At 35.1% G+C, this 68,146-nt stretch overlaps 11 protein-coding genes across 32 annotated transcripts in view; 9 read left to right on the top strand and 2 right to left on the bottom strand.

The window, feature by feature from the left end:
• The first annotated feature begins 3,794 nt into the window (after positions 1–3,794).
• LOC102620234 (uncharacterized) lies at positions 3,795–6,623 on the top strand. The gene is made up of 6 exons (XM_006491298.4): positions 3,795–4,706; positions 4,802–4,934; positions 5,306–5,426; positions 5,545–5,581; positions 5,684–5,930; positions 6,030–6,623. The coding sequence occupies exons 1-6, from the start codon at positions 4,500–4,502 to the stop codon at positions 6,119–6,121; spliced, it is 837 nt and encodes a 278-aa protein (XP_006491361.1). The 5' UTR covers positions 3,795–4,499; the 3' UTR covers positions 6,122–6,623.
• A 1,763-nt stretch (positions 6,624–8,386) lies between these two features.
• On the top strand, positions 8,387–11,950 carry LOC102620519 (pentatricopeptide repeat-containing protein At1g05600). Its single transcript, XM_006491299.4, has one exon. The coding sequence runs from the start codon at positions 10,005–10,007 to the stop codon at positions 11,517–11,519; it is 1,515 nt and encodes a 504-aa protein (XP_006491362.2). The 5' UTR covers positions 8,387–10,004; the 3' UTR covers positions 11,520–11,950.
• Positions 11,951–12,390: 440 nt separating this feature from the next.
• LOC102620783 (60S acidic ribosomal protein P1-like) lies at positions 12,391–13,771 on the top strand. Its single transcript, XM_006491300.4, has 4 exons — positions 12,391–12,545; positions 12,783–12,859; positions 13,179–13,388; positions 13,497–13,771. Exons 2-4 carry the CDS (start codon positions 12,791–12,793, stop codon positions 13,548–13,550), a joined length of 333 nt encoding a protein of 110 aa, XP_006491363.1. The 5' UTR covers positions 12,391–12,545; positions 12,783–12,790; the 3' UTR covers positions 13,551–13,771.
• A 4,001-nt stretch (positions 13,772–17,772) lies between these two features.
• On the bottom strand, positions 17,773–21,655 carry LOC102577951 (granule-bound starch synthase 1, chloroplastic/amyloplastic). The gene is made up of 14 exons (XM_006491301.4): positions 21,314–21,655; positions 20,844–21,214; positions 20,630–20,710; positions 20,413–20,511; positions 20,214–20,303; positions 19,991–20,054; positions 19,790–19,890; positions 19,593–19,702; positions 19,277–19,520; positions 19,005–19,181; positions 18,703–18,894; positions 18,503–18,589; positions 18,274–18,402; positions 17,773–18,158 (listed from the first exon to the last, which is right to left on the bottom strand). Exons 2-14 carry the CDS (start codon positions 21,186–21,188, stop codon positions 18,042–18,044), a joined length of 1,836 nt encoding a protein of 611 aa, XP_006491364.2. The 5' UTR covers positions 21,189–21,214; positions 21,314–21,655; the 3' UTR covers positions 17,773–18,041.
• Positions 21,656–29,130: 7,475 nt separating this feature from the next.
• On the top strand, positions 29,131–40,538 carry LOC102621344 (uncharacterized). Of its 3 annotated transcripts, none has more exons than XM_052436712.1 (20): positions 29,131–29,972; positions 30,240–30,847; positions 32,073–32,384; positions 32,527–32,766; positions 32,885–33,005; positions 33,070–33,227; positions 33,381–34,014; positions 34,413–34,477; positions 34,576–34,677; positions 34,783–34,925; positions 35,485–35,540; positions 35,883–36,547; positions 36,657–36,847; positions 36,946–37,252; positions 37,608–37,895; positions 38,000–38,109; positions 38,668–38,998; positions 39,301–39,708; positions 39,797–40,040; positions 40,130–40,538. In XM_052436712.1, the coding sequence occupies exons 1-20, from the start codon at positions 29,396–29,398 to the stop codon at positions 40,153–40,155; spliced, it is 5,586 nt and encodes a 1,861-aa protein (XP_052292672.1). In that variant the 5' UTR covers positions 29,131–29,395; the 3' UTR covers positions 40,156–40,538. The 3 variants fall into 3 exon arrangements, with proteins under 3 accessions (XP_052292672.1, XP_006491365.2, XP_052292673.1); XM_052436713.1 differs by having other exon boundaries at positions 29,916–30,061; XM_006491302.4 differs by having other exon boundaries at positions 29,131–30,847.
• A 353-nt stretch (positions 40,539–40,891) lies between these two features.
• On the top strand, positions 40,892–44,182 carry LOC102622026 (pyruvate dehydrogenase E1 component subunit alpha-3, chloroplastic). 2 transcript variants are annotated; one of them, XM_006491306.4, is made up of 3 exons: positions 40,892–41,552; positions 42,065–42,845; positions 43,620–44,182. In XM_006491306.4, the coding sequence occupies exons 1-3, from the start codon at positions 41,328–41,330 to the stop codon at positions 43,895–43,897; spliced, it is 1,284 nt and encodes a 427-aa protein (XP_006491369.2). In that variant the 5' UTR covers positions 40,892–41,327; the 3' UTR covers positions 43,898–44,182. The 2 variants fall into 2 exon arrangements, with proteins under 2 accessions (XP_006491369.2, XP_006491368.2); XM_006491305.3 differs by having other exon boundaries at positions 40,895–41,573.
• A 442-nt stretch (positions 44,183–44,624) lies between these two features.
• Positions 44,625–54,234, bottom strand: LOC102630818 (conserved oligomeric Golgi complex subunit 4). Its single transcript, XM_052436714.1, is given in 4 exon segments — positions 44,625–45,450; positions 46,312–47,887; positions 52,130–52,185; positions 52,798–54,234. Coding segments are annotated over 4 exon segments (3,648 nt in total). The 5' UTR covers positions 54,184–54,234; the 3' UTR covers positions 44,625–44,820.
• On the top strand, positions 49,618–51,333 carry LOC102622514 (28 kDa ribonucleoprotein, chloroplastic). 2 transcript variants are annotated; one of them, XR_372058.4, is made up of 5 exons: positions 49,618–50,043; positions 50,216–50,317; positions 50,396–50,701; positions 50,791–51,058; positions 51,219–51,333. XR_372058.4 is itself a non-coding variant. In XM_006491307.4 (4 exons), exons 1-4 carry the CDS (start codon positions 49,654–49,656, stop codon positions 50,845–50,847), a joined length of 855 nt encoding a protein of 284 aa, XP_006491370.1. In that variant the 5' UTR covers positions 49,618–49,653; the 3' UTR covers positions 50,848–51,207. The 2 variants fall into 2 exon arrangements, 1 of the variants encoding a protein (XP_006491370.1); XM_006491307.4 differs by lacking the exon at positions 51,219–51,333 and having other exon boundaries at positions 50,791–51,207.
• A 2,406-nt stretch (positions 54,235–56,640) lies between the features above and the next one.
• LOC102622921 (two-component response regulator-like APRR3) lies at positions 56,641–62,020 on the top strand. 11 transcript variants are annotated; one of them, XM_006491309.4, is made up of 9 exons: positions 56,641–56,795; positions 56,977–57,183; positions 57,630–57,791; positions 57,894–58,024; positions 58,141–58,290; positions 58,716–58,893; positions 58,986–59,445; positions 60,444–61,221; positions 61,502–62,020. In XM_006491309.4, the coding sequence occupies exons 2-9, from the start codon at positions 56,982–56,984 to the stop codon at positions 61,613–61,615; spliced, it is 2,175 nt and encodes a 724-aa protein (XP_006491372.2). In that variant the 5' UTR covers positions 56,641–56,795; positions 56,977–56,981; the 3' UTR covers positions 61,616–62,020. The 11 variants fall into 11 exon arrangements, with proteins under 11 accessions (XP_006491372.2, XP_052292886.1, XP_052292889.1 ...); XM_006491308.4 differs by having other exon boundaries at positions 56,651–56,859; XM_052436932.1 differs by adding an exon at positions 57,336–57,413 and having other exon boundaries at positions 56,651–57,183.
• Positions 62,021–62,905: 885 nt separating this feature from the next.
• On the top strand, positions 62,906–65,019 carry LOC102624660 (hypothetical protein). The gene is made up of 2 exons (XM_015534219.3): positions 62,906–63,338; positions 64,057–65,019. Exon 2 carries the CDS (start codon positions 64,073–64,075, stop codon positions 64,688–64,690), a length of 618 nt encoding a protein of 205 aa, XP_015389705.2. The 5' UTR covers positions 62,906–63,338; positions 64,057–64,072; the 3' UTR covers positions 64,691–65,019.
• A 2,550-nt stretch (positions 65,020–67,569) lies between these two features.
• LOC102624947 (metal tolerance protein 1) overlaps positions 67,570–68,146 on the top strand; it is a 4,683-nt gene continuing 4,106 nt past the window's right edge. For 5 of the 8 annotated variants that reach the window (XR_008053332.1, XR_008053331.1, XM_052437895.1 and 2 more), the window contains exon 1: positions 68,102–68,146. This exon is cut by the window's right edge and continues 109 nt beyond it. The gene's annotated coding sequence lies outside the window, so the exon portion shown is untranslated. The other 3 variants (XM_006491319.4, XM_006491316.4, XM_006491320.4) reach the window with 3 other exon arrangements.

Here is a 68,146-nt window from a genome sequence, read left to right as displayed (position 1 = left end):
TCCCAAATCGAATCAAACCAAAATTTTTGGTTTATTCCTAACCAAACCGAACAGAACTAGTGCCCACCCCTAATAATAATATACTAAGAAAAGCTAAAAGAATGAATATGATAAGAAAAGCTAAAAGAATGAATTCAAAAGAAAAACCAAGGCAGTGTTTGTTCTTTATCTGAAATTTGAATAGATCTGAATATTATTGAAGTCTGAATGTGTATGAATGCATGTGTTAGAATAATATGCTTATTTTTATTTTTTGAATATAAGTGGTAATTTGGTTGTTTTATAAACTCAAAATATCTTAAATCTAATATTTTTATACTTAGGACCTTGAAAGTGTTATATATATATATAATTGAAGTTTAAATAAGTATATACTTATAGTGTTTTCTCGTACAATTGTTTTTATATGTTATAGATATTTATAAAGTAAGCATCTGATATATAATTTATGAGAAATAATTTTGATAACATTATTTTTTTTGTAATTTAACATAATATTTATACATTAAAAGTGGTTATCTAATAATAAAAGAATTTGTTTTAAAATTCAAATTGAATGTATGTTAAGTATTTAATACCAAGTAACATTTGAAATCAAGGGAATTACAGTACAACATCTAAGAGCTAAGTAGAAAATAAATATATTTAATAACGGTATTTGTAAGAAAAAAATTAATTTTTCATTCAGATATTTTATCATCAAGATAAAAGTTAAGAAACTTTACATTTTCTATTCAGATACAAAAATCTTACAATAAGACTTCAAATACAAAAACAAGTCAAAATATCTTAAATTAAGCCAAAATCAAGACCTTGGATATAATATTTTATATATATACTAGAAAATAGAACCGCGCTTCATGCGGGTTCGAAAAAAGAATTTAGTATAATTCTTTTTTCTTACTTTACACTTGATGAAATTGATAAAAAAAAATTAATTGATTTTTTTAAGATGAGGCAGCCTTATAAAAAACAAAAAAAAAACTATTAGCCAGCAATACAAATAAAGAAGCAACGCAAGATAAAGAATAAAATGAGAGAATATATTATAGAGTGATTTTATTCATTCCAATTGTGTGTGTACAAAACAAAAAGATGAGCTCTCCTTTTATAGTTACATAATCACTCCATGAAATTAATGAAAAATTATGGATCATAATTTCTTGTGAGATAGTAGGAGTTATATGGAAGCTAAAGGTTGCTAATGAGAGATAGTGGCGAGACTAAGGATATATGTTATGAACATCTACATTTATTTTAATAAATTCATAACACTCCCCCTTGGATGTTCATTACAAAGAATATGTCTCATTAAAATCTTTACATAATTGTTATTGTGTAATTATAATCAAATTAATTATGAGAAGATAAAAAGTCAAATTTAAAAGAAAATTTCTCTATTTATTATATAATAGAGAATATACAAAGATGAGAAATGGTGATGCCACATCACATTCTCAAGTCTCAGCTTTATATATATACTAGAAAATAGAACCGCGCTTCATGCAGCTTTGAAAAAAGAATTTAGTATTATCTTTTTTTCTTACTTTACACTTGATGAAACTGAAAAAAAAAATATGAATTGATTTTTTTTTAAGATTAGGCAGCCTTATAAAAAATTAAAAAAAGCTATTAGCCAGCAATACAAATAAAGAAGCAACGCAAGATAAAGAGTAAAATGAGAGAATATATTATAGAGTGATTTTATTCATTCCAATTGTGTGTGTATAAAACAAAAAGATGAGCTATCCTTTTATAGTTACATAATCACTCCATGAAATTAATGAAAAATTATGGATCATAATTCCTTGTGAGATAGTGGGAGTTATAGGGAAGGTAAATGTTGCTAATGGGAGATAGTGAAGAAACTAAGAGATATATGTTATGAACATCTACATTTATTTTAATAAATTCATAACACTCCCCCTTGGATGTTCATTACAAAGAATATGCCTCATTAAAATCTTTACATAATTGTTATTGTGTAATAACAATCAAATTAATTATGAGAAGATGAAAAGGCAAATTTAAAAGAAAATTTATCTATTTATTAGATAATAGAGAATATACAAAGATGAGAAATGGTGACGCCACATCACCTCCTCAAGTCCAAGCTTTATATATATATATATATATATATATATAAGAAAATTCAAAAAAAATGCAAAGGAGAGTGAAATCTTAGTGTTTAATTCTTTGAATGTGAAAATAAAGAGAGAATATTAATCATAATGTAGAGAGAGAAAGAGAAAAGTGAAGGGTAATTTTAAATTTTAAATTTAAATTTTTAATGATGAAATTATTTTTTAAATGTTTCTAAAGAATAATTCAGTGGATTCAAATAACCCCACTTTTTTGTTGCATTTATCAGTAATTTATATGATTTTATTTTATTTTTAAAAAAGTGGTTTTCCTCTAAAGACAATGTTACCCCTTACTTAAAAGTTGATGTTATTTACTTTTTTACCATAAATATAGAGCTAAGTTTCAAACTACAGAAGGTTGATTCATCAATTCAAAATTGCACCAACATTATTAATAGATTAAAAATCCTCTTCCAATAAGGGATTCCTAACCCATTGTTCATGTTAATGAAGAAATTCATTACTAACAATTTAAAATTTAAAAATCTCAAAATTATCCTTCATTAATCTCTTTTCTTCTCTACTCATGATTTCATAGTCTCTCTCAACTCTTACATTTTCTAAACTAAACTCTCAATTTCACCCTCCTTAGGAATTTCTTCATTTTGATAACATTGAAAATTATCATAGTTCAATTTTCAATACAAAAATAAAAAAGAAACAATGACACTGAACAAGATTATCATAACACTAATGGTTCTGGATCACAATAAATGAAATTTGAAGGGATATTATTGCAACAAGTTTAATGTGAATGTATACATATTACTCGTTATTTAATTTGGATGTGTGTATTATTATAAATTTTTATCATATTTTATGTAACAAACTAAAGTTCACTAGATTTCATTTAATGAAATTTTTTTGTTTCATAGAATTTTACTTGTTTTAAAAAGAAAAAAAAGACTTGTTTAAATAATTGTATCAAACTTGCTCTAAAAAATAAAAGACAATTTAAACTTATATCTATTTTGGTCCTTAAATAATAAAACTTCACTCTTACAATAAGATTTCCCAAAAGCATATACATTACTTTTTATACTCACAACAATCGTAACATTATAATTTACTAAACACCAAGCAACTTTTTAATCAATTGCTTATTTCATTATCACTGTAATCTCAAACTAACCCTTAATTTTAATTTTGCAAACTTTTTAAAGATATTGTATTATCCGTTTATAAATGTTATTGTATAGTTAAGACCCGTATATTTTAAAAATCAATCACTTATCACGCACAACAATTTTGTTCCCAAAAGAACTCTAATAATGAAGGAATCCTGTCCAAGTGGGCTAATCCGAGTTTTGTGCTCTTTTCAAAATCCAGAGTTGTTTAAGGGCAGTTTGGGGTCTGCATGTTTAAGTGCTTTTTTTAATAATGCAATTTGGAAGGTTGTGCGGTGGCAGAAAGTTTTGAGACATGAAAGAAAACGTAACACAACATAACCCAATGACCTGTACCTTTTCGGTTAAGAGGATAGGTACAGTAGAGAGAGGACCAAACAGGTCAAGGTATCATATTTTGGGAGACCCACAATATGCCATAAACAGAATAGGCAAATATTAAGATTAAAATTTGCAAGGTTGAATACAGCGAAGCACTAGCAATAATAATTATAATATTGTAAAATATTGAGGGTGAGAGAGAGAGAGAGAGAGAGCAAAAAGAAAAGGAGTTGGTATTTCTTTGGGTCTTTGATATTTCATTGGACAACCTTGTCTTCGATTGTCGTGTGTGTGCCCACTAGCAGCTTTTGTGTCTTCTCCTTTTCCAATTCCAATTCCCCACCCCTACCCTTCCCTAGTCCTAGCAAGCCCTTCTCCTTCTTCTTCCTAATAAATATATTTTTAATCATCTCTTTTCCATTTATTAATATGTATTTATTATTTTCTCGACGGTTTTCTTTTCTTTTTCTTTTTCTTTCCCACCACCCTCAACAGTAATGATTTTCTCGTTACGGGTATCGTTGTTGTGGAATCTGAGGAGTTTTGGCTGTGAAAAAGTGACAGTTATCCCATTACAAAAACAAGATCACCAAAAAAACAAACACAAGTGCACGGGCGTTGCGTTTAGAAACCAAAAAAAAAAAAAAAGGTTCTTTTTGATTGATTGATTGATGTGATCATCAAACAAACAAAACAAAACGGTTCTTTTAGCCAATTTTCCTGTCCTATATTTTTATCTCTATATTTAGGCTTCTGTCTTCTGGGGAGCTATTGTTTTTGTTCTGGTTATTTTTCCCTTTCTTTTGTCATTCTTAGTTTTTTCTTGTTTCTTTTTTTCTCTTCTTGGGGTTGTTTTTTTTTTTTTTTGGTTATTTGTTTGTATATTAATAATTATTAACTGAAAACCATGTCTCAACAAAGGCCATTACAGATGGTGGGTGGTAACCATCCTGGAGATTACAATGACACAACTTTCACAAAAATTTTTGTCGGAGGGTTGGCTTGGGAGACTCAGAGAGATACCATGAGACGTTATTTTGAGCAATTTGGTGAGATCCTTGAGGCTGTTGTTATCACGGACAAGAACACAGGGAGATCCAAGGGTTATGGCTTTGTAAGGTCCCTTTACTTTGGCAACAAATTTTTTGTTTCTTTCATTTTTTTTTTAAGTTAAGTTAATGCCGGTCTGTTTTGGTTTCTAATAACTAGGTCACGTTCAAGGATCCTGAAGCAGCCATGCGAGCATGTCAAAACCCATCTCCGGTGATTGATGGAAGAAGAGCTAACTGCAATCTTGCATCTCTTGGTGCACACAAGACTCGTCCGCCAACTCCTCAACATGGTTCTTAATTATCTCTCTTCGCATTTCTATTTCCATTTCTGCTTCTTAATGGCACTTGCTTATGAAATATACATCCAACAATATCCAGCCTTTCTATGCAAAAGCTAACAATCCCTCGACCATTCACCAAAAGTCCAAAATCATGCGCGCATTGTCAAATATTTGATTTTTACGCCTCTAAAATAAGTTTTTCTCTTCTTTTCCTACATTATTCATGAGTTGGTCTATAATCAATGTTTCAAGCGATTAAAAGCTCATTTTAGTTTATTTTTATATTTATGTATATGCTAATTAAAAATGCAATGTGGATCTCAAACTAGTGATTATGGGGTAAAACATAATTTATTAATGGACGAAAGATTAATTTTCAGGTGGAGGACGGTTTAGACCAGCACCAGGATTGGTGGCTCCGCCTGCTTATCATGGTGGCTTCTCATCATCTTATGTCCATCAACCCACCGGCCAATACACATTTCCTTATTCAGCTTATGGGTAAGCATAAACATCATATGAAAAAATAATAATAATATTAAATGCTCCCTCATTATTTTTGTTATTTTCCCTCTGTTCCTCTTTTCGCCCTTGTAAGTTTCAGGATTTTATCTTATAGGTACACTGGATATTCCCAAGACACAATGTATGCTTTGGTTAGTATATCTCCAACCTCCCTGAGCAATTAGGCTACTAGTGAATGTTCAGGTTTCATTCATTTGCTTGAGCTAATTAAGTTTATTTGCATTGTACTGCAGAACTATTACAATATTTATGGAGGTCAACAATTCTCACCTTACTATGGAACTGGGTCATCAGGGTCACCTGGAATGTTTCACAATTTCTATCCATTTTATGCTCAATATGCACAGAGCAGTCAAGCTCAAGGGTTTGGGGTTCATTATCCCCAAATGCTACAATATGGCCCTTTCTTGCCTCACCATTATGGCACTGCCGGAATCTTGTCACTTCCAACTTCTATGCCCGCCACAACTTCTTCAACAGGTCATACTTCAATAATTTCTACACATTTATAAAATTAGAAAATTCGTATATGTGTTATGTATCTCCAAATCCAATTTATTTATTTATTTATTAAAGCAGGTGTAACGACGACAACAATAGGGGTGACTGGAACGGGAACTAGTGCTCTGCAAGCCTCGGCAACGGCTTCCGAACAAAATTCATCAACATAGTTGACTTCAAGAAGTATAACGTCTTCCTTACAACATTAACAAGATCCAGAAAATGGCGAAAAGGGTCGAGCAAAAGGGACAAAAAAACGAATAAGAAGAATCATTTTACAGTCATCAATGATTCAGGGAAAAAAAAAGATTCCTCATTAGATAGCATAACAAGAGAAGGAATCCAAGAATTCAGCATCAAAATTATCATTTCAAGGAACGAGCAGCATTTGAGAGATAAAGCTCGGTCTACTAACTTTCTTCAATTCATTCATGCTCAAAATTATTTTTCTTTATCAACATCGTTGTCATACTCATCATACATGCTTGCTTTAATTAAGGACATAAGGGAGTCTTAAGTAGTTGTTAGAATTAGAGAACCGTGGGGAAAAAATCAAATTCATTTGTGTATTTGTGTTATAAGATAGAAGCTAAATATTGGCTTTGGATTCTACCTAGGATCCTAATTGACAGTCGATTATGCCTCGAATTCATACAGCATCCGAAGACATAACTCTTTGTCTATATTTGGAAGTAAATTGGTTCAAAAGATTGATTTTGTATCTTTGAACCAAGACTGATTGGTCAGGAAAAGGCGAGCCTGGATGGCTTGACCCATTAACTTGTAATCTCTTTCTTCATTTTTCATGATTGATACTTTTTTAAGATAGGATTAGTTGGAAAAACGGAAGATGTATGGATGTCTTTTTTCGCGGATAATCATCTCCTTTACCTTTCATCTTTCGCTTTCAGTCGGCATTTCTTTTATTTTTACAAATCTTTCTTTGTGCATGAGTGCGTGTGTATGGAATCCAAGGGGATCTCAGAAATGAGGTCAACGCTATGCTGTTATCTTTTCCTGCGTCAAAGTTTAGCATGCCGGAGGCATCATGCACTTCAAAATTAATTATCGGAAAATTCCGGCCATCTCAAGTTGTGAAAATTTAATTTCTTCTGGAGTTGGATTATTAGCACTCCGCCCCTCTTTTGAAAAAGAAAAAAAAAAAAGTTCCTGTTTAACTGTCCTGAAGAATTCATTATTTATAAGGACACTTACATTCTTTCAAAAGTACCCCTTCAATCACCAGCCAAAGAAGGGCATGCTAACTGAAACCTCAACGATGGCTCCAATCCCAGTACCGTGTGAATGTAGAGTTCCTTTACTTTTACACCGATATATTTCTCAACTTTTCATTTTAAATTAGCTTCACTGTCCATTTTCTTCCTCATACTCATATGGCCATTGGGGTTAAAATCCTCTTTTGATCTGAGTTTTTTTTTTTTTATAAATTTTGTGCTATTTATATTTTAATTTTAGTGTATGATTAAGATTTAATTATTTTTTTTAATTTATTAATTATCAATCACATTAATAAAATTTATTATTAATGAAAATATCAAATCAAGAGAAGATGCTGATCTACGGCAATGACCGCCTTGCACGGGTTTAGAAATTCTTCTTGAAAGTGACGGCCTATTTGATTTAATCAGTGCTGCCAAGATGACACTCTGTCAATCGGGTATTTGGCTGGAGGTTGCGCTTCCATTAAATTGCAATATTTTTCAGAAAGGAAAAAAAAAAAAAAAAAGAGAGAAAGAAAAATGTGAAGCTATTTTTTGACCGGAAAGAGATTGAATTAGGAGTAATTTTGAAAGAATACAAGTGCCCTTATAAAAAAAAAGAACTTTGACATTTTCTTGAATAAGAGTTCACTGAAATTTTGAAAAAAATATCATGATACGGGATCAACGTCAATGATGTATGATTACGGTTCGTTCACATATGTTTCAATTAAAAATCAACCACAATTTCAATATTACCATATCCAAGACGATCAAATCTGTACAAGAACACAACGCGTTCACAAGTAGCTTCAAATTTCATCTATCAACTAACATGTCAGTACGGTTAAATTACTAATATCTGAAGCTAGAATCGAAATTAACATATTCACTTCAAAGCAAAATTTAGCCACAGAAAATGAGTAATCCTTTTTTACCTCAATAAAATTGTTTCAAATAATGTGCCGGGGGTAGGGATGGCAAAAGTCCGGGTCGGGTCCGGGTTTGGGGGTGCCCGGGACCGACCCGGATTTCACACATAACTGCCCGGACCCGGACCGTACCCGGATTTTTTTTATGCGGGCCGGGTATATGCCCGGCACCATCCGGGCACGGGTTTTTTCTGGGTTTTCTCTACCCGCATTTTCAAAACTGGCTAAAAAAAATTGATAAAAAATGCTAAACAAGTAAACAAGGCAGTGGAAATTCCCAAGGTTGAAAGCTTGCGCAATTGGGCCTGGAAATTCATAACTTATCCCCAAATTAGCACTTTAGCAGAAACTCCCTTTCAAACTGTAAAGAGATTTGATGCCCAGGAATCGATTTGATGAAAGAAGAAAAATGCCTTGGTCTTTTTGTTCTCTCTTCTTTTTCCACAGTGAAGAGAAAAGAAAAATGCCCAGGATTATCTTGTGGACAGCAAAGTTGATTTCATGTGCTTTGTTGTCTGCGTATTTTCAAATCCCTTGGAAACAAAGTCAGAACCTGAAATCACTATCCTTAAACTTGCAATTCCCTATGTTGCAAGTCATTTTCAGCTTCATAGTTTTCGGTATCAACCTCCCTTTCCCCTTCTCCGTCATCATGGACGCTTCCATTTTCTTCTTTCTCATCTTCATCTACTTCTACTTCATCTTCCTCGTACTCCCCTTCTTCTAGTTCCTGGATGTCATCCAAGAAAATAATTAAGCATGCTGCATATATATATATAACACCTAACAACAATAATGCCAATTACTTAATTTCTTCAATTTTTTTTTTGAAAAAACAGCCAAAAAAATTAATAATACCTTGTGGTTGTGGGTCGTGGCTGTGTTGGTGAAGTTGCAGGTGAACAAGAATAGCTGATGCCGTCGCGTGGTGGCTGCCACTGAGAAGATGACCAAACGGTGAAGAGCTCTGTAACGGGACGGCTGTGCTTTGCGAGGAGAAATAGAGTTGACTGAGGAAGGTAAGAGTTTCGGGGAGGGAGAGGTGCAGTCAACACTGCATCGGTGCCGGTGGGTGGTGGAGAGATGGAGAGAGGTGCCACCGATTTGGAGATTTCAGGGTGGGTGCTGACTGCTGCAGTGCTGTGTTGTTCACTTGCAAAGTTGCAATCGCGTTTTAGGGTTCAATTTTGGGGGCAATTGGGCAAAGCAAATTTTACTTTTGGTTTTATATTTTCTTTTTTTTTTTTTACTTAATAAAAAACCGGGCACGGGTCCGGGTTCCGGGTTCTTGGTGCTGTGACCGGACCCGTGCCCGGAATCATCCGGGCATTGAAAATCAATGCCCGGATCCGCTTTTTTCATTCATGCGGTCCGGATTTTACCCGGACCGCACACGCCGGGTCCGGGCCGGATCCGGTCCGGGCGGGTTTTTCTGCCATCTCTAGCCGGGGGCAGCCAAGACCAAGTTGTACCTCATGTGCGGGTCGGGTGGATCAAATAGTTGACGTGAGACCTGAAAAGCCCACGTGTTGAAATTTGTAAATGCCTGGTAGCCCGTGGCCCAAAGCCCAAGCCCTTATTGTTCGCGGTGAAGAGTTGACGAAGGCAATATTAGCCGTTCGTTCAAATTTCCACAAGCACCTGGACTACGACGAGTACGATGCTGTCTGACAATTTGTGGCGAATAACGCATTCAGCTACTTCAACAAGCTTATACTGCTCAGAATCTAAGAAAATATGACATCTGAGTCTGTTTGGTTGCTGCCTATGACGTAGTTTGTTGAATGAATATGGGAGGCACCATATGTTCGATGGAATTTCTCAGTGGGACATGGAAATGCAAATGGAATTGAGAGCATCAGCTTGTACAGCGTAAGATATTTAACTTGCAATTATGCAACATGAGTGTAAGATGGCCAAGGCTTCTAACACCTACTTACCTCTCTCAAATCATAAAGAAGCAGAAAAGCCCATTAACAGCTCTTAAGATTTTCAAGGAAGCCAAGGAGAAATATCCTAATTATCGACATAATGGTCCGGTGTATGCCTCCATGATTGGCATTCTTTCAGAATCAAATCGAATTACTGAAATGAAAGAGGTTATTGATCAGATGAAAGGTGATTCATGTGAGTGTAAAGATTCAGTTTTTGCCACTGCAATCAGGACTTATGCTAGAGCAGGACAGTTAAACGAGGCCGTTTCTCTGTTTAAAAACCTTTCGCAATTCAATTGTGTGAATTGGACTCAATCTTTTAATACCCTTTTGAAGGAAATGGTGAAAGAGTCTAAGCTTGAAGCTGCTCATATTCTTTTCTTGAGAAGTTGTTATGGATGGGAAGTGAAGTCACGGATTCAGTCATTGAATTTGCTGATGGATGTCTTGTGTCAACGTAGACGTTCTGATCTTGCATTGCATGTTTTCCAAGAGATGGATTTTCAAGGTTGTTATCCGGATAGGGAAAGTTATCATATCTTAATGAAGGGTTTATGTAATGATAGGAGACTAAATGAGGCCACTCACTTGTTATATTCTATGTTTTGGAGGATCTCTCAAAAGGGTAGTGGTGAAGATATTGTGATTTATAGGACTCTGTTATTTGCATTATGTGATCAAGGGAAGATTCAAGATGCAATGCAGATTCTTGAAAAGATTTTAAGGAAGGGACTTAAGGCTCCTAAAAGTCGTCGTCACCGCATTGATCTTTGTCCATGCAATGATGGCGAAGATATAGAAGGTGCTAAGAGTTTGATTAATGAAGCCCTCATCAGAGGCGGGATTCCCAGTTTGGCTAGTTATAGTGCAATGGCTATTGATTTGTATAATGAAGGTAGAATTGTTGAGGGTGATAAAGTGCTTGATGAAATGCGGACAAAGGGCTTTTGGCCATCACTTGTAATGTATGAGGCAAAGTTAGCAGCTTTGTTTAAGGATGGTATGGTTGATGAAGCACTCGAAGTGATTGAAGAGGAGATGGTGAAAGGAACTTTTGTGCCAACAGTTAGGGTGTATAATATATTGTTGAAAGGCCTATGCGATGCAGGGAATTCAGCAGTTGCTGTTATGTATTTGAAGAAGATGTCTAAGCAGGTTGGATGTGTTGCTAATGGGGAAACTTATGGCATTTTAGTGGATGGGCTGTGTAGAGATGGTAGATTTCTTGAAGCAAGTAGGGTTTTGGAGGAGATGTTGATCAGATCATATTGGCCTTGTGTTGAAACTTACAATGTTCTCATAAGGGGTCTTTGCTCAATAGGCAAGCAGTATGAAGCTGTGATGTGGTTGGAGGAGATGATCAGCCAGGCTAAGCTGCCAGATATTTCTGTGTGGAGTTCTTTGGTGGCATCTGTATGTTGTAACACGGCTGACTTGAATGTTTGCCGTAAGACTTTGGAGCAGCTAAGCAGCTGTTCATAGCTCATACTGGGGCAATTGTTATTATTGTAGACAAAATTCTTCTAACTTGTACTGATGGTGAGACAATCAGTTGCTCTTCCAAGGTTAGCAAGACTTGAGGCTTTTCTCCGGCAAACTTAGAAGCAGCAAATTTGAGCCATCAGCAAACCGAGTGATGTTTCTGTTGACCAAATGTTGATCTCTTGATGGAGAACGCCAGTTATTGGGAGGGCTATATCATATTATCGGGAATCTTGTTGTAGCTCTGGAGGTTAATCCTCGGTCTGTTTGGTGACTTTTATAGAAATAAGGTAGTAACTTTATGCTGATTAACAACATTTGGATTTTAGAGCAACATGTCATTTGTGGCATAATACAGTACTTCTGTTATGCTGTGAGCATAGCGATTATAGTGCCTTTCCTGTCTGTGCAATGAACCATGCTATTGTAGATGTCGGGAAACGGTGTGCTCTAGATTTGCTGTGAATTTTCATCTACCAAATATCTAATTTCCTCGTGGATATGGAAGTGGACTGGTGCAATGGGTTAGTAATTGGCATTGACATTAACAGTCATGACCACAACAGAAAATAACTAGATACTTACATAATAAAAAGAAAATACAAATTTTTTATTTTTAAAAAGATAAGGAGATGGAAAAAATCTAAATTCATTTTTGAATTACTAGCCTTCACTCAGAATAGGAACTCCCAAATAAAATTACTTGAAAAACAGTTTCTTTTGGATGCGGACAATATTTGATACCGCAAGACTCCGAAAATTATTGAAAATACGTCAATTATAATCTACGAAAGAATAAAAAGATTGCCCACATGAAGAGAAAATTACAGGTGTGAGAGTAAAAAGTAAAAACGACCGTAAACAGGTCCTAATTGGGAAATGGGCCTGCAACTCTAAGCCCAACACTTGTCCAATTTCACACGCCCTTTAAAACCCCTAACTGGCCGCAATCGAAAACCCTAGCGATACTTTGCAGCGGCGCAGCAGAGGGCACGGCGCAATCCGCAGTAGGTCTGATCTCTTGAGGTATCAAGCTCTTCCTGCCTTTGCTTTGTCTCCCGTTTTATTTCAGCGTTTTCATTTCTATGCGAAAGAAAATTTATCGTACTTTTAGAGTTAGTTTCATTTTGAAAAGAAAATATTTTGCAATTTTTTTCTTTTTTATTTCTTCATCGGTCTCATTAAGTTGTCTGTAGTTGTATATGTTGATTGCTAGTAAGTATTTTCATTTGAATTGATGCTTCTTATTGTGTTGTATTGTAGTCAAAGCAATGTCGGCTTCGGAGCTTGCTTGTACTTATGCCTGTTTGATCCTCCACGATGACGGCATCGCCATTACTGTATCCTTGTCATGAAATTAATATGCTTAATTGTATTTTTTTTTTAATTTGTCAACTTCAGGTTATGTACATGTCAAGGCGCATGTATTTTTTAAGTTTATTTGGGTTTATTTGCTCATTTAGTTTGGTAGTCTTCTACACTCAAACTGGAGAAATAGTGAAGAAGGATGAAAGCTTAGAAATTATTGGAGCAAAACCAAAAGCAGTCTGGCCAATTTCATTGCTATGATATTTTTATATCTTCTGTTAAAAGTTTAAAATAGCACACCTGCTTCTGGAAAATGGGTCTCTGGGTGTTTCCTTTGACTGTTGTTAATAGACGGATAAGATTGCACAACTGGTGAAGGCTGCCAACGTGTCTATTGAATCTTACTGGCCCAGTTTGTTTGCTAAGCTCTTAGAGAAGCGGAACTTAGATGATCTTATAATGAATGTGGGGTCTGGTGGTGGCGGTGGTGCAGTTGCTGTTGCAGCTCCTGCTGGAGGTGCTGGGGCTGATGCTGCTGCTCCCCCACCGGAGGAGAAGAAGGTAATTGAAAGGCCTTAGAAATTATTAGTTAAAAGAAATCATTAGCCTTTTTGAATTTTATGGTTTTTATCTGATACTTCTGTGCTTTTTGGGGTAATTTTTTTGCAGGAAGAACCCAAGGAAGAAAGTGACGAAGATATGGGCTTCAGCTTGTTTGATTAGGAGCTCCTTTCAGAATGATTTGGTCTGGTGCTGGTTTACAACTCTTAAGATTAATTGTCTTTTTGACCTATTAGTAGTATCTATCTTTGTTTGTTAAGATTTGAAGTATAGGTAACCTTGAGTGAACAGAAAGTGTTAAGTAGTTGCTTTGGTTCTGCATTGTGTGTTCGAGATTCTGGATGTATACAAGTATTGTGGATCAATTTTTATTTTCTTTGTCATTGATTGCCAATTTAATTAGTTTTTATGCACAGGATTGATTGATTGTTTGTCCTGGTTAGAATGCCAGGATATCGATGTGCTTACTATTACTCTTAGATGGGACATTCTTTTTAGTGTATGCTCGTGTTCATACAACCTCACCATACTGGTATTAACTGTTTGGGCCATTGTCATGGGGAAAACAGGTTTATTATTGGTATTTTTTAAGTTGAAGTTATTGGCTTTCAAACGTTCGACATATTACCATGCGGGTTTTTTTTTTCTTCTGGGTGAAGTCTCAGCAGAAAGCCAGAAAGTGTTTTTTTTCTTCTGGGTGAAATCTCAGCAGAAAGCCAGAAAGTGTTTTTAGCGTCATGCTTCCTGATGAATTAGAGTCTCTGGATGAAATAAGGCTCTATTTTTGGTATTTGCATTTTAATTTGAGGCATACCGTCAAAGTAGTTGTATGTTGTAAGTTCAGAGGTAATTTCGGATTTATGACAATTTTTTAAATATTCTTTAATAATAAAGATTGTTCAAATTATGGTAAGTCTCAATTTTACCGTTCAGGAAATAAAAAATTTTAAGGGTAAATTGAGGTTTAAAATAACTTAAGAGGCTATTTTGAAAATTATGATTATCATTTTATGAGAGATAAGCTAAAATTGGGTGAATTTATTTGAATTCATTAAACTACTCAACACATCATATTTTTTATTACACCTATCATTGAATTTTAATTTTGCAAAATCAAGATTTTACTTTATACACTTTTGAAAATTTTGACATAACTTCTATTTTCTCCTTTTTCTTTCCCACGCTCAGAATTATAATGATTGATGGCAAATTGTCACTAAGAAACCACTTCCCTCAAATTAAAGTTTAAAGAATAAGCCCATAAACATTTCTTATTTCATTCAAAATTTGATTTGCTTCGGCATGTGAAAATGAATTCTTCCCAGTAATCTATGGCTCAAAAAAACCAGTCCACAGACAAAAGATATTTCTTCTTCATCTGTAGATTCAATATCCAAAACGTAAAAAGTGATGAAATATAGACAAAAAGGCGAATTAATCATGGATTGAATTTGCAAATTAATAGAGTACGAATTGAATATGATAATTAAGTTTCTCATTGAGTGAGTGTATAGAGCAATGTTATTTTTTAATTTTTTTGTCCTCTTAATTAGTGTTATTTAAGGATATTTAAATAATAAAAAATTAAATTAAAACATGGGTTTAGAGAGTATTTTGGTGGGTTGGAATTTTTATGAGAGGTAATAGGAAATTAAACTCTAAAGTCAAAATGTAAATTTACCCGATAAAATTTTAAATTTTTATTACTTTTGTTAAAATTTTAAGGGTGGTGATATTTTCATTTATAATTATAGTAAGTTTACGTTATTTTTAAAAACTATATAAATAAAGGAGAAGTTTGGAAATTTAATCAAGTAAAATTAAGTGCCTCAGGTATAAGAGCTCATATTTTTTGGGCTAATTTAGTTATCGGAGGCTGTGGCATTGGCGGTGGCGGTACTGTTGTTGTCGGAATCAATGTGCGGGGAGCTATGCTCCATAGCAATTAGATTTGGATCGGACTGTGTGGAATTGGCTTTTGATTTTGATTCATTCGTGATTGTATTCTTGAGAAAGTGATGGAAATTATTATTATTATTATTTAAATTTGCTTTTTTATTATTGAGATTTGAGAAGGGCTCGGGTTTGGGAGCTGATTGAAGTCCCAAATTGGACAAAATAATTACCTATCAATTCCAAGTATTAATTGCAAAAATACGAAATTGTAGGCTTCTTTGTACTGAATTATATGCCGCCCAGGACATAATGGTAATTGTGCATTAAATATATTTTTTTTACTTAAACAAATGGAATATGTTATATTTCTTTTTACAAATTCTTGTCTCTTTTTCTAAATAGTGGGGGGTCTAACAATTTCTTTTCCTTACAAAAATAAGGGGATGAAAATATCCCCACCTAATTTATAATTAAAAATCAATGTCTTTCAATTTTTTATTTATAGAACACCAAGGAATAGTTAGGAGCTGTTTGGTGGCATTTAAAAATTCATGGGATTAGCACTGTTTTGTCAAAGTAATTCTAATCCCCTGTTTAGTGCTAAAGGTAAATTTGGAATAAATTATAACGGGTCTACCATTAGGAGAACCTTTCGGATTGCATTTCTAAGGCTAAAAAAGTTATCCTAAGTATTCATAGGATAGTGAATAATTTATTTTTTAATCAATAAATTATTTTATTTAACAAATATTAAAAATATTGTAACGCATATTCAGATTAAACTATAATAATATTTCTCATAATTTTTTTATAATATTACTTTAAACTTATATAAACATTAAATAACAATATAATTGTAAATTTGCATATATAAATTTATTATTAAGTTAATATTTGAAATACTTTGTCAATTTATCAATTAATTTAATACAAAATATGGTGGGATGACAGACGTGCCAATGTACTCTTGACTGTTGATGATGTGAAATAGTTTTATAGATATAGACGGATGACATTATTGTATAATATATTTTTGTATTTATGGACTAATTTTTTATTATATTTGTTGATGATATTATTGCGTAAACTCTCATTTAAAACTATGAACAAGGAAAAAAAATCAAGGGAAGGTTTTGTCATTTTTTTTTCAATGCTTATATTTACTGATAAATGGAATTAATTTAGATTATATTTTATATTATTTTTATAATTTTTTTATTTTTTAGCCATGTTCAACATCTTATGCAAAATCTTAATGCTTCAACTGCCTGTGCTTACCGTCCAAAACAAGCCGTATGAAGTATAGCCAAGTGGTAAGGCATCAGTTTTCAGTGCCAGCATGCAAAGGTTCTAAAATATAAATTTATGGGGAGCAAACTTATTTTTTAGACTGTGGTGTAACAATTAATTTAAGATAATTTTGCTCAAATTAATATATAGAATATATTAGTAACATAATTCTGATTAAATTAATATATAGATAATTTTGATTAAGTTAATATGTAAAATATATCAGATACTATCCAATCCGATAATATACTAAATATAATGTATGATTATTTATAGTCCAAAATCTTAAATTTCACCAAACACAATATAATATTATATCTAACCTTATTTGACCGCATCTTATCTCATTTTATCTCATTTTATCTCACTCTATCTTATTTTATTTTACGTGTCAAACATGCCTAAATAGAGATGGCATAAATACCCGCCCAGTCCAGACCCGAATAGTATCCGGGCGTTGTGGGCCGGGTATGAAGTCGGACCGGTATTGGGCATCACTTGAAAAACTCAGAGCCCGGCCCGGAACCTAGATTTTATTAAAACAATATTATAAAATATATATTATTTTAAATATTTACATTTATTTGACTCATTTATTGTACATATATAAAATTTTAAACACTTAAAATTTATATTTTTATGTCAAATTTTATTGAAATAAATTTAAAATTTATAAAATTACTAACAAATAAAAAATATATACACATATAATATTTAAAAAAATATAAAACCTAACCCGAACATCTAAAAATTACATCTGGACCGGGTCCAAATATCACAATGCCCGGACCTAGCCCGGGGTTTTGCCAACCCTATGCCTAAATGTATATCTTTAGAGATGTTACGTTCCATTGGGTAAAGACCTGCAAGGTTGCCTTAAGACAATGTTGGGTCATAAACAAAAATTTTAAATAAATATTATAATAAAAATTTATTTTGATTTAGGTGTAAAACTAAAAAAAGTGAACAATTTTATAAACTTAACTCTGAAAAATGTGGATCAGGAATAATTTATTTTTCTCAATTATTTATGAGAGTATACTTTTAAGTTAGAGTTGGAATGATTTCTAGACTATAGTACAAGTTGTATGGATCTAAATTCTAGTAGATTTTAGATTCTAATATGTTTGTAGAATCCTCCGCGCATACACGAGAGAAAAAGTGAAAGAAAAAAAAAAAAAAACATTGATGTTAAGCGTTGAATCTATAAACTTGTTCAGTTGAACTTTTTCATTTCAGGAGAGTGGCGACAGCCCTCAGAGCCCTTTTACAAAACTGTAAAACAGAACTTAATATTTCATTATACAAGGTAAACACTAATGTCTCAACTCCAAACCATTATTGAAAATAGCGCATGCTGCATATACTGCCAACCTATGTTATTTCCTAAGTAATATCTTGGGTTGTGGAGAATTACAGGAACATGTTTGCGGTCCAAAATAAAAGTGGAGATTTTTGTAGCCTCGATCAAGGAGTGGCCACATTTTCCTTGGCAAGAGGAGCAATTTCTTCGCCGTCAATTCCAGGTTCACTACCAGCAACTTCCAGGTTAAGTAGGGTCTCCTCCCATTTCTTAGCTGGTCCCTGTCCCATTAAAAAACATATCAGCTCAGATATCTTTTGAACGAATTGAAAAGACAGGTTTCAACTGAAGCCACTAAATTAAAGAGTCTTCTTCTTGCACAGTTCCAATACTCACTTTCCATGAAAGATCTTGAGCCATGCCATTTTTCATCATTTCAGCCAAAGCTTGAGTACCATAGGTTGCAAGAGCTCTTCTGACGGTTGTGGACACTGCAGCCACATCTACTGGATCCACAGCCTCACACTGAAAGAAATTGATCAATGATAAAAACAGAAATTACAGTTGAATCAAGTGGTATCCTTGGAATTACTCTAGAATTATAGGATGGAGATGAGTATATTACGTCAACACTGAAGCTTCCCATCTGGAATCCTGTAAAGCCTTCTTCCACAGTGTCAACCAAACCACCAGTGGAAGCCACGATAGGTACCTGCAGAGGGATTACACTTGTGTAAAGCAAATTTTTGGCCTTGATTTCTAGCATATAGTATTAGCATGAGCCGGTAGGAGGAAGAGAAAAGAAATTCCAGTAGAACATCATACGGTTCCATAACGCATGGCATGTAATTGAATGAGACCACAAGGTTCAAATCTGCTTGGAATCAAAATAAAATCAGCTCCTGCTATTATCATATGCGCCAGAGGAATATTGAATTTCGCTACTCCTCTGGCTTTCTCAGGGTACAGTATCTCCAACTGTTCAAGCTGCTTCTCCATTGGTTTTTTGCCAGTACCCTGAGAGAATGTGACAGGAAAAAGGAAAAAAAATATCATAATAGATACAGCTGTTCTCATGTCATAATAAAAGTATATAGGGTAGAATAATTTCTAATTGTAATACTTACAAGGACTATTATCTGAACATTCTCTTTGATGAAATGGGGAATGGCAGCTGCAAGAATATCTGAGCCTTTCTGCTCTTCAAGTCTACCAATGAAGCCTATGACAGGAATATTTCTATCGACAGGCAACCCAACTTCTGCTTGGAGGGCTTCCTTCAGAAGAGGCTTCGCATCCATCACCTGAGAATACAAATTTGTGTGACATCTTGATACAACAAGCCAAGATTTTAGAATGCTAGTTATGATAAGAGGTTCATTCTCATAAAGAATCTTACAGTTGAAGCATCATATTTGACACCTATATATTTGTCAGTCAAGGGGTTCCACTCCTGGACATCCATCCCGTTCACAATTCCCTTAATGCCAGTTTTACGGATGATGTTATCCAATTCTACTCCTTTGTCTTCACCAGAAACAAGTTCTTGGGCATAGTGTGGGCTCACAGTTAAGACCATGTCTGATTCTAATATTCCAGCTTTCATCCAGTTGATTTTTCTTCCTCTCACAGGTTTATTGTATCTGCAGGATAGGATTAGTTAGAGGATAGTTTTGACCATGAAGAACTCTGACACTAATCCAATGGAACCATACCCATCAATAAAGTCAAAAGAGCTTTTGAATTGAGCTGGAAGGTTGAGAAGTCCAAAATCCTCAAATGCAAATCTTCCTTGGTAAGCAATATTGTGGATACAAAAAACAACCTGAAAAGAATAATAAGCACAATAAGGGTTCTCAATTACCTATGCACAGGCCAGGGGTTTTTTGAAATACTTCTCATAAGCACTTACTTTGGCACTTTTGTACATCCCTTTGGGCTTATACATAGTTTTCAGGTAACAAGGGATAAGGGAAGTATGCCAGTCATTAGCAACAAAAACGACATCTTCACCTACATACAAGGAGATTAAAGTAGCAACTCATATTTATTTACTCATATTTATTTTGTTTAGTAGAACCCTCGGATGTAAGAATCACATAACTCTTCTTACCATATGGTCCAGAGAAATATTTGTTGCTGTTAAGATTCAGAATTCTCGGTGCTTCAAGAGCTGCCTGTAAGAATTAAAACTGTAAAATTTGAGGACAATAACCACAATGGTTCAAGGAGTCTCAGACACTTCGTCTTTTATATTGAGACTTTTGGACCCCTTAGATCTTTATAAAATTCTTTTGCAAAATGTGCAAGATTAGAGAGTGTTTACAACCACTGACCTGGCACAACAAGCTGAAGCGAAGTTGGTTGTCCTGGTAGTCCTCTCCAGTCCTAGGCCCATAGATTTTGGATTGGGTTTTACCCCACACCTTGAAAGTTTAGTCACAACAAATGCAACTTCAGAGACACCCTTCACAATTCAAACATATCAAAACATTTGACCATAAGACAGTAAGAGAAATGATTCACAAAGACTACCTTCGCAAGAAACCAAGGATGATCCACAAACACCCGATCAACTCCTCTCTTGTGGCAATGAAAGAAGCGAACTTTTTCAATTTTGTCTCCAACTTTCAGCTACAATCAAAATTTCAATCACAAATCTATATCTTTAGTCTTATATCAACAGGAAATAAAGAAAATATTAAAGGACTAAAGAAAAAAAGGAAAAAAAATCTAAATAGAATTGATATACCTCAATTACAACATCAGTATCCCAAGCATCTTTGTACTGGTCATATCGGGGTGCAATCGTCATGACACGGTGCCCATTGGCCTGAATAAAGGAATCAAGTTTAGTCGATGATGCATTCGACATCCAACATATCCCAATCAATCTACGATGATTTAATCAATTTGATCTGTCTGCCAAAAACAACGATGAAGAGAAAAGAAAAAAGTAAGCTTACGGCCAGTGCTGGTGGCAGACCTCCAAGAACATCACCAAGTCCCCCAGTTTTACTCCAAGGAGCAACCTCTGTTCCAACAAAGAGGATATTCAGGCCAACCCCACAAACAATCATTAAGGATGGCCCGTTCTGGCTTCTAAATCCATTCCTCCCAGCTTGCCTGCTGGTGGCTAGTTTTGATGCCATTGTTTTCACTTGGAGTTCGTCTATGATATTTAAACTTCTCAGCCCACTGTGCTTCATACACCTAAATTTCATCTGTGATGCCTTACTATTCAATCCTGAAGCTACCTCATGTCCATAACTCCTTGAGACGAAGCTTGAAGCGGCTACAGCGGTAGCCATAGCTGATATTATTATGTTTGTAGTCTCTGGAAAGTGAAAAATCAGCAGAAAATTAATCGATCGATACAAAAAAATGTTACAACAGCACACTACGCACTACACTACTAGACGTATTAAAATTTCACCTGCTGAAGATTTGTTTCCCTCTTAGTTTCCTGATGAAATCTGGTGCTCAAGCGTCTATGAATGAACGTGAAGCGAACATCAGCTGACTTCGCTCTTTGCCCTTTTGTAGAGTTGTTGCCGTGCCTTGCACATGGGAAATCACTTATTAGAGATTCGTGGTTAATACGAACCGCAGGATTTTCTCGCGGTTTACAACTTCACTTCAAGTTGCGAGAGATGTTAAGACAGTTGGATGAAAGAAGGCATATACGAACAAAACAAGAGAGTCCAACTGGGAAGTGGGAATATACGGATTCATGATTTTTTGTCCATTAGTCTGGGTCCGACACTCGAGACGAGAGACCACTAACCACCGTCGAATTCTATTTGTTCAGTTGAAAAACAAATATCAAACGAAAATACTCATTCGAATAATAAGCATATCGCTCAGCCATCTTTGCTTTGTGTTCTCACGCGAGTTTTTCACGAGATGAATAACTGAAAACTTTTTGATTTAATTTTAAACTTTTTGGCTAAAAGGACTTTGCGTGATATCTCATATCTGATATGTTGGCTTGGTTGGGACTTGGGATATAAAAATAGGGATGACAATGGGATAGATATGAGTTGGATCTATTCTGTTTTAAATTTAAATTCATAATAAAAATTAAGATCTGTATCTGTTCCAGATCTCTCATGAATCTATATTTTTCACTTCATATTCATATCCAAAAAAGAAATAAATATTTATATCTGCTCTAAATTCGAAAAAAAATTAAAATTTAAATATGCTCTAGATCCGTCATGAATTCTAAAACTCAACAATAAAAAAGTAATAATTTTTTAGAATGAAAATTGAAGGCCAAAATGTATTGATAACAAATAAATTATATAATTTTTCTCAAAAATATAATAAATATTATAACTTATACTTTTACACCAAAACAATAAATAAAAAAGATAATAAAATATTCTTCAAAAGTAATTACAGAAGTAAGATTAATATAATATTTTATTGTCTCCTTCATCATTCTAATATCTACGACACATCCACCATCATTCCTATAATATTTGATAATGACGTATAAATTAAATGTGATTTATATTCAATGCTTTATTATTTTTATTATGATCATATTTGACTAAATATATGAATAACTATATTCCTTTAAAATTATTTGGCCAATATAGTAAAATAAATTGCTAGGTTGTATTACTTGGCTTGCAATTTGAATATTGCATATACATACTTTGGGACTGGCTGACCTTTAAATTTATAAAACTAACATTTAAGTATTAAGAGTTTAAATGCATGGTAAATACCACTAATATACTATAAATAAAATTTATTATCATTATAATTCCACAATTGTTAAGAAACTTTTAAAATAAAATAAAATTAAAAGATGGGTGGATATTGATATGAATTTAAATATTAAGATGGATCCAGATTTACTTCAGATCCATCTTAGATCCGCACATTGATATCTAAATCTGATCCAAATTCATTTTAAACTAACCTAAATTTGATCCGATTAGATTTATATAACGTGAAAATCCTGAGTAAGATCCAATCCATTGTCATCCCTATATAAAAAGCATGTATTATTTCGTGAGATAATGAGTGCTTTTCTCCTTTAAAATTACTTTTTTTTGGGTTTTTTTTTATTTGAATTTTGACGGGGTAAAATTGTAAATACGGCAGAAACGAGTCCTCTGGCTACTGGTTATCATCAATTCTTGCTACGAGCCTAGGAATCTGGGAAGACTGTGATTGATTGAATCTGTAACGACGCATAATCAAATTTAAAAAAATACAATAAAATAAAATAAATAATACTACAATCTTGTCAGTTCCAAATCTCGCTTTCCTTTTCAGCGCAAGAATTCAGGAGAAGAAGACAAAAATGCATGTTTTTTCAATTTTCATTGAATGAGCAATGGACGGATGTAAATGAAATGAAAAAGTAATGCTATTGCTTAGACATTTCATAGTACTGCCAGTTGTCCACCATTTTTTGAGAATTGATTGACTCATGATCAAAGTGAAAATGTCCTTTTATATATTTATATATAGGTGGTGGTATGCATCAGTTGGAATTTAATAATTAAATAGATATTGTCTATTTTATGCACAGGGCTTGTCATAATTTTATTATTGAATTTTACAACAAAAAAATCTCTATTGATTAGGAAATCCATTACTCATAAATCAGTTTAAGAAGTCATTCATTAGTGATGTAAGATATTACATATTTTTCCTTTGAGAATTGGGTCTTCGTGAAGGTCATAGGAAATATAAAAGAACAAAATCATATAATTAATATATTTATCCATATATCAAGTCTTCAATCTGGTCTTATACTAATTGTAACAGCTCAACTCCACAACCAAGTAGATATGATCCACTTTCAATCGGTTCTTATTATAGTTTTGTTATTGGGCTTTACAACCTAAAATGTTTCTACTTAATTAGGAGAGTCCACGACTTACAAAATAGTTTTAGAATTCATTCGTTAGCGACGTGAGATATTGCATGGTAATTGTTTATCGATATTATTGGGTGTGGATTGAAATTTTTCCTAATGAAAAACTAAAATCTTATATTTTCAGAATTAAAGTTTCGGTTGCTTTTATAATTGAATTGAACTGAAGTATGATAGCAACGACCGGGAATTTTGTATAAAAGATGCTAAAATCCGTGCTCATACTCGTTTGGAGGAGAATATTCAATACCTGTTGTGATTTGTGAGCTTAAACGGGTACAAATTGAGGATTCTCAATAAAAATTAAAGATACCCCTCATCTCTCTTATCTCTTATGTCCGTTTTATTTTTTAACATATGATATATTTAAAAAGGAAAAGTAATACCTTAACTATTTAGTTATAGATAAACATGCAACACTTTATGGTAAAATATTTTTAAAAAATAATTTTAAGTTTAGGTAAATATTAGTTATAATTTAATGAATGTTCACTTTTAATCAATATATTACTAAATATTTGGATGGAAAATAGAATCCCGGAAAATTTCACTTTGTCATTTTCTTGTCAATACTTCATTCTTTTCAGTTTGACCCTGATTTGAACATTATTTAATTATCATTTGTTTTTAATTAGGATAATATTTTAGATGATTTAGTAAATATCTAGTTCATTAAGCGACTAAAGTCTCCAAGTAAATGTCTTGGACAATATCATATTAGATATTGATTCCTATTGCCAAATTGCTAAATGCTAATGTTTGTGTTTTAGGGCTTTAAATTTTTACTTTAATATTTATTCGATTTAGCTATTAATTTAACTTTCAGAACATTAAAAAGTAAAGAGTCAATAGTCAAAACGGGTTTAATGCTCGGGTCTGGATATTAGTGTTTTATATCGACTTGCTCAATGGACGAAACTACCTTGCCTCCGTTATACCAAACACCCAATTTTGACATTTTCTTTAACAGTCCTCATTGTTTTTGGTAAATAATAAAACTATAAATTTTAAAAACTTTACACAATAAGCCCTAATTAAAATATAATAATTTTAGAATTCTAAAAAATTTATTTGGCATTTTCTTTAACAATCTCTACTGTTTTTGGTAATATTAAAAACTATAAATTTCAATAATTTTACAAAATAAACCCCAATTAAAATATGAAAATTTTAAAATTCTAAGAAATTATTCTCTTTCGGTTTTCTTCTCAATCATTTTTGTTATGCTTTGATCTTAATTTATTCATTTATCCAACATATAATTCTTCTAAAATATCAAAAAATAGAGAGTCTTCTAACCACATAATTGAATTAATTTCTTCAACACAAAATCTCATAAAAATAATGCTTGCATTCTCTTAAAAGAAATCTATTGTGTTTATTTTTATTTATTTTTACTACTATAATAAGAAAAGAACTATATCTTGCTCTCTATAACAAAATCTAAACAATTAGGGTCTGTTGAATGCGGTTAAAGATGGTGACATATGTTTATTTTACTAAAATTTAATTCCAATAGAGTGTTTGGCATGGATAAGTAAATTAAGAATAATAGAGTTTGTGCCAACCAAATTATCATATGATAATTAATTTTTTGCCCTAAGGGGACCCTTTGAATAAATTTTTTAGACTAAATTTATATCTTATGCTAACAATTATAAGGTTATATGATGTTGAGCAAATTTATAGAAATAAAAGTTAAGTTTCATTTATTTAGTTAAAATAATTATTTATCCTTATAAGTAACACTATCTTAAATGGTAAAACATTAAATGGGTATTTTATTTTTAAAAAAATTATACTAAAAAATGGGATTTTTTGTAATTGATATTTTAAATAAATGGATTTGGGGAGTATTTTAGCAAGTTAAAATAATCCATCCATATTTTTATATATCTAAATATATTCATTTATTAAATCACCTAGACTCATATAAAAATCATAAAATAATTTGATGGACTTATGTGTCAAAATCTTGAAATTTTACCCTTTTTTTTTAATGAAACAAGAGGGGCTGCAGCGTTAATAACCAAGTAATTGCATCCTTGCCGTTGAAATAGCTTTTACAACTCTTGGGTTGGATCTAATGGTTGAATCACAAAAAGACAAAAAATGGGGTACCAAATCACGGTTGCAAGTTAGCTGGACCCTTGCTCAATTAGTGGATATAAAAAGTTATACTCGATTTTTTTTAATAAAACATAATAAAATTAGACCTGGTACTCAACCCTAATGTAACGGACCCTTGCAGGTGCAGTACTCGCGGGGAATTTTGCCGTTGCTAATCCTAAGCCATGTCCAACAAACCTCTAACTAAGAAATAATGGTGTTTGGCTTTACAATTTAACCGAATGATTTGTAATTTTTTTTTATTATCCAAATTTGAATTTTGAGATAATTAAGTTAAAAAAAAAACTCCATTCACCTCCATATCTTAAAAAAAATAAAAAAATCGATGTTTAAAATATAAAAGAATTTAACTATTTCTTAAAGCAAATTAACAACAATAGAATTCTATATTTTTTTAAAATTTCATAAGTCTCAACACATATATTAATAGTTGTAAAATTCTATTTATGTATAACGTTCGTTATTGTATCAATCTTAAGAACATTAATGTAGGACGATTATATAACGTTTTAGAGTTTTATTATTTTAGGTCTTTCAATTATTTTCAATTTCAATTAGTTTTTTATTAGATATGAGGTTAGATCTTTTAAATAAGTATTAGTTGGGATTTAGTTTCCCTATTTGAGTTAACATGGGGAAATAAGTTTACTCTATTATATATAAAGAGATCTTCTCAATGTTTCCATAAACTATTTTAATTAATAAGAATCCCTTATATTGTGGAATTTTTTTTTTAAACCTTTGACCTTATGCTATAGAGCATTATGGTAAAAATCTCATATTATTGAGTCAATTGGGTTAGAATGATATATAGTCTCATTTCTATCAAAGCATCATCTAATCGTATTTGTCTTAAGGCCCGTATAGAATTACTTTAGAGATGTTCAAAAGTGATTTTGAAAAACTAAAAATGAACTTTAGTATTAGTTAATTTAAAAAATTTTTGGCAAAATCATTGTATCTTACAACTGATTTTAAAAAGTAGAGAAGGAGTATGGGTAAGTTACAAAACAAATAAACGAATCGTAAATATATTCATTTAATATATTTACTGTACAAAGTTAAACGAATCAAATAGAATTTGGATTTATTTATAGTTTGTTTAATTTGTTTATGCAACACTAATAACAAATCAATCGAATTTGGATTTGTTTAAAAAAATAGTAATTTACAAACAAAAATAAATGCAAGATGAAATAGAAAACCCACAAAATTGACATCATATAAAATACAAACGAATAAACAAATCCAATTCATCAATTTTAATTCGTTTATTTAACAAATTGAATCAAATTCATCAATTTATTAAACAAATCAATTTTTTCAAACAAGAACTCATTTAATTGGAATTGAATCGAATAGACAAATCTTCATCTAAATTACCACCCATAAGAAAGAATGGCTTTTCAAAATCTAATTTTAAAAATCAATTTTATACTTAATAGAATTCCATATATATCCTCACATTTGTTATAATAATTCAAAATTATCCAAATTCAATTCGAAAATAAAATTATTAAGTTCAGAGAGAATATTATTATTACTAATTATATTGAAATAATGAAATAAAAAAATATTTTAAGTTTTCAGTTATTAATATATACAGTAAAAAAATTACGTATATACATGTTTATAAATATGTGAAAAGTTTTTTATTCAATATAATGTCCATTTTGGTCGTTTGTACTCTTATGATAATTTAATAATAAGATTTAAGAAATACACGCGACTACTTTTAAAACTCACATCACTTTTTTTTTAAAAAAAAATTACTAAAAATTTAAATAATTCTCTTCATACTTGATTATTTATTCAGCACAACTAACAATAATTATTTACAAATTATAACGTTACAAAACTAACCTTAAGATATTCCTATTATAATATCTTTTCCTATTAATCGACTTCCGCTATCCCACTATAACCAATGATTCTTGTTATGAATATATTCCATAATAGACTTGATTTCGTATCGCATATGCAGCTGATAATAAACTCGATTCTCGTTAGTTATTACACATGCACATCCCATAATAACTTTAATTCTTGTTACCGTGTCCGTCATCACTCGTAATCGCCTTATGATTTTCATGAAATGTCTTTCGGGCAGCATATGTATTATAATTTTAGCTTGTATTCAGCAGTTTCATACTTTAAAAAAAATGTTTTTGGGCAAGTCTATGTATGAACCTATAATTTTACTCATTAAACCATAAATTCATTAAAAAAATTTATTACAGCATTCTCCCTGACCAAATTACTCTTAAGGACAATAATTAACTATTCTGAACAAAACAACTTCAAGACAAATACGATGCATGTCTAATTCTCTATATACTGCTTTAAAGTCCAAACCCGTTGTCATGAAATTCATTGTTTAATTTAGGTGAAATTACAGTTGTTTACTCTTCACGATCCAAAACTCTTTTTTTTTTTTTTTTTTTTACTAACTAGAAAACTCACCACTTCAAACAATTGCTTTTAAATCTAATGTTACATTGGATAAGGACAAAAATTATGGTATGAAACCTCGGCTGTAATATAGGCGAATCCCTTCAAAGATAGTTTGTTTTCTGATTTTGTTGGAACTTTTTTTAAAATACAAGAATTTTTCTTTTGCTTTCTTTTATTTTTTCAAGTAAAAACAAGTTTATCAAGTTTCGATTAAATATGAACTATTGGAAATTCTTGATCTTTTATTTACATGAATTGTCGGTGAAGGCTTTTCCCAAACCAAGAACATCGTATAGAAAACTAACAAACTTTATGATTTTTTTTTAAATTTCTATATTTTTTATATTGAAACTTGAATGAGTGAATAAAAACAATGGTAAAAATATTGTAAATTTCAGGAAAAAAAATTTATGAATGCTGTAGAAAAATAAAAAGGTGAAGACAATTGTGTCATTAGGGTTGTATTTGGAATATTCAGAGATGTTGGGAGTAAAAAAAATTAGTTTTGAATCTTTATAATGGATTTAAAGAATGTAGGAGTTTAAACAGTAGTTTTATGGGTTTAGATAACCCTCACTCAATATTTTAATGTATTAATGGATGAATTTTAGGTTACTCTTAATAAATTGATTAATTTTTAAATTATTTCTTTAAAAAATTTGAAATTTAAAAAATGAAGAATAATGTGAAAATAATTAATTTACGAAAAAGGTGAACCGAAATAAATTATTCGTTTATAGACGGACTTTGGGTATCACCAATTCACGGTTCAAACCGCCTGTCTACGCCGGCTAGGCGGCTACATTGGCTTGGTTAAGTGCGTCATCTACAGCTGATTGAATGAAATCCAGCAGGTGAAATCAAGACCAGAGCAATCTCTTCGCCCATCCTCTTAGATTCAGATTCAAGCAAGTAAAACAAAATCTCATTTTATATATAACTATATAAGCAAGCAAGCGATCGAACGTATGTTTCTGAACTAACGAAACAATACTAGACCAAAGATAACTTATGATATGAAACAAATAAATAATGACCAAAGAGCTCCAGGACACAAAGTCACTAATGGAACTCGATGTTGACTCGTTCCTTAACTCGCATCTCTCCTCCGATTCTGATGACGAGTTCAACTCAGTCCCCCATCGTACCCTTGACGAAATCCTCAACGACTCCGAGTCCTCTACGTCGCCTTCATCGCCAACATCGTCAATTCACCACTCAGATACCTCCCTTGCCAAACCACAGCCCCAAGGTGACGGCGTTTCATCTCAAGATAAACCCACTCCAAAACCTGGTTCATTTCATCGGGTCAAAAGTAACGAATTATCGGGCGATCCCATATGGAGGGTTCCTCCGTCATCTTCGAGACAATTGCCGTCGCTGTTTGGTGGAGTGAGATCGACTGCCAAGCCTGGGGCGGCACTCGCTGCTGCTGCTGCGGCGTCGAGGTCGGTCCCGACTCCCCATGCGGCGGCGATAAAGTCGCGGAGGGCGGGGAGTGGAACGCTTCTGAAAGTTCTCGACGGTGATGATCACGAGATTGCTTCCGTTTCCTCGAATGAAATTAGCGTGTCGAGCGAGAAATTGGAGGGAGATGCGGAGCTAATAGGTGATTTTCAGTCTGCTCAAGTGAATGTTAGTGGTGAATTGTCGAGTTTGGCTAGTAGTAGAGATGTAGATACTAAATTAGAATCCGAGGTTAGTAATGTTGATGATGAATTTTTAAATACTAGTTCTAATTTGAATACTGGCCAACTAATTGGTTGCTCTCCGCGAGTTGTTGTGAAGGATCTGAATTTGAGAGAAAAATCTATAATTGCTAGTTCAGATGACGCTAATGATATTGATGGAAATAGAATTGTTGCCCCTGTTACAGCTGATGATGATTCCATGTTCTTGGAAGTGAATGCTTCTACCGAGAGTAGTGTTGTTCCTCTAAATGAATCTGACCGGACTGGACTAATGGAGGAAAATTTGGAAATTCCTACATTGGAGATGGAGAGTTCGGACAAGAGTATGTCCACCTCTCAAGATGATGAGGTTGGAGTAGATGGTAGTAATGATGCCAGTTCGATAGATGACATTTCAGAGCTTGTGGAGGAGAGAATTGGGCAATTGGAGAGTGAGATTACTAGTAGAAGAGCTGAAAAAAAAGTGCAGCCCTCCTTGAAGCCTCTTGAATTGGCTGAGGAACTTGAGAAAAAGCAGGCATCAACTGGCTTGCATTGGAAGGAGGGTGCGGCTGCCCAGCCCATGAGGCTTGAGGGTGTTCGAAGAGGTTCAACTACATTGGGATATTTTGATGTTGATGCTAATAACACTATTACACAGACTATTGCATCCCAGGCATTTAGGCGTGATCATGGTTCCCCACAAGTCTTGGCAGTGCATCCTAGTTTTATAGCTGTTGGAATGTCCAAAGGTGCCATTGTTGTTGTGCCCAGTAAATACTCTGCTCATCATCGTGACAGCATGGATTCAAAGGTTTGTTTTAGTTCACTTCCGCTGCTTTCTTGTTTGTGTTGATGGTTCCTTTTGAAATGAAATGTCTGTTTGTGTTGATGGATTCAAAGATTTTAATCTATTCCCCTGTTGTCGCAAATGAGAAATTACGGTGAAGAATCTTGAATATGAATTTACAAAACTTTATACATACAACGTGCTTAAAGCCTTGTTGCCATAGTGAGGATTAATCCCTGTGTATCTGATTCACATCTAGCCATTTACAATTAAGCGATGTTATAAAATGTATGATTAAAACGGGTAAGAAAACTTGTAATAACCACTAAAAAAGAATGCGAATTTGGACTGGTAAATTAGGTGGGATCAAAATGTTATTTTTCTATCGCCTTTATTGAGAATTTTTTCTATTACCGGCTGAAACATTTCTAAAAGAATAATTCTCTACTCTTGACGTGTAGATAAAGCTGGACTATTCTGTTTTACATTATTTGTATTACATAAACTAGAGTAGTATTTGCAGAAGCATGAATAAAAATATAATGATTTCTTTATTATTTGAAATCAGTATCGGCAGCCAGTTCACCTGTATGTTTGAAGAATTAAGATAGACTTCATGGTGTTATGAAATTTTTAGTTTTTAATTTTTCTTGGTTATGCGCTAACTATAGTGCTTATTTGAAAGTCTACAAGCTGCCATTCCATGTCAAAGAGAAAATAGCTACTATCTGCTTATGAATTTGCTCGATGCGTAAATTGTTTGATACTGCTGCATGAAAACATCATACCGCATCTTGAAGTGAAGCAACTTTGACCTGATACACATGGAAAAATACTAGTGGTACTACATACTGAATCTATGTAATTTTTTTTAATTTTAATTTTTATGTATGTTTTGGAAAAGATTTAAGCTAAGAATGAGAATTTAGTGATTATTTTCCCTATGTTGTTTTCAAACATGCCTGTGTTGATTACACATCAATGGGAGCACTGTTTCAATCCTAGGCATGCTCTTCAGGACTTTTGCCTAGCATAGAGGCTGGTGGTCACCAAAATCCAACTTATTTTGGTTAATAATTTTTACAACTTTAACATTGTAGAATAATCTCCCAATTGTTACGAATATTTAATTATATAGTAAACTTAAACAATTATAGAAGTTTCAGTTTGGAGAACCCATAATTGGCATGTCAAGATGTTCAGCAGTCCTAACCTGCTACATACATATATATATATATATATATTTCAGATGATGATGCTTGGTTTGCTAGGGGATCGATCTCCTGCCCCAGTAACTGCCATGTGCTTCAATCAGCCAGGAGATCTGCTCTTAGCTGGTTATGCTGATGGTCATGTTACAGTTTGGGATGTGCAGAGGGCATCTGCAGCGAAAGTTATTACTGGAGAGCACACCTCACCAGTTGTACATACATTATTCCTAGGGCAGGATTCTCAAGTTACTCGTCAGTTTAAAGCAGTTACTGGTGATACTAAAGGTCTTGTTCAGTTACATTCTTTATCTGTGGTTCCCTTGCTGAATAGGTTCTCTATCAAGACACAGGTAAGACACCTGACTGTTTAGCCTTTAGAAAGGGAAATTTTTATTTAGCATTATATATTTGTCTTCAGTCACAGTTTGGACAATGACAGTCAATGGATTATCCTCCTCAAGTTAATAACTTAAAGTTTATCATGAAATTTAGTGTCTCCTTGATGGACAAAAAACGGGCATTGTACTATCAGCTTCACCTCTTCTTTTCGATGAATCTTGTGGAGGTGCTCCGCTATCCTCTCAAGGAAATTCCACTGCTTCAGCCAGTAGTATTGGTAGCATGATGGGAGGGGTAGTTGGGTCAGATACAGGTTGGAAACTGTTCAATGAAGGGTCTTCTTTGGTTGAAGAAGGTGTGGTCATATTCGTCACCTATCAAACTGCACTGGTGGTATGAAGTCCTCAAATGATTGCACGGATTCCAGTATTTGTTGCATTGAGTTTGATGCTTTCTTCTTTTTGGACATTTCTTATTTAAAATCTGTAGAAGGTTCTTTTTTTAATTGCAGGTAAGACTTACTCCCACATTAGAAGTCTATGCACAAATTCCTAGGCCCGATGGGGTCCGAGAGGGTGCTATGCCTTACACTGCTTGGAAATGCATGACAACATGTCGAAGTTCTACAACAGGTATGAATTTTCTGGGTTTGTTAAAATTCATGTTGACAACTTTCTAATGCTGAATATCTTGCAGAAAGTATTCCCACTGAAGCAGCAGAGAGAGTTTCATTGCTTGCAATTGCTTGGGATCGGAAAGTTCAGGTTGCAAAGTTGGTCAAATCAGAGCTTAAAGTATATGGGAAGTGGTCCCTTGACAGTGCAGCCATTGGTGTGGCCTGGTTGGATGATCAGGTAGCCTTATTTGTTTGGTTTTTTGTCTTATCTCAAATGCAATTAAATTACTTTGGTTTCTAATGGTCAATGACTCTTCCTTCACTTTCCAATTTATGTTTACAGCATTCCTCTTGTCGATATTAAAATATTTGTATGGCTGACTTTTTCCAGATGCTGGTGGTTCTTACACTGTTGGGACAGCTATATTTGTACGCAAGAGATGGAACTGTAATTCATCAAACTAGTTTTGCAGTTGATGGATCTCAAGGATATGATCTTGTTGGATATCGTAGCTACTTTACTAATGTTTTTGGGAACCCTGAGAAATCCTATCATAATTGCGTAAGCGTAAGAGGAGCTTCCATATATGTACTCGGACCTATGCATCTTGTTGTTTCCCGACTTCTTCCTTGGAAGGAACGAATTCAGGTTCTGCGGAAAGCAGGTGACTGGATGGGTGCCTTGAACATGGCTATGACACTTTATGATGGACAAGCTCATGGTGTTATCGACCTTCCCAGAACCCTAGATGCTGTTCAGGAGGCCATAATGCCTTATCTGGTTGAGTTGCTACTATCATATGTAGATGAAGTATTTTCATATATTTCAGTGGCATTTTGCAACCAAATTGAGAAACTGGCACAACTTAACAATCCACAAAGTAGAAGCAGTACTGTTCACGCTGAAATTAAAGAGCAGTTCACCCGTGTTGGTGGTGTAGCTGTTGAATTCTGTGTCCATATCAATAGGACTGACATACTTTTCGATGACATTTTCTCCAAATTTGAGGCTGTTCAACATAGAGGTACTCATGGCGTCAATTTCCACTTGGTCTTAATGCTTGTGTTGAACTATATTTTGAGTGTGATATTGAAATTTAGACCTTTGTTGATACGTTCAAATGGAAAATGAGAATCCATATTGTGTGAGTCAGTCATGATGAAGAGTGATAATATCTGTCGCAAAAGAATATCATGGTTGAAAGCAAAAAAGGCTTGAACGTTAGGTTACTATTGTGTTAAAATGTAGATGGAATTTAATTTGCATTAAACTTCATGCAAAATTAAACTTTGAAGTGGGTTTCCTTTTCCATATGGTATCCTGAGGAAGCAACTTTTCTGATTACATAGTTGCCTAAGACAAATTTTTCTGACTGCGGCATCAAATGAAATTTTTTCAATGACTTGGGTTACTGTTTGCTAGACACATTTCTGGAGCTTTTGGAGCCATATATTTTGAAGGACATGCTTGGATCTCTCCCCCCCGAGGTAATTTTTAGTGTTGAAACATTTAGCCTTATTATTAGTTTTGTCATACATTTTAATTCTTTTTTTTTCTTTTTTAATTTTTAAATTTCTCCTCAAAGATAATGCAAGCTCTGGTAGAGCATTATAGCTCCAAGGGATGGTTGCAGCGAGTTGAGCAATGTGTCCTTCATATGGACATTTCTTCTTTGGACTTCAATCAGGTCATATTGCATCATAGTTTACAATTCTTTGTCAGTCATTTCTTATTTCAAAATTCAAATAAACTTTTTTCCTAACTGCAGTGGTATGTATCAATCATTTTGTAGGTTGTCAGGTTATGCCGAGAGCATGGACTCCATGGTGCTTTAGTGTATCTTTTTAACAAAGGATTGGATGATTTCCGTGCCCCTTTAGAAGAGCTGTTGGTAGTTCTACGTAATAGTGAAAGAGAAAGTGCTTATGCCCTTGGGTATGTTTCCGAATATGCAGGACTTATTTTCTGTTAATTGAATATAGAAATTTCCATGAACTCCCCCCCCCCTTCTCTCTCAAGCTTGCAATATCAAAGCCTTATGCCACTATTACTGATCCCACAAAATTGTATTGCAATATGGGAGCTACCGCTAGGACACATGCCACCTGTCTGGTGGAATTTTTATTACACTTGTATGAAACCCACAACATTTGGCACATGTCTTACTGGTGTATAAAACACACTGTAGAGAAATGTTTTTACTTGTCAGGGTCTGGGATTGGATGGGGCAAATATATGTGTGGTAGTAGGTTGATTATTTTCTTCAAGCCACATGGTTTTCTGAAAAAAGATAATTAAATAATATCTTTGACTTATACTCCAATTATTCAATCCACTTACTAGCATCTTATAGTGATTTCATTGGGAATAACAATTAGTCCTATATAATAAATATCTGGTTTGTCTTTCTCTTTGTACTGCTGATTGTTCGTTTAGGTGGTTTGATCTAGATATTACTTGAAAAGGTTATTTTGTTTTGCTTTTCTGGTAACAGTTACAGGATGCTTGTATATCTCAAGTATTGCTTCAAAGGTCTTGCTTTTCCACCAGGTAAGACTTAAGTCTTCTAATTTCATTTTCACAGTGATACGCTGAATTGTAGAAAGTTTGCTTCTTGTCAAAAATTTATGACGTTCAACGTGTTGCTGGTTATTAGCCAAGGATTGAAAATATTCTGATACATTAAATGGAAATGGCCAGTTTCTCTTTGAAATTATTTAAGTTCTTGCATTGTGTTTGAAATTTTTGAAATGGTAACTGAAGCCGAGCTGCTTCTCTAGGTAATATTGTATTAGTTGTAACCTTTGTACTGCTTGATTCTTAAATTTCTCAAAGAAATCGCTATCACGGATTTGACCAAGAATTGTGGAGTAATCATATACTCTATTGCAGGTCATGGAACTCTTCCTTCCACACGCTTGCCATCTCTTAGAGCAGAACTTGTGCAGTTTCTTTTGGAGGAATCTGATGCCCAGAATTCACAAGCAGCTTCAAGCTTATTGCTGAAAGGATCATATCTGAATCTGTATCATCTCTTGGAATTGGACACTGAAGCTACTTTAGATGTTCTGAGATGTGCTTTCATAGAAGTTGAGACGCCAAAATCTGACTTTTATGCATGTGATATGGCTGACACAAATGCGGAGCCTAACAACGGAAACAAGATGGTGGCTGAATATCAGAATATGCTGGTTCAGAATACTGTAAATGCTCTTGTGCATATTCTTGATGAGGATATCTCTTCAACAGATGGATCTGCTAGCAAGGATGATAGTGGATCAGTAGAAGCTTGGCCATCTACGAAGGACATAGGTCACATATTTGAGTTCATTGCATGCTATGTTGCATCTGGAAGAGCTACTGTCTCAAAAAGTGTACTGAGTCAGATTCTACAGTACTTGACATCAGAAAAGAATGTCCCACAAAGTATTCTATCACATATTGAAACTTCTAAAAGAAGAGAAAAGCAGCTTCTAGCGCTTCTGGAAGCAGTGCCGGAGACTGATTGGAATGCATCTGAAGTGTTACATCTATGTGAGAATGCCCATTTTTATCAGGTATCTTTATCATTCACAATCTTAAGGTATTATCACTTGGAGATACAGGAACAGTTCTAAAAATTTGTCTCAGTTCATGCTTAATTATTCTTATTGATCTTATTTTCAGGTTTGTGGTTTAATTCATACCATCAGATATAACTATCTTGCTGCTCTGGATAGCTACATGAAAGATGTCGATGAACCTATTTGTGCCTTTTCTTTCATCCATGATACATTACTACAACTGACTGACAATGAATATACTGCTTTCCACTCAGCAGTCATCTCCCGGATTCCAGAGCTGATTTGCTTAAGCCGGTAATGCCTTTTTTTTTTGGCTCAATTGGTTAAGGCATATATTCTGTCTTATTTCTTAGCTTTTCCTTTTCGGATCTTTTTTTTAATTTTTTTTGCAGAGAGGCAACATTCTTCTTAGTCATTGACCAATTCAATGATGAAGCTTCACATATCCTCTCTGAACTTCGCTCTCATCCAAAAAGTCTTTTCCTTTATTTGAAGACGGTTGTTGAGGTTCACTTGCATGGAACCCTCAACTTATCTTATTTAAGAAAAGATGATACGCTGGATGTTGCTAATTGTAAATGGGTGAAGTATCAGTCAAAAGGATTGGGGGCTTACATTGAAAGAATTTCTGACCTCCCTAAATTCCTGTCTAGTAACGCAGTTCATGTGACTGATGATATGATTGAGCTTTACTTGGAGGTGAGCACTTTTGTAATACATCTTTCCCTTGCCATATTTAGCATGTGCTTGGTCTCAGTGACACCGAATAGTCTTTGCTTTCATTATGATTTGACTGTTTACGTAGTTGTAGACCTCTTCTGTCAAGTACTCAGGTTTGGAGGAAATCAGAAGATTTAAAAAAAAATTGTATTTACTTGCCCATTCTTTGACACTATTAAGGTTATCTTATTCTGTAATATCTCTGGTTTCATGGCCTCTTTATTTGTTGCATTAGTTTAATTACTGCTTATCCGCCAATAAGTTACAGAGGAAGCACCTTTTCACTTCATGAAGGCATCTCAGGTTCTAATTATGATGCACTTTACTTTTGCAGTTATTATGTCGGTATGAACGAGATTCAGTTCTCAAATTCTTAGAAACTTTTGATAGCTATCGGGTGGAATACTGTTTACGCCTGTGCCAAGAGTATGGAATCACAGATGCAGCTGCATTTTTATTAGAAAGGGTTGGAGATGTGGGAAGTGCTCTCTTACTTACACTATCTGAACTTAATGATAAGTTTGCTGCGCTTGAGACTGCTGTGGGAAGTGCCCTTCCTATAGCAGTTTCTAATGGATCAGTCAGTGTAGAGCATTTCAGCACTGTTTTAAATATGGAGGAGGTTTGTAAAGGGATATCTTTTGTTTGATGAGCATGAGAACATAATTTGTGTAGAATGCAGCATATTTTGGCAATTTAATAATTCATGTGATCTTTCTCTTATAGGTCAATGATGTAAATAATATATTGCGTGCCTGTATTGGGTTGTGCCAGCGGAACACTCCTCGTCTGAATCCAGAAGAGTCAGAAGTGCTCTGGTTTAAATTACTTGATTCGTGAGTTCCAATTACTATTTGCTTTCTTGCTTTCTCAATTTCTTGATTCATATGCTGTCATGATTTCACACAAGTTTTATGTCATTTGATGGACTTCTGACTTTCATTTATGAATTGAAAAGTCAGATATGTGGTTGCATGTGAAATAATAAATAGAGCATTAGTCAGAATCATTTTTCCATTGTTTCTACTAGGGAATGGAATATCTCCGTAGTTACACTGACGAAATGAAGATGAAGGGGTGAGATTACAGAATTAGTTCTAGAAACCCAAAAATGTAGAGAAAAGCAGATAAACAGTGGACTCCGGTATGAAGGATCACGTTCTAATTAATGTGGAGGGTTTAGTTTTTGCACAATTCTGAAAAGAGTTTAGATTTCTGCTAGATTTTCACTTCTGGTTGTTTCACTGCAATAATTACACTCTTTCTCATCTAATAGTCTCTGAATTCAGTGTCTCTCAGAAACCTTTTTCCCTAGCTAAAATAAATGAGGAAACCATTTAGTTTTTGCACATCTATTTTTTCTGATGGTTATTACATTTTGAGTTTCATTACAGGTTTTGTGAGCCTTTAATGGGTTCATTTGTTGAAAGGGCATCTGAAAGAGAAAATCATTCCAGAATGCTAGAGGAATCATTTGGCTCACAAGAGGATGCAGAGGCATGCATTATCAAGTGGAGAATTTCAAAATCCCATAGGGGTTCTCATATTTTGAGGAAATTGTTTTCTCAGTTCATCAAAGAGATTGTTGAAGGAATGATAGGATATGTTCATCTTCCAACCATAATGTCAAAACTCCTGTCTGATAATGGTAGCCAGGAATTTGGTGACTTTAAACTTACCATATTGGGAATGCTGGGAACGTACAGTTTTGAAAGAAGAATTCTGGTATGTTCATAGAATTCAACGTACTTTTGTTTATATTGCACCTTTGTTGAGCTTTTCATCCCAACTGGCATATTTCAACCCCACAGCTTCTTTTGTGGACTTTAATTTCATAAGAATGATCCTCTAAATATATTCTTTTGAGATCAAAAGAATTGGTAAAGCCACCTTTCTCGGATCAAATCTGCATTTTTTCGCCCTCTAAAATAAGGAGCCAAGTGTGATATATTTGACACTTTGGATATTGTCAAATGCAAGTAAGTGATTTTCTTCTTGATTTGAACTTTTTTGCTTTTCTATTTCAGGATACTGCCAAATCTTTAATAGAGGATGATACATTCTATACCATGAGTGTGCTCAAGAAGGAGGCCTCTCATGGGTATGCCCCCAGGAGTTTACTATGTTGTATATGTAATTGTCTTCTCACGAAGAATTCCTCTAGTTTTCAAATTAGAGTGTTCAATTGTGGTCATGCAACTCATATTCAATGTGAACTGTTGGAAAATGAATCATCAAGCAAAAGTAACTTATCTGGATGCCCACTTTGTATGCCCAAGAAGAATACTCAGAGATCGAGAAACAAAACAGTTCTTGCAGAGAGTGGTTTAGTAAGTAAGTTTTCATCAAGACCGCAACAATCATTAGGAACTACACTGCACTCACATGAAAGTGATACATCAGACTATTCCAATGGAATTCAGCAACTATCACGGGTAAATGTAACATATTTTCTAATCTGTTTCTGTTTACTAATCTTCCCAGTGATTGATAGCTAATATAATTGGGACTTGGATGTTGCAGTTTGAAATCCTGAACAATCTTCGAAAGGACCAGAGAGTAGTCCAGATAGAAAATATGCCTCAGTTAAGGCTTGCACCACCAGCCATTTATCATGAAAAGGTGAAGAAGGGAACTGATCTTTTAATGGGAGAAAGTAGTCGTGGTCTTCTAGAAACAGAAAAAGCGAGTAAAAACAGGCCACTGAGAGAGCTGAAATTGAAGGGATCATCATCTCTTCGGTTTCCTTTAAGATCAAGTATATTTGGTGAGTTTTCTGTAAATATTTGCTTAAAATGTGCTTTAGATAGTTGTGATGATGTCCCATTATCTCATTCGTGGTGAATGCTTTTGTAGGCAAGGAGAAGAGAAGCAGAAGGTGACACAATGGATTTGTACAGACTAACACCACCCAAGATCAAATCACCCCACAACCCAGGGCGTGCCAATAATTAGTTGAGTCGTTTATATGACTTTTTACTGTGTGTTGATGAGTTTATGCATGTTAATAAAATCTACCTCGGCAGAGTTTTTGTTTCTATTTTTTTTCTGGGCTTTTCTCATCATAATATGACCGATAGAGATTACATTGATAGAGATTTATCACTTCTCGGCGGCTTTTAGAAAGTCTCTGAAATTTGTCTGTATAATAAATCTGTACTGTGTAAATTAAATGAAACTTGTATATGAACGAATCAATGAAGGGCTCTGTGCGTCAAATTTGTATAGTCGCTACTAAATCAATGGATCTTTCTTTTCCGAGAAATACTTGTTGTAGCTTTGAATTTCGTAGAATGGGTAGCTTTTAAAGATTGATCGGTGGTAACTCATCCACAATCATTTCATTATTTGAAATAAAAAATTATAAATGATTTTTTTTTTTAATTTAATATCGACGGCTGACCTGAAATGGGTTCAAACCAGTTGGTGTAATTTATAATTGGAAACTGTTTTTTTTTTTTTTAAGAAAAACCTTATTTGTATTGCAGAAGTAGGTCAATCCCATCTCATCGACGGCCACGTAGGATTTTCTTTGGCTATACACGTGGTTCCTGAAAATTTAATTTTTTTTTGGAAAAAAAGAAGAATAAATGCAGAGAAGGGCACCGAATGCAGTTTGCGACGGTCCAAAACAAAAGGCGAGATGGACATTCACGGGAGGGCGTGCACATGCAGAAGCCCACATCACAAATTCTCAAATCTCTAAATAATAATTGATTTAAACCTTTTAAAACTGACTGACATTACGAAGAAGAAAAGAAACACATATGATATAGCTTTAGCTTTGGCTTACATTTTTGTTGTGATTAGTTGTGTGTTTTGTTGTTGAGAGTTGGGTGGCTTCCCCTGTCTTTTCAGCCATAATAATATCGATCGAAAATCAAACCAAACAAGTAGGCGATTACTCCCAAATATCAAGGCCCCTCCTCTCTCCCCGTTCCTCGTTCCCTCCGCCTCGTTCTTTCCCTCTTATATTTTATTTATACTCTCGTCTCCCTCTCCCATTTACCTCTCACTTTCTCGGCTCCCAAACACTCTCCTTGCGGATTTCAAAATGGCCACGGCTTACTCTTCCGCAAAGTTCGTTCAACCATTGTCTCTGAATTCGACAATCAATGGCAGATCTCGTGATAATTCCTTGTTTGATCCTCTCAAAACCGGTACTTCTTTCCTTGGATCCACTCGCAAACTCCGTGTTAATTCTGTTCACTCGAATCAGGGCAATGTTCGCCGTCGACTTCCCGTCGTTGCTGTCTCTGAGGTTGTTAAGGAGAAGAAGGTCAAGTCAATTTCCAATCTGGTAACGCAGTCTATTTTTTTCACATTACTACTCCCATGTTCTTCTGCAAATTTACCGATTGCCTCAATCTTTTTGTTAGTTACAATTTACGACAACTTTTAAATTTTTTCCCTTTTTCCGGAAACATTTCTTTCTTTCTTTCTTTTTTTTTTAAAGTGAATTTTAAGCCTGATGCTAGCTACGTAGTTGATTCAATTGAAACTAATTTATGTATTCTGGAGCCGAATTTGGGTAATTTTTAAGCTTGCAATGTCGACTCTTGTTTCGTCTTTTATCATATTTTACTGCAAGCAGATGCGTCGTGCTTCATTTGTTAGATTACATGTTGTTGTTGAATTCACTCTTAACCTTCTAAATATAATTGAAATAAATATTGATTTGCATCCGAATTTATGGGAAAGTGTTTGCTTGCTTGGAAAAATTTACTCTGAAAGTTGAATGGAAAAAATAGAGACTTAAGATTACTGCTTTCATTTCTTCCGAGTGTTCAGCTGATCACCAAGCAAGAAGGCTTAGAGCTATATGAAGATATGATCCTTGGCAGATCTTTTGAGGACATGTGCGCCCAGATGTACTACAGAGGTAAAATGTTCGGTTTTGTTCACCTCTACAATGGTCAAGAAGCTGTGTCAACTGGATTTATTAAGCTCTTGAAGAAAGAAGATTCTGTGGTGAGCACATACCGTGATCACGTGCATGCCCTGAGTAAAGGGGTCCCTGCTCGTGCTGTGATGAGTGAGCTCTTTGGCAAGGCCACTGGTTGCTGCAGGGGCCAAGGTGGATCTATGCACATGTTCTCAAAGGAGCACAATCTGCTTGGTGGTTTTGCATTTATTGGGGAGGGAATTCCAGTTGCTACTGGTGCAGCATTCACCAGCAAGTATAGGAGGGAGGTGTTGAAGGAGGCTGACTGTGATCATGTGACATTGGCATTTTTTGGTGATGGAACTTGTAACAATGGCCAGTTCTTTGAGTGCTTGAACATGGCTGCATTGTGGAAGTTGCCCATTGTGTTTGTTGTGGAGAACAACTTGTGGGCTATTGGTATGTCACATCTAAGGGCTACTTCAGATCCTCAGATTTATAAAAAGGGACCAGCATTTGGGATGCCAGGTTTTCACGTTGATGGGATGGATGTTTTGAAGGTGAGGGAAGTGGCTAAAGAGGCAATTGAAAGAGCTAGGAGAGGTGAAGGACCAACATTGGTGGAATGTGAGACGTACAGGTTTAGAGGACACTCATTGGCTGACCCTGATGAGCTTCGTGACCCAGGTGAGCATTTGGTTTTAGTTTTATTCATCTTCTGCCATTCCCGATCGTGGATAAATTAGTTGATTTTCTCTTTTCTTTCCCCAAACCCCCCCCCCCCCCCAACAAAAAAAAAAAAAACACAAGGAGGGGTTGCGACGAACCCCTTCTTGTGCATTTTTACTGATTTACTGATGCTCATACTTATGGTTCTATTTCGACCTTCAGTTAGTCTGTGGTTGCGACGAACCCCTATATTTTCATTTGTATAGTTTTTATTGAAAATGTACTATTCTCTTGACTTAATTGTTTAATTCTGGTTTATGGACATGCATGGCTTAGAACATCTGCTAGTGCATGCATTGAAGTGCTGGTCTATGTTTGTTTGGTTTTAAAATTTGCTCGTTTTTTATATGCTTAAATTATGTCAATCAGCAGCTTGCTTTAAAGAACCGGTTACAATTTTGAAGGAGTAGGTAGGGTCCTGAGGATGCATGTGCTGTTGCTTTTTATGTTTACTGATTCTAGAAATAATTTCTTTAAAGATGTAAATATGTTTTGGATTTTACTACTTTTTAATTAATAAGCCAATGTTGCCATGTTGGTCTGAGATCAAGTAGGAATATCATGTTCCAGCTTTCTTCCTATTTCCCTGTAACATTTATTGTGTGTTGTGATATGACAATCTAACGTCTGCTTTATCTGGTATTTTGACCATCATGTTCATATGCTGATTTCTCAAGTTTGTTTTACTATTCTCACAGTTCTTGCTCTTAATTATTCTGTTCTTGTTGGCAGCGGAGAAGGCTCGTTATGCTGCTAGAGATCCAATTACTGCTTTGAAGAAATACTTGATCGAGAGCAGTCTAGCTAGTGAAGCAGAGCTCAAGGCTATAGAAAAAAGGATAGATGAAGTGGTTGAGGATGCTGTTGAGTTTGCAGATGAGAGTGCTCCTCCACCTCGCAGCCAGCTACTTGAGAATGTTTTTGCAGATCCAAAAGGTTTTGGTATTGGGCCTGATGGGCGTTACAGATGTGAAGATCCCAAATTTACGGAAGGCACCGCTCATGTCTGAGTCTAACCTTTCTAGGCTAGACATTTTTTCTATCTACTTGTACTGGCAATTAGTTCCATGGATCCCTATTTACACTTGCCGCCAGTAATGTAGGGCCTTTAAGCAAGCAGCATCTCCTACCTCTTCTGTAGTTTGCCTATTTAAAGTTTTTCTTTTAGCTTATCCTCAATTATTATTGTTTATTGTACTGTTATTTCAAACATCAAACCCGAAGGGCTTGTGGGTTTTACTGTATTCCTTTGTTCCTGCTAGTTTTGTAAATGGATGATGTCTTAAATTTTCCAATTTTAGGGATTTCATAAATTTTGATTTGCTAGAATGTTACTGCAGTCCTGTAGAAACTCACGACATGAACATTTTTAAGGGATTGATCACCTGGGTTACCACATCTTGTGAAAACAATCAACGTACCCCTCCTCTTTTCTTGTGAGTGTGTCGTCATTGGTTATCATTGAGACTTCATGTTTTTGTTCACCATGCCAAGAAGTTCATCAATACATTTATGTGAAAGAAAATATGATTCTTCGAAACATGAAAAACAGTAAATGAAAGCTACCGTATGGTTTAATAGAAAAAATACTGAGACTTCAAAAGAACAAGATTACCTGCAATAATAGTGATAACATATATAAAACCCGTACATTGAAAGACCACCAGTGATTGCACAACCCATGCATACTTTACAGTGTTGGGGTTCATAAACAGGAAAATAGAAACAACCTTGAGGTAATGTAATGTCGCTGACAAAAACCATATATTCGTAGTTGAATGTGAAACAGAGAAAACTGTCCAATGTGAAAAAGCAAAAACCATGTCAAAGAATGATAAGTAAACAATATAGGTCTGCACAGACTTGCCTCTTATCACTAGCAGGGCACAAAAGTATGAAAATTCAAAAATGGGAAATTTAGTTAAAAATTGGATTAAAGCTTCAGAAGGGCTATTGCTTCAGGTTTAAAATCAACCCTTAGACCTAGAACTCGTCTAACCTCAGCTGGGGTTAGTCTCCAGGTCATAGGTCCTGAGTTCTCACCCCAGAAATCTAGAATCTCAGAGACTTTTTCTAAGTTAAGTATTGTTGCCATTTGAGTAAGCCGAGCAAACTTGTCTCTGACAGTCCTCTGAGTCATGCTAGAGAAATGGCTTACCAAAGCCCTTGTATCTCTGTCGAGCTGCAGGCCACCAAGCTGACTGAACTTTTTCTGCATCATGATCACTTCAAGCCTCTTTACTATAAAATCAATGATCAAATGAACAAATGAGTCATAATTGTTGGCGGTCATCAGTGGTTGCAGCCATGCTGCATTTGTCTCAACAGCATGGAGAAGCCTCTGAACCCATGGGTCATTAACCTCATTATCAGCATATTCGGCCTCTGATAGCTCATAGCTGATGGTTGCAACACTATCTAAAACCGGACGAATTCGTGGTGTCACAGTGGCCACAAGTTGTTCCATGCCCATATTCAGAATTTGCTTGAACATTTTGCTCAAATCGCCCAACTCAGATAAACAAGATTTAACCTTCTCCCTATCAGCTGGTGTAGGGAATACCTGCAGAAAATCATCTGTTATCAGAATACTCAATCATTGAAATGATCAGACCAAAAAGAAGATGAAAGGAGACATAAATAGTCAAATTATTAGAAGCTGATCAATTGTCCGATCACATAGACAGACATCAGGGAAAGGAGCTAGAATGGGCATGCATAGAATAAAAAGTGCAAACTACAGGGTTTGATCACTTAACTGACGAACTTTTACAATTGCATATATCATATTCCCTTCAAAACAAGTATTTATTGAGCCATTACAACACTACTTCCATATCAATTCACGGATACAGGAAACTATTCAAATTCCAATATAATGCATGTCTCATGGTTTAAGCAACATATGAAGAAAAATAGCACTGAACTTCATGCTTTGGGCCAACACTAGGCCATACAGAAAAACTTTACTGGAAAAATGATCTCAAGTCTGCCTGAAATTTTAAAACAGATGCTCACCCAGCCCATCCAAATCTACGCCCCAAGTTTTTTTATGAAGGAAAAAAAATGTATCCATGTTAGACTTCCCTCTGTTAATAGCCATAGATTCCTTATGAAGTGCATGAAGTTGGGTGCATCCAAAGAAATGCGAGAAATTCATAATGTGACTCCAAATTCTTTTTCCACCCATTTTCATTATTGTGTGTTACATTTTTTTTTTATAATTGCCTAAGCAACAAGTCATAAAAAGTCATATGATTGTAGAGTTGCAAGGATTCTGGACTTTAGAAGCATACGATAGACATTATCTAACTTCTAGTGCAAGAAGTAACTAAATGGAAGTTAACATGCAAACCATAAACCACAGGCTGTTTCTTCTACTGCTAAACATAAACACAAGATTAACTCCAAGTACACCACTAACCTCTGCACATTGCTCTTCGATCTCGTGTTTTAGCTTCAGGACATACTCGCTACTCACATCCATATTATTCAAAGCAGTCGCAATCTCTGTCCCGGTTTTCTGCACACCAACACCACCCAAGAACAACTTAGCCCCAAGGTTCGGTTCTCTAGTTTTTTGTTGCAAAGCCTCCTGGTATTCATTGCTCAACAAACTAGATGCACTGCTCAAGACAGCAATCACAGAGCTGATATTTGAAGTAGATATAGCCCTCCGCAGACAACTCTGCAAAACATAAAAGACATCGTCCACCATAGACGTGGTAAGGCTATCAGGTACATACTCATCTATCCTAATAGCCTTTCTAACATTCTCCACCATAAAGAAACCCTCTAAAATCACATAAAACCCAGTAATTTCCTGAACAACCTTGCTGAAACTTCCACTCCTAAAAGCCTTAGTAGCTCGTGGCACCAACGCTGGATCTACAGAACTCAAACTCTTAATTTTAGACACCATAAATTCAGTATAATCCTCACCCAATTGCATCAATGACAAAATTTCTTCCAAATATAATTCAACCTCTCTTGGATCGGGCCCCTCACTCACACCCACATTAAGCAAATTCTTATTTTGAGCGTTAATCTCAGCCGATAACTTACCCAACTTTCTATACTCCATATATTTCTTCAAAATCAAGCACCCCCTGGAATCACACTCCTCTTGTAACTCGCATATGGCATAAACAATCCCATCCTCACCACATAAACCCCTCAAAATTTCATCATTTTCCTCAATAGCTAACACAATATCCTTAAATAAATTAGTCAAACACCCGACAAAATTAACTTGATTCTGATCTTGACTTTGCTCCATCAACTCAACCAAATTATCATATTCCATTCTCCATCTCATTCCTATAACTTTCTTCAAATACCCTACATACACTTGCAATCCCTCTTCTTCTATTCCTAACGGAGAATAAAGTTTAATAAATCTCAAAATCGTACCGTGATCTCTCTGATCCACCGCCGCTAGGACCCGTTTCTTAACTATTCCTTCAAGTTGCTTCTTCGCCGTCAGCAACTGCTCTCTCTGATCAGATCCCGAGTCTTTATACTTATTATCAATTTCCACAAACCTCTGAACAAACTTAGCTGCCGCTTCGAAATTCTCCTCGTCTAGGGCCGTTTTAACGCCATCTAAACAGTTGTTCCTATCCACAATAGCGTCGATGCGGAGGAGCGTGTCGTTGACGCGCGACTGAGCGAGGTCGAGCTCCCGGACTTTGCGGCTGACCTGATCGGCGAGGTCGCTGGTGGAGCGGACATTGGAGAGCATGTGATCAGAATCAGCCTTGACTATGTCGAGTACCTCGGCGGATTTCTGGAGTTGGAGGAGGTGCTTGTCGAGGTCGGTGCGTTGCGAGAGGAGGCTGTCGAGGTCCACGTCCAGTGCGCGCTGGTACGCGATGCACTCGTGGAGTAGCCGCGTCATAGCTCCCACGTCTGTTAGAGTGCGCACGTACGCCAGTGCATCGGCTGTCCCGAACTTCACCGCCGACGACTCGTCGTTTTGAAGGTCTTCAGAAGATCCCCTTGAAGCCGGCGACATTTCTCGAGATATCATGTTTAATTCAGATCTGACATTGCAAATTAGCTCTCACAACCAACCAAGAAGGTTTGTGATACTGATGGACTCTGGGGGGTCGCAAGGGAGCAACTGCAGCAAAAAGAAACAAACGATAGGATGGTGCGGGGATCCCAAATTTGATACGGTTACTAGTCAATGGTTAGTTAGGGACACATTTGACATAAGTCGAAAAGCTATATCCATTCTTTACAATTTTCCTGATATTAGGAACTTTTGTGTTATTTATTGGCGCAACATCATTTGAATTTGAACCCTTAACGTTTCAAAAATTGTAATAGCCCAACCCATTACTCACTAAAATTGAAAACCTAATGGCAAAAATTTTAAATTAACAATCACCAGCAAATTTTAAGTGCATTTAACACACTGTATTTTATTATATTACATTAATTATGTTGCCTTACCCTTTAGAGCATATTGTATTATTTTGTATTAAATTGTAATACAATATTATACTTAGTGTAATATGAATTTTATTATATAAAATAATAATTTTATTTTAATTTATATTAATTAATAATTAAGATTTTTATATTTTATTATTATTTATATTCAACTAAAAATTTTAATTTTTATAATCAAATAAATAATTTTCACTACCGACCATCATTCTTTTGTGTCATTTAAATTATATGTTTGTACCATTAGAATCTTTTTTCCGTAGGGCTATGCAATAATACAACTTTTATCAGCAATGACATTTTCATTAATATTAGATTTACAATAAAGTTTCAATTTTTAAATTTCTTCCCATAAATTTACAGCATATGAATTTTTTTTAAAAAAAAATTGTGCTGTTTCATGACAATAAAGATTCTCATGATACCAAATTTTACTGTAAAACATAATTTTATTGGCGGTTGCGGGCAGCTGAAAATAGCATATTTGAGTTTTTAATTTTATATTTTATTTTTATTTTTTATTATTTTAATTATACTAGAAAACTAATATGATCAATAACGTATTACACAAACTTGACCGCCTCAAATTTATTTAATGCGATTTTGTTCACATTATAGTGTATTATAATATATTATAATATGAACAAAAATATTTAGTAAAAATGAAACTGCATTACATTAACTAATATAATTTTATGTAGGCAATGACGACCTTAGAGCTGCTCCAAAGTATAGTACAAATTACAGTCACACACACAAAGTGATAAATAATAAAAAAATACGTTATAACTTTAATTGTGTGATTATAAAGACGTGTTCTACCTTAGAGCAGTTCTAATATAACTGGACCGTTCCATATAATATGGTGTGCCAAATGTACTCTAACAGTAACAACAAACCACATACGGTATGAACAATAATTTTTACATGATTTTATAACTCTTAAATTTCGTAATCTTTTTCCAAATTGTTCATTTCTATGCAGCAAAAAACGTTTTGATTAAGAATTTACAAACGAAGTGAGAGTTAAATAATTAATTAATTAAGTGAGATGTTGCTGGGGATTTCATAGCTGCTGCAATCAAACTTTCCAAGTCTCATGGAAACATTTCTTATGCTGAAGCCGAAGATGTGAAGTGGGGTTTAAGGATGTGGTGGATTTTGACCGAGTTACCTTTTTCTATGTACCAAATTGGAATTTAGGTATAAATCCATTTTCATTCGGACCATGGTACTTGACCCGTTGATTAAAAATTGGTAACCATATCCACTTGAAAGCCGTGGAACTTTGGAACGCTCATTCTTCTCAATGGCTGCCGCTACGGGCTTCTTAACAACTTCTTCCTCTCTGTTCACAAAAATTACTCCTCCAGCTACACCAAAACGATTCGGTTTTACCTCTCTGCCAACTTTAATTAATTTCCAGTACCCAAAGCTCTCATCTTGCTGGTCCCGCTCTCACCCAGCTGGGTTTCGCTCAGTTCTTGCGGTGGTAGATGAGGAAGCGGTAGTAGTTGAAGATGAGATTAACGGCAAGGATAATGTTGGTGGAAACGAAGTGGACGACGACAGTTCAGTCGAAGAGCCAAGGAGCCGCGCAAGGCCCTGTGAGTTATACGTGTGTAACTTGCCCAGGAGCTTTGACATTTCAGAGCTTCTTGAGATGTTCAAGCCTTTTGGAACCGTTCTTTCCGTTGAGGTACCATTATTCATACCAAATTTTTCCTTCAACAAACGTTAATTCAATTAGAGATCAATACTTTTATTATAAGCAACTTTGCTTACTTAATAGTTTAACTGAATACTTGCGGATTTTTCTTTTTCAAATAATATCACTAGATTTTGGCTCATGTTTGGTGCTTAAATTGTAGGTTTCGAGGAATCCCGAAACAGGCATAAGTCGTGGATGCGGTTACCTGACAATGGGTTCGATCAATTCAGCAAAAAATGCAATTATTGCATTGGACGGATCTGTTAGTAACTTGCAATCCCTTATTATTTAATTCAGTCTTCCCTTAGTACTTTGTCTAAACTTATGCGCTGTTTTGAAGGATGTGGGTGGACGTGAAATGCGGGTGAGATTTTCAATTGATATGAATTCGCGGACTAGGAATGCTGAGGCATTGATTTCACCACCAAAGAAGATTTTTGTCTATGAAAGCCCTCATAAATTATATGTTGGCAATCTTTCCTGGGCTGTAAAACCTGAGGATTTGAGAAATCATTTTGGCCGGTTTGGGACTGTGGTCAGTGCTAGAGTGTTGCACGATCGTAAAGGACAAACCACCCGAGTTTTTGGGTTTATTTCCTTCTCTTCTGACGCAGAACGTGATGCTGCACTTTCTTTAAATGGAACAGTTGAGTCCCATACTGTTGCCTTCCAACCACTCTTTCCTTTTAACTATGTCTTGTTTGTTTCTTTTACTTATTCAAAACCCTCTTGCAGGACTTTCGGGGTCGGACAATAATTGTTAGAGAAGGTGTTGACAGAACTGAGTCTTGATTGCAGTTTTGATCGGTTCATGTTTGTAGTGAAGAAACTTCTTTTAGTAACAAGAAATTGCTTAGCTTGGAGTATCCTCCTTGGCTGAAAGGTGGTGCAGGATAGCGGGTACGAATGCCCACCAGAATTCAAGATCTTGTGTCTGGGAAGTCCCTGAGGCTTTTTCATATGTAAACATTATGTTAAAAATACTGAGGTGCAGGTGTTGCAGGTAGTGGTTGATTTTGGTTTACTAGTTTGATTTAAGTGTCTGTGATTTTAAGTGTTGCTGTATTCCTCATCGTGAAGCTTGATTTCAGTTTGCCATTTCCGTGTTCATAATCAATGACAATTTTGGTGGCATGAGCCATAAACTTTGAATTTGAATGCAGAGATGGGTGGCCAAAGTTGTCTCTTTTATGCTTTTGAAGAGAAAGAGAGATCAAATAATGAAAGCATTGGCAGCTATCATTCTTCTAAAGCCTGAAGTGTAGGTATTATTTCTCCCATCTGGTGCCATTTTCAAATTTATGATGACAATGATATATTCCGCATTCAAGGACGATTTATCTGAGCTTTCTTAGATAAGGGCTACATGTACCTATGACCTGCATGTCTATTTTCATCTTAGCACTTTTTAACTAAAAAGAATGTATTTTATGGATAGATAAGTCACACTTACAGAATCAATTTGGCAATGTTGTTATATGTACTTAAGCTCGGGCTTTTAAAAATGTAACTCTTAAGTCATTTCTCGGGGCTGGCTTATCATTGCAAGTTCGATGCTATGTTCTTGGAGTTGCAGAATCAGTAAACACCAAGTTGATGCATGCATGAGTTGATTAAGGATTCTGTAATCTCAATGTAGCCTACTTTCCGTAGGCACACAATATATTGCAGTGCCGGAAAATTAGTTCATAGGGGCAATGCGATAATAAAATAAAAAATTTAACAAAAAATTATATTACTTATATCCTATTGGGGGCAGTTATGTAACTAACTGTGTTTGTCTATATATATACACGCACAAATTTAAAGTAAAAAATAAATGTTCATCGGGATCAATTGCCTACCCTCATCTGCCTCTGTGTTTACCATCATAGTTAAGGAATGTAAAAATGTCATCAAGTTTGTTGACTTTTAGCAAGTGAAAATATTGCTGGTTTTTTATCCGATAAAATTTTAGCAACTACAATCTCTACGAACTATTGATACTAATATTCAAGCTCCAAGGGCCTCTTCCTACTGAACTTTGATCAGATGTCATTGCTACATTCTGAAGATCCCATACCTGGTGTGGTACTTTTCCTTGTGAAGTTTCATAGATTTGACAATTGTGGTGCGCCGTAGCTACTGAAGGTCCTAGCCATCAGTCATCTGAAATAGGTAAATTGATAACCAGTGAATGTTGGTTTCCTACTTTCTTCAACGTGGATACGGGCCGTAGATCGAAGATCCTTTCATCTTTATGATAAGAGGATCAAAAAGAGCTTCTATTTCACTGCTTTCAAGTGACATTTTCGTGGCTTGTAACCCAAACGTGGCGGTAATTATCATGTGCGCCACCACGAACATATGAACAATCAATCTTAGGAAGCCCATGTACGAATGGAGTATCATCCTAAACAGTAAACACAATTTCTGAAGGTAATCCTAAAACGGTGGAAAAAAATAGTTATATCTCTAAGCCAAAGATAAACAAAAAAATGGACGGCAATTGGGACCTGCAGGCATTCGAATTGCTCAAGCCACAACAAAGAACAAACATGTCGATATATATTTGTTAAAAAATTTCAATTACTCACAAAATTGAGCAACATGAGATGGTTGTTATATACAGAAGACGGAAGACAAAATGATAAGTTTGACAAAATAGTGGAATAAGAATCTGAAGCTGCCTCAGGTGGTAAAGTAAAAGTGAGTCGGCTATACATCAAACATGTTTTAAGTTCTCCTTGGTCTAGATCTTGTCTTCCCAATCAAGTAATCCTCTAAACCAATTCCAGCCTCCACTATCCTTGTGTCACCCTTTATTTCCACCTTCACAATCTCGTTCAATACTTCCCCTAATTTCTCCATCTCCTCACCTGCACAAATCTGCGGAACAATCATCACCCAAGTATCCTCATGCGGGGCTTCCCCAGCCTTAAGCAATTCCTCTAGCACTCCACAAGCCTCATCAACCTTACCAACGTTGCAAAACCCCTTGATCAAAGCATGAGAAACCGAAAAATGTGGGGAAAAACCCTTTGATATCATCAACTGCATGTATTTCTTAGCCACATCAAACATCCCTTGATCACATAACCCACCAACCAAGGTTCTATAAGACACCAAATTTGGCAAGCACCCATTTGATGGCATATCTTCAAGAACCTTACAAGCATCGATGGCACGCCCTTCTCTACAGAACCCCAACACGACTGTATTATAATGAACAATATCAGGATTGCACCCTTTAACTTTCATTCTACAAAGAAGCTTGTAAGCCTCCCGGAGCTTCTTCTTCCTACACAAACTATTCAACAAAGTAGTATAACTCAAGGTATCTGGTACAAATCCTTTATTCAACATATCCTCCAACAAATCAACTGCTCTATTCACCTGACTCTTCCTACACAAACCCTGCATCAAAATCCGATACGACTCGACATCAGGCATAACACCTCTCTCAAACATTTTGTTAAACAACGTGTAGGCGATACTTATATCCCCGTTAAAACAAAACGCACGCATCATGATGTTGTAGGATTTAGTATTGGGCAAAACACCGTGTTTATGAGCACTCTTGAATAAATCAAAAGCGGGCCGGAGATAGTTCCGGTGAGTGACAAGGAGTTCAAGAATGCGATTTAACTGCTTGGGTAAAGGCTTACAGTTGAACTCAAGCATTGAGCGAAATGTTTTGAGAGCTCTATCAGGCAAATTGGATTCTGCGTATATTTTTATTAAGTAAGTGAAAAGACTGGGGGTGACAGGGTAGTGTTCGGACTTGAGGGTAATGAGAATATCATCAATGAGAGAGAAGTATTTAGCGCGGCCGAGTTTGAGGATGAGAATGAGATACGTAGAATTGGAGTGGCGGAAATTGGGTTGGCGAGAGGCGTAATCGAAGATTTCTTTGGCTAAGAGAGGGTCTGATTGGGAGGCTATCAGTTTTTGGACTCGACATGGAGACCCGATTGGAGATTTGGAATTTGAAATGGAAGATTCTTGTTGTTGCTCTGGTGAGGATGGTGATTCTTGGGAAGATGAGGAGTAGCAGAAGATGAGTGATGGAGTTTTTGGCGGGAAGGTGACTGCTCCAGTTACCGTTGTGACGATTTTGGATGAACGAAGAAATGCTCGTTGGTACATTTTTTTTTGCGATTCTCAGGTGTAGCCGGCCAAGGCTCAACAACAGCAAATTGGCAGCAGAATTGCAACTTGGTTTGGTGGCCCCAGTTGGCTCAGGCTCAGCATACGGAGCTCCGAATACGAATTGGGCTCGGATATTGTCGCAAACATTATAATTGGAGTTGGACTATCAGTTTAGTAAAACTCCAACTATATATTACAATTCTATTCAACGATAAATATAAAAGAACTAATTTTATTTATATTTTCTCTTTTTTTAAATTTATTTTATTTGTACAATATAAAAAAATTTTCTTTATTAAAAAAAATTCAAATTTAAAAAGTAGTTTTTTATTCCTAAATAAAATTCTTGTAATTAAACATAGTAAATACAACATAATAGGAAAACAAATTAAATAAAATTTATACCGTTACAAATATTTTTTGAAGAATTCTCAAACTAATTGATGTGTCCAAAGTTTATAAGTATAATAAAATTGTGCTACACCTGTAAAATTATACCGAACATGGTTTAAATTTTTTTTTTTAAAGTCAATTAGGCTATCTCAGCTTTTTAACAACATAAAATTCAAGTTCTCTTACTCAAAATTTAATTAAAAAGACTATTCTTTAAAAAAATGTGAGGATTAATATATCTCTCCAAATATATGTAAACATAGATATACCTTTAGATGTCAAAATATAATTCATTTTAACGAATTGTAAATTTTTTATATTATTCTCAATAAACCTTTATGATATGCTATAGTATAAATTCATCAAGCTCCTAAGATCGGAATTTTAGGAAGATGGCGACAGCGACAACAACAACAATAATTTATTTTAGATTTTCAAAGTAAAACTTTAACACTTCTCAAGTGTATATAACCTTTTTTGAGGAAAATATAATTACACTTGAGGTTTGTTTGTTTGTTTTTTTACTTAATAACTTAATTTACTTAATTTCAATTAGTTAAATCATTAATTTTGTTTATTTTTTTAACTTAATGAAAAAATTTAGTCACAAAGTTATTAAGTCAATTTATTTAGCTTTTTCACTTAATCTAAAAGTCTGAATGATATCACTATAAGATATTATCCAAAATATCCTTTCTAATTGATTAATTTTCATATTTACCTAAATAAAATTTACTAATTAGCATTATGATCCATCTCTATAACCTATGATAATAGAGCAGTAAACTATTGTTACTTTTATCTTTTTATTTTTCTTCAAATTAGCATTATTTATCTTTATAGTCTTTATGAATATTTTTTTATATAAAATCAAGAGCCATTGAGTATTAAAGAGTATTAACTACAATAAAATCAATTAACATATACTAATTTAGAGTATTAAAGAGTTGTATTTAATTGAACATAATTTTTATTATGATAATATATTATCTTATTCATGTTTTCGAAATTTTTATTATTTATTTAACATTTATAATTTGTAAGGGTACAAATATAAAAATATTTACTTTCATATATTTTAAATTAAAAATAGCTTAGTAGTTATTTTTATCTATTCAAATAAAAAAAATAAAAATACCACTTAAATTCACATATTTAATTTTATTTAAAATTCAATTTAATTTAAATTTATTTAGATATCAAATATAAGAAAAACAAACGTGCATAACAAAAGATTTTGTTATGCAAGAACTATCATTGCAAATGGATCGCGAATACCCACACGTGCCTAAAACATGAGCTCTCTATAAATCTTGCTGGGGCAGTTGGGCTACTTGATCACTTCCTCGATTTGGCCGAAAGGATCTTTAGGCTTGGAAGTCCATTGCTTGCATACCAAAATTAATTTTTCCTTTGCTTGTAATAATGCCGCCATTTTTTTTTTTTTTTGTGGTGGTCACTTATAATAATAATAATAATAATAATAATGCTGCCATTTATACTTTAGTATGGGTTCATTTTGGCCATGCAAAACATGTGACCACATTAATTTGACGTGTGCTCTTTCTTTCTTTATTTTTCCTTTGAAAGGTTTAGATTGAAATAAACGGAATTAAGCAGCATTCCACTCTAAATCAATCCAAAATTTGTTTAAGTTGTTATCTTAGGGTTCAAAGATAGATGATTAAAAAAAAAAATTCAGCACTTGAATAAAGTTAAAAGGCACAAAGAATGAATTTCCAACAGACATCATGTATTTGTTTTCCAGATAATCTATTGAAAGGCATACTTTCTTCTCAAAAAAAAAAAAAAAGGCACAAAGAGTTCGCCACGTTTCAGCCTCAGAGACCACAGGAAATAAGGATACCGAGTGTGGTGTTTGTGATGCCGACGTGGCGTTGAAATGAAAATATCTTCGTCAAGGACATTAATCCTGCCCAACACGTGTCGGTGGGTCCCGAAACCCATACGTGCACTAGAACACATCATCTGCACCCACGCACATGAAATCAAAAACAGAGGCACAAATTTCGCCAGCTCGGCACGTGAAACGAGAAGCCAATGGCGGCCCACATTTTGATCCTTCTCTGATAGAGAGAGAGAGAGTAACAATCCAAGTAGTAGATATTTTATTGCGTTTTCGCGGCTGTGAACGAAAGTCGGATATCAAATTAAGAGGCGGTTTTGTGGAATTTGCTCGAGTCTTGACTATCAGTGTAAGCTTTAAGCTATAAGCGCTAGAAAGAGAAGAGAATATCAGAAATTTGCTAAGGCAATGAGGTTAATTGGATAATTTTACAAAACAACATTATTCTTTTTGGTTTGGTTAAGTTCTTTTTTCCTTCTACACCAAGAGCGATTGATTATTGCTAGTTTTGGTTGTGGTGGAAAAAACAGGGTTAATGAAAATGGGCGAAGTGGTGGTGAGTAGTGAAGGAGGAATGGACATTGAGTTGGAAACTGAGAAAGATGGATCCTCAGAGGTGGTTAGGACCAGGTGGGAAAGCTTCCTTCCAAGAATGGTTCTTAGAGTTCTATTGGTCGAAGCTGATGATTCTACACGTCAGATTATCTCTGCTCTTCTTAGAAAATGCGGTTACAGAGGTTTTTCTTCTTCTTCTTCTTCTTCTTTTTTATTCCATTTTTATTTTTAAATTCTGTTTTGGTGCCTTTTTTTTTTTTGGCTGGGTCAGTGAGTAACTTTTTTTTTCTTTTTGATTTGGATAATTTGTTAACAACTGTTATTTAGGGTTCAGTATGATGTTAAATTGTTAGATTGGTGGAATTGGAAGGAACCACTTCCCTACGAGGCTACTTGCACTCGCAACTGGCTGGTAAATGAAGAACAAAGCCCTCTGCAGCTAGGCCTCTGTTTTAATTTAGGGGATTATAGGACTTCTTTTTTTCCCCCCCCTTTTGGTGGTGTCTGTATCTTGTTTTCTCCTTTCAAATGTTGAAATTTATCCCTACATAAATATCTTTAATGTCATAGATATTGGAAATAAGAATTAAACTTATGAGGGCATGCATGTATGTCTTTATCAAAGCAGTTGCTGCAGTTCCTGATGGCTTAGCGGCATGGGAGACTTTGAAGTGCAGGCCTCATAGCATAGACCTTGTATTAACTGAGGTGGAGTTGCCATCAATATCTGGATTTGCGCTTCTTACTTTAGTCATGGAGCACGATGTTTGCAAAAACATTCCCGTCATAAGTATGTTTCTTTGACTCAAGTGTAAGTTGGTAAGCTTTGCTAACTTGATCTTTGATTAGTAAGAAGCTAAGCATGTCAGAGTTTCTGTTTCTGACTGTGCAGTGATGTCATCGCATGATTCAATTAGCATGGTTTTAAAGTGCATGCTAAAAGGTGCAGCTGACTTTCTCATCAAGCCTGTTAGGAGGAATGAGCTGAGGAACTTGTGGCAACACGTTTGGAGAAGACATAGTGTATGCATTAATATTTCTGCTTCCTGCAATCCCTTCTTTTTTTTTTTGGTTCTAATACACATACAGCTTAGTGAAACTTGTTTTCTTTCTCTCTCTTCTCTTTTTCTGTTTATCAGCTGCTCGGCGGACATGTTCCTCAAAATTTACACGACGTGTATCATAAAGGTGGAGCAATTTCTGAAAACAATATTGCTAGCAGCCATTCCAGTGATTATGCAGCTTCATCACAGAAAAATAAGGGAAGTGAGAAAGTGAGTGATGCTCAAGTAAGTATCAGCTCATCTCTAGTTGCTGTTGTGATGGTACGAGGCATTTTCTTCTGCTTGAACCATTGCACTGTCTGTGCTGTGAAAGAAAAATATCAGTATCTTATCCTGATTTTATGGTAACTTCTATCAATTTGTCAGATCTCAGTCTCATCTGATTGTGCAACAGCCAAAGAGAGTCGTAGTAGAATTATCTTTACTACTAGCTAAGTGTCAATTGAAATGTTATCATTTTCGTGTTCTTATTGCACTGGTTGTACAATCTACATGAAAAGTAATAAGTTGTTAGAAAACATGTATCCAGGACCCTTGATGAATGAATGATATGTGAGGCCACTTATAGCTTGCGGAGAATTACTTTTCCCATATTAGGTTGGCTTATGAAGTTTCACATTGAGCCTGCATGTTTTGCCACTCTTGTGCAGAGCTCATGTACCTCATCGCCTTACTTGGAAGCTGAGAGTGCATATGTGCAAAATATGCAGGGTCTTTCACAACTGAAGTGTAGGAGTGCTTCTAATACCTGTAGTACAGACATGGAAAAGCAAAATGAGTGTGCAAAACTGGAGACAGAATCATTGATGCCGGAGAGTAAAACTGGAGGTATATTACATTATCTTATTTCTGCTTTTACATTTTCTCAAGTTTTCTTCTTTTTAATGATTCTATGGAATATTTGTTTTGTGTCTTGGGAGGATCAACTATAGGGGCATCTGACGAGCTAATAGTTTCAGAAAAGTTAAATAGATCAGGATCAGAGGTTGCACAATGTGATGATGCTTTGAGACTGGAAGAAGATTATGGCTGTGTTAAAACAATGCCTCAGGGTGAAGGTGAGGGACCCAAAAATGACAGAATAAATGCTGATATTACCTATGGGATCCATGGCTGCAACGATGAGCTGATTGAACCTTCCAGTGGAGCTATTGACTTGATTGGCACATTTGATAATCATCAAGAGGTCCCTGATAAATTATCCACTCCAAATGATGGCATCCCGGATAAACTATCTACTCTAAACGATCGCACGAAGAAGTGTGAATTTTCTCCCCATTTAGAACTTTCTTTAAGAAAATCTTTTCCCAGTACCTCAAATGACCAAGGTAATGATGAGAGACATACCCTCAACCACTCTGCAGCCTCAGCCTTTTTGTGGTGAGTTTGCCTTTTCCCTTTCCTTTTACTTATTTCATTGCTGAACTTCATTTTGAGAAGTTTTGGAAGGAACCTACACACTAATGGTTTGGTTTCTTAAATTTCAATTTAGAATTAAAAGTGCAGTTCTATGTTCTTTTCTATTTTGATTTCCATCAAATAACGTCAACACCCCCCCCCCCCCCCCCCCCCGCCCCCTTAATGTGATACATTTAATTCAGGTGTAATGAAGCCTTATTCAATAGCTATCTTATCTGGAAAATCTGAAGATTAGGTATCGATGTCTCGTTGATGGTACCGGTAGTATTGTTCGGGCTATGAATATGTCAATAGAGGTGTTCGTGAATGCAGTGGTGGGCTGCCCTAGGGTGACAGAGGTCAAGGGATGTTCCCAATAGTTATGCTGCAAAGGCCTTATGTATAACTGTATTCAGGGATAAAAAATCTGTTGAGAGTTCTGTTTAGAGAACATCAATTATGTAGTTGTATCTATAATGAGTATCGCCTTGATCTGCGTAATGGATGTGGGTTTCTTTTGCAAAACGGTGCTGCTCAGCTCCGAGTAGAGAAATTATCCAAGTTAACTGACTTGATCTCTATTCAATGTTTTGTTTGCCAAGCATCCGGCTTGTACTAAACCAGAGGGAACAAAACCTGAAATTTGCAGTTCCCTAAAGGTTAAGGACTAGATTTACATTTTACATGATATTTGTTAATAGTTCTCAGTCAAATATTGCATGATGAAATTTGAATTAGAGATGATTTCATCTGTTTTCATCACTTCTTGTTGAAGTGTTGTTCTGCTCCATGGAATAATACATTTCTAACACTAACCAGCAATATTACAAGATATTGCGTTGCTGTTTACCCAATTGATTATTGTTTTCTTCAGTGAATTTTATGGAATTTGATTTAGGATGATTTTCATCTGCTTGTGTCACTATTCTTGGAGTTGTTTCTTTGCTCTGAATTTCTGATCCCCAAGTTCGTGTTTGCAGGTATAACAATAGTAAGGCATGTCCTACTCCTACCAGTAATTCTGCTGAATTGAAGGATGGTTCAAGTAAATCTGATGAAATTTTGTCCAATCAGCTCTCTGAAAATGCCACTGGTGGCTTCCAACCATGTTGTGCCACTTCAAGTAACAGTCGGGAAAATATGACATCTCTGGTCATGGGTCAATCAGAACAAGCTGCAGTAGCATTTGCAGGGCCTCATCTTGGGTTCATTCCGGTCCCAGGGGTACGGTTTGATAATATTTTTGCAGGGTATAGTCACATTTTTCCATCCATATTCTACACAAAGTCAGGTTTACAACCTGCATGGAGTCCAAACTCCTCCCACCAGAAAGAACACCATCGTTTTCCTATAAGTGCCTCTGTTCATTCCAACCCTGATGTTCATGACTCGGAACAAGTTTACGGACGGACGGGTGAAATTAACCATAATTCTGTTGACCAAACTGTGTGTGAGCAGAGCAAAGGGCGGCCTTTGGAACAGTTGAGACATGGTTCCCCAGCAGGCAATCAGAGCTCCAATAGTGGTCTATGCAATGGTCTGGCTAACAACAGTAGTAGTGGAACATACAGTAGAATTGACAGAAATTCCTCTTCAGCAAAGGCAAGTGGGACTGGGACAGTTCCACAGAACCTCAATGGTTGTACTCTATTCATTCATGACAGATTCAATGGCATTAGTGCTCGTCACTCCAGCCAAAGGGATGCAGCTTTGACAAAATTCCGGCTCAAGCGGAAAGATAGATGCTATGACAAAAAGGTATATATTTACCACTACTATAATTAAATAATTCTTTTGACAATGGACAGAAAATTTTGAACTTTCGATTTGTTGTTAAGGTTGTTTTAGTTGATGTGATTCCAGTTAATTTTTTTATCCTGCTAAATCTTTAAGCTAACTTGCACACCTAGCAGGCCAACTACTTAAGAATAACATTCATACATTATTTTTTCACTGTGACGAAAGTAGCAGAAACCATCTTGCTGATCTTTTTATAAATAATTTGATCTAAATTATTCAGTGGGATATTTTTGCATAGGTTCGATACCAAAGCCGGAAAAGTTTAGCAGAGCAACGACCCCGGGTCAAAGGACAGTTTGTTCGTCAAGTGAAAAATGAAACCAAAGATGCTAACGCCGATGGTTGTCCTTAATCTTGAGTAATGCACTTATGTGTAATTTAATTTCTCCTTCGTGGAATATAGGTCTCTAGTATGTTGTTATTTTCAGAAAGCAGAGGTGGATCATTTGACAGCTTCGAATATTGCAGGTTCTTTTGGAGTTGATGTGATCATCTCTTAACTTTTCCATTTTACTCGTTCTTACTCGAAAATATTAAATATATATAGGTGGCTGGCTGTGTCATTATCGAGGGAGGCTGCTTTATATGATTTGCATTCTCATCAGAGAACTGGCTGATTGTAGTTAGGCAGGTTAACAGTTTTATAGTGATTTGCTTTGTGTATATATATACATATATCATGTCCTTAAATCCAAAAAAAGACTTATTTATTTCTGTTATAAAATGTACCTGCCTCTGCGCACTGCGCTTTAGTTTCTTTTGTGATCTTTTTCCTTTATCTACTCGTCGTGGCCAGAAAAATCAGTTCTGTTCCCATGTAAAGGTCAAAAGTGATGCACGAATATCGCGGTGCTTAAAACAATGCAACATGTGGCTAACAAGTGTTAGAACCGTGGGATGTGACGAGGCAAGAGCCAATAAGGATGAAGCAAGTATGAAGGGCAAAACGCAGCCACCTATTTTCTTCATGCAGAGAACTTATCCAAATGTCGGTGCTGGCGAATGCATCGGATCTGCCGATCTGTCTGTCGCAGTGACGGACCTGTACTAGGGACCACCGACCACAGGTCACAGGAGCTGAAATCTTCGGTGAACAAAGTGTGCTTTATAAGTTCATTTGCTTGTTTAGCAATTAGCATTGGTAATTAATTTAATATTAAAATTTATTCGTTTAGGCCTCTGTAATTAATATTTTCTTATCCTATAAAAAAACTAAAATACTTACTATCTTCAAATAATTAAAAGGGTTGCGCCCTGCCGGCTTGGCCCATATGCATTTAAACAAATTAATTTCTTGTTCTTCAAAAATCTTGTTCTATTCCAAAAAATAATTTGATTCGTTACATTTTTTTTTTCTTTTTGATGTCATCGTCATAAATTTATAACTATTGTCATCATTTTCCTCAAGTAAATTTTAGTATTTCATTATGACATTATTACTCTCTTTTTAGATTATTTTTTTAGGTCCATCACGATGTGTTGAGCCCCATTTAATTTGTTTGATAGCAGGTGAACATTTAAAATTATTTTTTTCAAAAATTAAAAACTAATGAAAATCTGTATTGGTGAGACTGGTAACAGGGACGGAGGAGCGAGGGAGTCCTGACTTCTACAGGGTGTGTCTGTGTGTGTATAGGTATTCTCATTTCTTTCCTCTTTTTCAATTGAAGCATGTCTTTATTAATCTCTAATAAATTATGTAACTTAATTGCGTGTCTGCAAAAATAAGGGCGTCCGCATATTATGTTTAGTAAGAAATCTATGTTGAAAATGTTCGACCATGCTTGATTCGCTCTAGGATTGTGCTTGGCTTTATATTTTTATTCTTAGATAATAATCAGCTCAACTTATGGTTTTTAGCAAGAACTGTTCTATTACTTTATTATTCGGTCTTTTACCTATTCCACTTTAAAAAGTAACGGCAGCCGCAGCATCAAATACACTGTACAAATTAAGTTCAGAGTCGGATGACTATCGGGTAATGTGGTGGGTGATCTTTTGGATGAAAAGAAAGCTAATGGGAAAACCACGAGCCAACAAGCACCATAAATTCATGCAGGCAGCGGGTCCGCAAGGTTTGGGTTTCTTTAGCCAAATTTCACGTCCGAATTTTGTACATCATTTAGTGCAAGCAGCCGGAGGATTTACCAAATTGTCTCATTTCACCCCCTTTTATTTTGTTTTCATTTTTTTTTTAATCTCATCTTAACCCCCATATTTTAAAAAACAATAATAATTCAGCTATAAATAGTTGTGCTAACATTATTCTATTTGTGGAATTGACAACTTACATGACTTGAAGGGAACCATTGAAAAGTAAAAGTGTAAAAATATTATGTGAGCTATATTGTATTTTCATATAATCAGTTATTTTATACCGCATAATTTATTTAATTCAATTTGGAGAAGGTCTTGTTACATGTGTGTGTATATTATTTTCATGATGATGAGTAAATGAAAAATAAACAGTAATTCAAAGCTATCCAAGATTTTTCTCAATTTATCCTTTATGCAATTGTTTATGGGTGTATGATTATATTTTAAAACAAATTAAAAAAAGTAAAGGAAAAGAAAATTCGATAAAGAAAAAGCGCTCCTTATCCAAATATAATAAAAAAAATAAAAAAAAGAAGAAGAAGAAGAAGGTATCCATCACTTTAGTTTCGAGCGTGACCCATCAGTCCTTTCTTTGTCTCTTTTTTTTTTTTTATTTGTTACATTAATTTGTCCCACGGGTTCTTGTCTTCTCTTTCATCTTTTTCTCTTCTTCACCCACCACCTCCCCTTTCTTAGGCACTAGCAAAACCAGATGACTACTGGCAAAGATAAAAACAAGGCTTCAAAAGGCAGCAGCCTTGGCCCTACTGTCGGCAAAATCATAGCCATCATACTCCTCCTAGCCGGCGTGACAGCTCTAATTCTCTGGCTCGTATACCGCCCCCACAAGCCTCGCTTCAGCGTCGTCGCTGCGGCCATTTACAACATAAACGCCTCGTCACCGCCGTTCATCTCCACCTCCATGCAGTTCACGCTCGTCACCAGAAACTCCAACAGGAGAGTCGACATAATCTACGATAAGTTATCCGCGTACGTTTCGTACAGAGACCAGCAAATAACAGCACCAGTTTACTTGCCCCCGCTTTACCATGAGAGGAAGAGCACGGTGGCGTTGTCTCCGGTGTTGGGAGGCGCGGGGCAGCTGGTGCCGGTGTCGGCGGAGGTGGTGAATGGGTTGATGATGGATGAGAGCTATGGGGTGGTGAGCTTCAGGGTGGTGCTCTTGGGGAGACTGAGATGGAAAGCAGGTGCTATCAAGACTGCAAGGTATGGAGTTTATGTGAAATGCGACGTTTGGGTTGGTTTGAAGAAGGGTTTCACAGGTGAAGTTCCTTTGCTTTCCGCTCCTCCTTGTAAAGTTGACATCTGATCGGACATCGTTTCAATAAGACAATACATCTACATATGTACAAGATCATCGTCATAAATATAACGCATGTAAGCGTTATTTAATCAGCCAGCTAGCTCATTGACCAGCTTGTCAAATTATTATAAGTTTTTCTTCGTCTCCATCTTAATTTAGGAATTAGTGTTTAATATGTAGTAATCATTTTTATGTACTAAAATTACACATATATATAGTTAAAGCAGATCAAGGGAGTTAAACTGGAGTTCTGTACGTGATGTGAGGCGGGCAATAAAAAGAAGAAGCCTCCGTTGAATTGGTGTTTCCTTAATAAACTCTAATAGTTATCTACCCATCTTATCTCTAAACTCTGAAGTCTGAATTCTCATTTATGTCAACCTTGTTTGGTTGGCATGGCCGCTTTGGTTTTAGCCTGAACGTGGCGTCGGTAATTTTGCACACTATGCTAGCTACTGCCTCGAGGAGGGCGTCAAGTATGGCGGGTGGCTTTCCAGATCCATGCGGTGCCAAGCTAATCATTTGGCATTTGGCAGCATGTGTTTTTGGATGCTATCTAGCTATCCCCCACACTGCCCTGTCACTGCCGATTTGAGTGAGTGACACTGCCGCTTTTCCATTATTCAGTTGAAGAAACGAGTCGGTGGTGAGATCATTTTCAACAATAAAATTAGTTTTTTTATTCTTTTTGTTATTTATTTTATTGAGGCCAATTAATAAATAATATATATATCATCTGATAATAAAGTAATGAATAGGAGTTACAACCATCTGACCGTGCGCGCTCATATATGCATGAGAAGTGATCTTTTGAACCCATAAAGCACCGGCTCCATTAGTAATGGAGTCTCTTTAAGTAGTTTGATTGGGTTTACTTTTCAGTTCGAGTCGCAAAAATGTCGATTTTATTGAGAGAACCTGTGTCTCTCGATTCGAGCGGAGATTTCTAATCTGAGTTGTGGTACGGACTTAAAAATATCTTTCACAAATGAAACCCTCTCCAAAATATTTTTTGATAAAAAAAGAAAAGAAAAAAAGAAGTGACCCTTTGATAATGGGGATCGAATATGTCAAAGTTGTTCCCATTAAAGTGAAGCTGATTCTCAATGTCAGGTGGGATAGCCAAGGTATCGGATTCATATCTTCGATTATTTAGTGGGCTGAACAAGTAAATGATGAAGGATGTAGTGTGGAGAATCTTTAACTTTTTTTTATCTTTACTTTGTACTTAGAATTAAAAGTTGTCTAAGAAACTAATGAAAAGAATTGAAGAATACTTGAACTTGAAGAGGGGGCCAACCCATATATACACGAAGACGTGACACATATACATCAAATTGGAGGTGTGTACGTCAAATTGGGTGCTAAGAATACATTAATTTTACTTACATTTTTCAAGTTAGAAAGAATAAAGATAAATATTTAATTTATTTCGACAATTAGCTGGTTAAAAACAATTAAGCTTAGCCAGAGAGCCACTTAAAAGTTATGTAGTGGATATGATTTTGTCCAGATAAAAGGTATTGAGAAAGTGTGCTTCTAATCAAATTTACCAAAAGAATTGAATGAGAAAAATAATAGTGGCCATTAAAAGAGGAAAAATTGTGGAGGTTTATTTTGTCCAGAAATCAATCAAATAGCATAACGCGTTATGTGGACAGCGCAAGGGAGAGCACTGCTTCTGGGTTTATGCCAATATTCCTCGAGTGAGCCCTAAATCGTTTGAATCATCCTGCATTTGAGAATAATTTATTTCATTTTCCTATGATTTGTTTAGATTATGTTGCTGCTCCGTATAGCCGGAGCCTTTTTTTTTTCTTTTCTTTTCTTTTGTTGGTGCGTGTATAAATTAAATTAAATCATGGAGACGGCGGTGACGAGAGTCATCCGAATTAAAACACACCCATAATTAATCAGCTTACCAACTTAATGAACAAGCCAACTCTTAGCAATAAAATATTTGCACCTTATTCTGCGTATGGGTTTGTCAATTATTATGGGTATATGCGTATGGCTAGGCCGCATATAGAAAGACTCTTGACAAATTGGGCTGAAGCGAAGAGGGAGTTGGGACTACTGGCACAGCTTCAAAGTCCATTTTTTAAAATACCCCATTAAACAAATAAATAAATTTATTATTTTAGTAATAAGACTGTAGCCAATTCCTAATAATACACGTATGACCAGGTTTCCTTCTTCACATATTATCAATTAAAGTAACAATAATTAGATATGTGAAAAATAAATCCAAATCTTCCACACGAATGAAAATTCTATTTTGGGTATTCGAGGTCTTATCTTAGTTATGTTCATTTCTCCACGGTTACTAATCGAGTGCCAATTCACCTTTACCATTGTTTGTTATATATCATATATATATATATATATTAGGGAAGAAACAAATATTTTATTTTATTTTTAGAAAATAAAAATGCATAGGTGTTTCAAAATAGAAAACTCTTGATTTAGTTGTTTTACGAAAGGGGCTGTGTGGCGAATTTAGAGGGGTGCTAATAGCAACACGTCACTCATTTCATGAATAAATAAACCCAATGGAAGATTTTGGTTGGGCTGGAAATTGAACCCAGTATGATAAATCGCCAGACTGGCCTGGTTTGAATACCTTGCTTGCGGGCGTGCCCTTGAAAAAGTGCTGGACCCTGAGGCTCAGGCGCTCAGCTCCGCTGTCCACTCACACTTACTGTATATAAATAATCAATCAATCAATCAATCAGCAACCTGCCTTATTATAATAATAGAATAATATTAGTGACTTAATCAATGCTTATCATTCACATAAAACATATTTTTAACTTTATTAAGAATATTCTCAAGAGATTCCCACCGTGCTGGTGAACATATATTGGTCCAACTGAAAAAAGAAATTGATATGAATCTACAGGAGAACCTCATCAGAAAAAGCCGTGATTCTTCTGCTCATCAAACAATAGACGGAAGATCCAATCAAATTCCCAAAAGCACTTTTTGCAAATATTTGCTTTGTCCATATATATTTGGACTGGAACATTGAATCCATTCGCATCATGAGATTCGGAGTTCAGACCCACATGGACATGGGGCGGGCGGGGGCTCCAAACAAAAATGGCAGGTCCCTCTATTACCGGATAAATGAGTAGACTCTTTCAAATCCCGCAACGCCAACACAATAAAAACCTACAAACAAATTAAAAAAGTATTAAACCAAACTGTAAAACTAGACGAGGGAAATTACAGGAAGTCTCCGCTCTTCCCTCTCGTCTCCACCGTTGATTCGCTCCTAGCCAACCACACCGCTTCTCAAAACGGTGCGTATAAATAAGTATTTCCTCCTTCATCGTCTCATTGCATGATTTAATTATCAAAACTTTCATATTTATTACGCTGACGCTCTCGTTTTAGACTGATAATAATGTGGGCTTTGTTCTGGGTTCTTGTTCTTTTACGAGTTTAACTATTCATTGT

This window comes from Citrus sinensis, chromosome 3, assembly GCF_022201045.2.
Source record: "Citrus sinensis cultivar Valencia sweet orange chromosome 3, DVS_A1.0, whole genome shotgun sequence".
In the NCBI taxonomy this organism is placed as follows: Eukaryota; Viridiplantae; Streptophyta; class Magnoliopsida; order Sapindales; family Rutaceae; genus Citrus; species Citrus sinensis.
This window is presented reverse-complemented; position numbering and strand designations above follow the sequence as displayed.

Bases quoted from the DNA above. Each gene is read 5' to 3' on its own strand.
- LOC102620234 (XM_006491298.4), top strand. From the start codon at position 4,500: ATGTCTCAACAAAGGCCATTACAGATGGTGGGTGGTAACCATCCTGGA. The intron at 4,935-5,305 runs GTTCTTAATTAT...ATTAATTTTCAG, and splicing joins TCCGCCAACTCCTCAACATG to GTGGAGGACGGTTTAGACCA. The intron at 5,427-5,544 runs GTAAGCATAAAC...TTTATCTTATAG, and splicing joins TTTCCTTATTCAGCTTATGG to GTACACTGGATATTCCCAAG.
- LOC102620519 (XM_006491299.4), top strand. From the start codon at position 10,005: ATGAGTGTAAGATGGCCAAGGCTTCTAACACCTACTTACCTCTCTCAA.
- LOC102620783 (XM_006491300.4), top strand. From the start codon at position 12,791: ATGTCGGCTTCGGAGCTTGCTTGTACTTATGCCTGTTTGATCCTCCAC. The intron at 12,860-13,178 runs GTATCCTTGTCA...TGTTGTTAATAG, and splicing joins ATGACGGCATCGCCATTACT to ACGGATAAGATTGCACAACT. The intron at 13,389-13,496 runs GTAATTGAAAGG...ATTTTTTTGCAG, and splicing joins CCCCACCGGAGGAGAAGAAG to GAAGAACCCAAGGAAGAAAG.
- LOC102577951 (XM_006491301.4), bottom strand. From the start codon at position 21,188: ATGGCTACCGCTGTAGCCGCTTCAAGCTTCGTCTCAAGGAGTTATGGA. The intron at 20,711-20,843 runs GTAAGCTTACTT...TCCTTTATTCAG, and splicing joins GTCTGCCACCAGCACTGGCC to GCCAATGGGCACCGTGTCAT. The intron at 20,304-20,412 runs GTAGTCTTTGTG...TAAACTTTCAAG, and splicing joins ATCCTTGGTTTCTTGCGAAG to GTGTGGGGTAAAACCCAATC.
- LOC102621344 (XM_006491302.4), top strand. From the start codon at position 29,396: ATGACCAAAGAGCTCCAGGACACAAAGTCACTAATGGAACTCGATGTT. The intron at 38,110-38,667 runs GTGAGTTCCAAT...GTTTCATTACAG, and splicing joins TGGTTTAAATTACTTGATTC to GTTTTGTGAGCCTTTAATGG. The intron at 38,999-39,300 runs GTATGTTCATAG...TTTCTATTTCAG, and splicing joins GTTTTGAAAGAAGAATTCTG to GATACTGCCAAATCTTTAAT.
- LOC102622026 (XM_006491305.3), top strand. From the start codon at position 41,328: ATGGCCACGGCTTACTCTTCCGCAAAGTTCGTTCAACCATTGTCTCTG. The intron at 41,574-42,064 runs GTAACGCAGTCT...CCGAGTGTTCAG, and splicing joins TCAAGTCAATTTCCAATCTG to CTGATCACCAAGCAAGAAGG. The intron at 42,846-43,619 runs GTGAGCATTTGG...TCTTGTTGGCAG, and splicing joins TGATGAGCTTCGTGACCCAG to CGGAGAAGGCTCGTTATGCT.
- LOC102622514 (XM_006491307.4), top strand. From the start codon at position 49,654: ATGGCTGCCGCTACGGGCTTCTTAACAACTTCTTCCTCTCTGTTCACA. The intron at 50,044-50,215 runs GTACCATTATTC...CTTAAATTGTAG, and splicing joins GAACCGTTCTTTCCGTTGAG to GTTTCGAGGAATCCCGAAAC. The intron at 50,318-50,395 runs GTTAGTAACTTG...GCTGTTTTGAAG, and splicing joins TTATTGCATTGGACGGATCT to GATGTGGGTGGACGTGAAAT.
- LOC102622921 (XM_006491309.4), top strand. From the start codon at position 56,982: ATGAAAATGGGCGAAGTGGTGGTGAGTAGTGAAGGAGGAATGGACATT. The intron at 57,792-57,893 runs GTATGTTTCTTT...CTGACTGTGCAG, and splicing joins CAAAAACATTCCCGTCATAA to TGATGTCATCGCATGATTCA. The intron at 59,446-60,443 runs GTGAGTTTGCCT...TCGTGTTTGCAG, and splicing joins GCAGCCTCAGCCTTTTTGTG to GTATAACAATAGTAAGGCAT.
- LOC102624660 (XM_015534219.3), top strand. From the start codon at position 64,073: ATGACTACTGGCAAAGATAAAAACAAGGCTTCAAAAGGCAGCAGCCTT.